Raw genomic sequence first — 70,193 nt, forward strand, 5'->3', positions numbered from 1 at the left:
AACACTAGATATAAGTTAATAATTATAAAACTGATTGAGGAGGCATTGTTTATTATTAGATTGAAATACATTTGGGCAAGAAGTATTTCACAGTCAGCGTGTTTATAGTGGGAGCACATTCGCGGTACATTGCGGTATAATTTCTATCCGGTCATTATCCGGAAACTTACTCATTATAAACACTAGCTGTATTTGTTTGTACCGTACATCGATATCCTTCTTAAAGGCCCATTCAGTGATTTGCTCATCCGGACGATCGTAAAAATCATCAAAATTCAGATTTTGGTACCTTTGTAATTGGCATAGATGTGCTAACATAGCCTGCTAGTGGTTCGGTCAAAAGCCGTGTATTTTAGACAAAATAAAGCATTTGCATGATTCTGGACTTTTGATACTGACAGTACAAAAAGTCCGACTCGAGATCGAAAGAAGCTCACTCTCCACCGTACCAACACGCGTTGCGTATTGTTTCTACTACTTATTACATCAGTAGCTACTATTTTAAACAAAATACACAATTTTAACTGTTTTTCATATTTGAATTGACCGTTAGTTTGCCTCGGTGACCTTTAATTGCTTATTTTGTTTTCTACTACAAAAATTAAGCGTCTGTCGGTCTGTTTTAAATCAATTTAGACTCTACTTCCCCCGTGTTAGAAACACTGGACTAGGAAGTTCCGGGAGGAAGTTTTTCCAGTCGATTGGTGGCGCACTGTACGAAAATCTCGATTTTCTCGAGTCGATCCGAGTTGAAGTAGAAAACCTTTCTAAAACTTCTGTTTTTGACTAATTTGTCGATGTATTCAGGGAAAAGTGGTTTAATGAAATTCTGTAGACTTATTCTTTATTTCTAAGCAACTCTGACAAATTTCCATTTTTTAAATGTTCCTGTGAAATCACTGAAAGGGCCTTTAACCGAAGGATATTGGTGCGAGATATTCCCACTATAAACACACGAGGATAAATTGCGTGCTGTTTAATGACCGGACGTAGCCGCTTCTTCGTGATGCGTAGGATGCGCGCAGGACATTCGGAACGCTTCTCACCCCAACAACTATGAGTAAAATGTTTGCCGCCATGATCATACTGTTGAATAGCCTTGATCAAGGCTTCCTCCTTACTTTTTCTCTATTCATGCTCTTCATAGGATCCATGTATAGTCAGTGGTAGAAGTATATCATATACTGGATCAGGTCAGATTTTTTGTGTTGGCGCTGGTAACATGAGCAAGGGGGGGTTGTGCGTTGTGGGCATGGTGGGCATGGTGGGCATTTTGGTATCAACCTTCGAAGGAAAGTGTTTAGAAAGTTATTATATAAATTATTTTGCCATAACAATTTTTATTCTGATTAAATGGGGATGGAACTAGTGGCGACTTTTTAGTTTGGCTGTGTTTATATAGGTTACATAACTTGGTCAAATACTGTCGTGTAATTGAGATATCTAGATTTATATAAAGAATAATTTAGCACATCTAAATTCTATCAAGCATATAATACCACAACAATCACCATCGATTTACTACAAAATTTATTGTATGATCAACATATAATTTAAAATTGTAAACCTGTTAACTTATATATTTTTGTATTTCGACGCGTAAAGCAAAAATGGAAGCAAATGTAGGAAGCAAAATTGGCCGCTAAGACTGCGATCACATAGAAGTATACGGTATACGGTATTCGCTATACGAAATACGCTCATTCGATCAGGCTGAGTTCATTATGGTTAAATACCACTAATTATGTATTACACGGGTTTCAATGGGGAAAATGCCTAATTTCGTGTGGAATTTTCTCATATGTGACCGTTCACGGCGAATGAGCCATAAATTCCTCCCCCGGTCAATTTTGTTTTATTTCGTGTGTAAAAAATAAACATCCTAAACTTAAAATGGTATATCATTTGACTTCAAACGATATCCAGAAGCGGGGTTATGGTTTGTTAAACTTTGCTCCTTCAACAAAATTATAGCTTTTTACGTTTTTACATGTGTCTCTTTTTCCACATTGCTGGCAATAAATATCAAACAGTCATAATTGGCGGTCATTTCAAATCATCCCCAAGTCAACGAGGTTTAAGAAAGTTCTCTCATTGTTAATTATTGGTTATGCATACCTGTACAAAATACAATGCCTGGTAACCCACCACTTGAACAGGATTTAGCAAAAGCAAACAAAGACCAGAGCTATTAAAAGTTCTATAGCCATTTAAGGTAGAAGTTCATTATCCATTTCAACAATAGGATTATTGATTAGTTTTTGACTATAAAAATGAGACAGATGTCGGGCCAGCTTAAGTTACCGATGAATACGACCTTCGTACACATTTTACACCGTAACTCAGAATACAATTTAGGGAATTTACGGCTCATTTGTGCTGCCGGGTGACATATTCAGAACTCTCACAGTTCAATGCCACTAATATCAGGTGAAACTATATGATTTAGAAGCCAAATTATCAAAATTTCAACATAGGTTGACCTGAGACTTTTCTTGTTTTAACGCACTGAACCATAAACACCTTAAAATGACAGTGCGCCATCGAAGCTGAAAGTTACAATATGATAGGGCGAATATTTACTAAAAACCGAAGCCGTGCGTATGAATTTTGGTACTATTACAACAAAAATGTCATATAATGAGAGAAAATGTACCATTTTGAAGCATCAAACTCTAAAAAGTACTTTTTTGGCTATATAACTTGACCAATTTCAGCGATTTTAATGCAGTCTTTTTGAATGCCATGAAAACAAATAGTTACTCGTAGGATTTCAATGTAATGTATCGCCCAGGCCTATTAGTGGTATTTAACCATTCGTGTGACCCGGTACTATGAAATTACATTGCTCGATTTAAGCTATACGCGTGCACCTGCAAAACGTGCACCGTATACCCGAATAGTATACTTCTATGTGTTCGCAGCCTTATGGCCGCCTATTGTCTAGACCTAGGACACATAATCCCGAATCGTCACGTGATTTAAGTCGCTTATCCCATATAAAGAATCCCTGGTCAAAGCCTATAGTATCATTAACAGATCATACACGCTAAACACAACAGGCAAGCACGTTGAGGCAAGTAATTTGTCAGTAGTAATAAAACTACGACGAGATTATTAACGTACCTCAAAGATTGGGAAAACTGGCAATCATGCTGTTCAAATAAAGATGTTGTTGTTGTTGTTGTTGTTGTCACATGTTTCGGTTATGCAACCAGGTAATTCTTACGAGTATTGCCACATTTCTTTTAATACAAACACATTTGTGCTAACGATGGCTATATCGCACTGTTTACATATCGAAATAAAGTAATAAGTAGAAATGTCACTGTAAACTATTGCCTCTGTAGTTTTCCGAGTATTATAACCTGCACGAATATTTTCTGCAACACTGTAAGTGAAAGGTAGGTCAAGAGTTGGCCGAGGGGGACGAGATTGCCATCGGACCCAAAACGACTACTTCGTGTAAAGCTTTGTAAACATCTACATCTGCATTAGTGTGGGGGTAATTAATGTCTTAATATTGAACTTAAATGAACTATAACCTGTCCAGTATAATAAGATGTAAAGTGGCCCATTTATACTTTGTTATCTCATAGAGGGCGTCTTTGAAAGAAGTCTACCGTGGGAATTGCATTCTTTTAAGCTCTTTCATAATTTCAGATCAAAGTTCATTGTGGGTAATATCTTATGAGACTTTTGAAAGTTAGTCACCACAGTTTTCAATGGGAGCTACCTACTTGCGTTTTTCACATTCTTTGGTCCAGATGTCTCCTCAATACTTGTATATATTAGCAAAGTATTTTAATGTGATTATTTCAAATAGCTAATCTTGTAAAAGACACGAAAAATCACGGAGGATTCCCTTTGAGTTGCAGTACATTCACATGGCTGTCAATGGGGGAGATTTGTTCTGTTTATCTCCCGTCGATCGATGTCTGAGCAAGCACTGTATTAAAGTTGCAACTTTCTTAAATTGTGATAGTCAAGAACCAAATAATTGAATTTTGTAACTTGACTACTGATGAAAGTTAAACCGAATAATGAGCCATGAGTACAGTACGGCAACAATAGGATAACAAATCTTCTCCAAAAAGTCCACTGCATTTCATATCCACTAATAAATAATAATCTTGCTGACAATAAATGCAATATATGATCATAACAATTTGATGAGTAATTGGAAAACTGTCATTCTTTTCCACATTAATTAAAAACATTATGGCCATCAAGAAAAATATTATTTGTGGTAGTCAATGTACTAAACAAATCGTCGGACGCATCACATACTGGTCTATCTCGAAAAACACGCATTTCGAGAAAATCGCAATTGAAAATCTTCGTATTAAGTTAACCTTTCTATAATTTAATTAGACTATGGATTTTAATGAAAGTGGTTTTAAATTAAAGCATATACTTAACAAATTTATTTAAGTGGAATCTTGAATTATATTTATGTATGCAGTATTGCTTAAAACTACACTAAAGTTGTAGTTCTGTATGTGAAATAGTTAATTTCCCGATATCGTATTTAAAGTGCGTTTCATACTGGTCTATCTCGGGGGGCTATCTCAATTTCGCGAACAATGATGTGACTTTAGACGCATCACATACTGGTCTATCTCGAGATAGACCAGTATGTAATGCACTTTCAATACGATATCGGGAAATTAACGATTTCACATACAGAACTACAACTTAAGTGTAGTTTTAAGCAATATTAAGCACTTAAATAAATCGGTTAAGTATATGCTTTAATTTAAAACCACTTTCATGAAAATCCATAGTCTAATTAAATTATAAAAAGGTAAACTTAATACGAAGATTTTCAATTGCGATTTTCTAGAAATGCATGTTTTTTTCGAAATAGATCAGTATGTGAAAATACGTATTTTGAAAAAATCATAGATAGTTTAAATTAAACATTTTATATCTAATTATCTAGGAAAAATTGAGGTCTGTAATTTGTTGTACTGGAAGACCTCCGTAAAAAAGAACTATATATACCAATTTTCTCAAAAAAGTCAAAAATTCAAGATAGACCAGTATGTGATGCACCCGACGATGAATCATTGTCTATCCATGAAGAAAAATGAGTTTTCTTATTGAAAATTAGATTTTAAAAGGTGTCATTCATTAGATTTTATACATAAATTGCACACCTGTGGATGTTGCCATAAACAGAAACAAACGAGCGTTTGGGGGAAATATTACAAAATGTGTTGTATAATTACCATTTTTTGCATATAGGACATTAGATTTAATAATAAAAATAATATTTGAGATTCATCCCGGGAGGCTATGAAACATGTATAATAGCTTACGAGAGCATAGTATGCAGGGGGCTAGCCTGTTATATCATCAGGGAATCAAGCAAAAGTAATCTATTTTGGTATAAACAGCCAGTTTCTACACATTTGATAAGAGCATTTCCTAAAACTGGACCCTAATTTTGATATGATCCTATTTTGTCAAACATTAATATTCCTCTATTCTCTGGTTTCAAGCAGCTCCCCGAGGTGAGTTTTTTAATTTTTTTTTCAACTGAAATACCCAGCAAACACAAAACGTTTTAGACATCATTCGCAAAAGGTTAGAAAAGGTTGTCAAAAACATTTAAATGTCGGGTTATATAAAGGACGTATGAAGGGTATAAAACGTTTTCATAACATGCAAAAACATTTGTTGATAACCTACTGCAAATATTCTAACATAATGTTATTCAAGTGTTGACAAAAATATTTGACAAAAATGTTTGCACAAAATATTTTACAATAACGTTTTGAAAACTTTTTAAAAATATTGTTGCAGTGTGTTTCCAAACAAAACGTTTTAAAACGTTTTCATTACCTTTATATAACCCGACATTTAGTTATATAAACCAAAACCCAAAATATAACACGTTTAAAATGTTTAAAAAACATTTTTGTGTTTGCTGGGTAGGTGACAACTTTAACCCTTAACCCTAATCGTAGGGGTTAGTGGTATTGAGGCACATGGTTGCAAAAGAAATTAAGCCTCCGGAGCAGCTCATAGCCATAAAATATTACAACATAAATGGGGGGGGGGGGGGGGGGCGGGTGGAGGGCGTGTAGGATAAATCCCCATATTTTGATAAAGGGAGATGGTTTATACAGTCATCTCCCATGTGGACACCTGTATGCGAGTATTCAGACCAAACAAACCTCATAGTTGGCAGTTTTAGCCTAAAGAGTCCAAATTTATACATTGTAGTACCATTTTTTAGCTTCAAGGTGGCAATTTTTCGCGCCCTTCGCGCGCACTTGATATATAAAATCAGTCTGTATCCAAAAGAAGCTGGATTCACTGTACTTGCAATCTTGCAAACCCCAGCCCCCAATATCAAGAAGAAATACGCCACTCTTTTACAGTCCTACGTTGATATCAAGGTTATATTCTATCACAAATCACGTATTATGTAAACAATAACCAAGCAAAGGTCATTTTATACATATGTTATACATGTTATAAAGTGCCAAGTTCGTGAAGTTATCTTCTCAGTAATTGCAGTATGTTCAGTTTGACAACTACACGATACTAAAAGTGGCCAATTACAGGTTCACGATCAGAAATCCCCGGACTCGAGATTCCAGCAAGGACTGCTTTTGAAAGCCTTATTTATAGTTTGAGGTATAAAAGCGTAAGTAAACATAGTTGTTTGTTTGTGTAAATTCAGAATGTTAGTCATTTTTTAGATTGCTATTCGCCAATAGAGTACGACTTACGCAATATACGGCTCAGGCCTACCCACCAAAAAAAGCCAAAAGTCGTATTGCGTACTATTAATAGTTGATATATTGCCTTTGTTAACCAGCCAAAAAAATGGAATGAAAAATAAATAGCTTTTTTACACTAACCAATTCAACCACACACATCTACACACGCGCAACGAGACAATTTTCCTTTTACATGCCTATACAATACATGTTATATAATAAGACTGTATACACTGTTGACACATTGCTGAAATACCGCTATTGATTGATTGATTGATTGATTGATTGATTGATTGATTGATTGATTGATTGATTGATTGATTGATTGATTGATTGATTGATTGATTGGTTGATTGATTGGTCGTTTTTATTCCAATCATTTTAGTGGTATCTGGTATAACATAGTTTTAATACTATGAACAATGAAGTATGCCAAAGGTGAAAAATATAATTTTAAATTAAAAACCAAAAATAAGCGGGTCGTTTTAGCAAACAAATGTTGTAAAAATGCATAAAAATTAATTAATTTTTTAATACTACCAGGAAAAACAAACCAGCGGGTCGTTTTAGCAACCAAATGTTGTAAAAATCCATAAAAATAAATTTTGATACTACCAGAATTGCAATATTATAAAACATTCCGTATATTTTTTCGATTTTCCGTGACACTTGCCACTTTAGTGTAAACATAATGTCAAATGTTGACATCATTTTTATTCCATTCATTTTAGTGTCACAATGTCGCAAAAGCTAACAAAAAGTTACATCCATGTGCCAGAGAAAACACCGTTTTCGGGTAAGAGCATTGGGCAGAGATTCAACGAAGTGGCTAATCAGATCCCGAATAAAGAGATGTATGTATTTTATGCAGATAAAGAACGAATAACTTTCAGACAAATGCAAGAAGGAGTAAGTATACCGGCATTTTCAATACCCTACCGCTATGCAGTTTCAAATCACGATATGATTTGTATAGTTTCAAGCGAGAGAATAATTAGCGCCAACTTGGCGCCAACTCGTCAGCGTTATATGAATAGAATTGTTAATGTCTTCGTTAGCTTTGACATTAAAACATCCCTTTGAAGAGGATGTGTATTAATGGAGATTAAACTTTAAATAATATTAAATTGGGTAAACCTTGTTTCAGTAAATTAGGAATGGCTAATTTTATCATAGAATGTCCTTCCATTAATATATCACTTTAGGGCGTGGAGCACTCACATATAAGGGTACGTGCGTAGAACTTATTAAATCTTACCCAAAAGACAGTTATAAATAGTTCACATAACGACCCAATATCCAATGTGACAGAAATCTAGTACTACGTACTGATAAACTTTACATAAACCCTAATTTCTCAGAAACTGATTGAGTAAATCACATTTTACTCTCGTTTTTTTTTCAAATACATTAATAACAGAGTCAGCAGTTTGCCGGCGGTTTGCTGAAGCTGGGTTTGAAGAAAGGAGATACGCTAGGAATTTGGGGTGGAAACCATTACGAGTGGCTACTGGCATACCTAGCTTCGCTGCAAATTGGTGTCATCACGGTGAGTAAGTGTGTGGGTGTTGGTGGGGGGTTGTCGGGTGTGTGGTGATTGGTGTGTGGAGGGGATACGGGATGTGTATGACTGTATATGTGGCCATAAAACTCTGTAATTAAAACAAAAATAACTACCCATTTGGATTTGTTTCTATATTTCAAAAAGTATTTCTTCAATTCAAAAGATTTTTTACATGTATCATTTTATACCCGTATTTGACTGCATATTTGAATGAGCACACATTAAATTAAGGCGTTCACTAATTCAAAAGTTGCAAACCGTTAATAATAAGTACTCGATTATAATACACGTTTCTTGATACCGGGTGCTCGATTATAATCCAAGCAGTTAGCAACCCGGACAACCGATTCTTTTGTTATGCAAGGCTCACTCAGTAATTTAATGAGGCAATACAAACGATCGAATTTGGTGTTGAAATGAGCTAAATTTTGAGTTACACCTTTTCAATGTAAAATTATTTTCTCGGCCAAATGAAAAGCAATCATTTTCATTTTTTCAGTAAATGTCAGGTCAAATTGTAGTGCTTGATACTGTATTTTTTTTTCAAATCCTAGTGTTAAACTTAGGCTTGAAATTCAGTCATTTCGTGTAAGATTTTCGATTTTGATAGGCTTGAACTCTGCCCGCGAGCCTTTTTTTTTTATCAACCTTTTAGCTTTTCAAAGTAATATAGGATTTTTCCCAGCTTTCTAACGCACATCACCGTGAGCGATATATCATAGTTTTGTCAGAATTTCCGTTTTGATTTCACCATTTTTTACTGCCGGCTGAAAATTTTTCAAAATCAACGCGTGAAATCTATTAGGCTAATACTAGCATTGTGGATCGATATCCCTGGGTTTAATAGGAATACCGGCATGCAGTACGACGGCAACTTCGTGACCTCTTTTGTTCGATAGAAAATTTTTACGGGTTGGTGAACACGAGTTACGTAACTAAATGTTGAAAATTTGACCGATCCAGCCATAAACCCGCTTATTGAAGATTAAACCGATATATGCAGTACTAAACCATTATATAGTAATCTATTGTCCAGCGCAAATTTATTACCACCTGATAATATTGATCCAATGAGCGACCGAATTGTCCGCTACGGACGACTAATCCAATCGATAATGACTCTATTGACATGTACGAACGGAGCCCCACTGACCGAGTTTTGGGATATTTTTCACTGGTTTGCAGCTGTTTGCTGTCATTTACTCATCAAGGCGGAGTACCGTTATTATAAGGACTATGCCAATTATTTAAAGATTGACTATGACATGTAGAGAATAAGCCATAATTATTGATTGACAGAAAGTACTAAATGTGTACCTATGACGGTTTTATGACGCCAATCTTCAAAATACGATCAAAAAATGGCTGCCCGGTGAAGTAAAATGTGCATTGGAATAACACGGCGAGTTTGGATAGATGGTAGGATTTCTTTTTAATAAAAATGTATGTTCCCCCGTTATTAAAACTTGTACCGGGTTGAAGATTCAGATATTTGGAAAAGAATAAGTAATTGAAACAGAGAGAAAGTACTAAAATCATAGCTTTTATACTTTTTGATATATGATACTAACTAGTTCATCCCCAATAGCTACGATACAGCGCTACCAGTAGGGTTCAATTGCCTATTGTGAGTGCCCCTGTGTTGTGTGCATACATGTAGTGAACAATAACTGCATGATGATAGCTCCAGAAATGGCAGACACGGTTCGTTTTTTGCTTAAATTGTGTACAATGATCACGGATAAGATACCAAACATTTGTGCAAAGAACAAAAAACGAGTAAAAGTTGAATAATATTGAAAATAAAGAAGCTTGAACATGTCCAAAGTGGCCCTGAAAATGAGAAAAATTGCATGTCACGATCACCAAAATGGTTATATCTACAACAGTGAGTAAACGCCGGTCGTATGCTTTTCTGTAATGATAGATATAAACTAACGTTAGCTTGTATTAAATTTTCAGCGAAAATGATTGGTGGAATAATCGAGTCGTAGGTTGGAAAGTTGCTTTCAAAACGGCTTCGCCACACAATCATCGTGATCATCGGACCAATGTGTTGAAATTTGCTTCTCCTCAAAACAACTTTGCCCAACAATCTTACATGCAATTGGGCAATATTTTAAACAAAACTTTCTTTTACAAAACATAATATTACGCTGTATGTTTTATGATCAAGCAAACTGTTTGGAACACACTTCCAAATAACCTTCGTAACGCCCCCAGACTTTCGTTATTTAAACGCCAGCTTAAAACCAATCTTTATAAATTGATTGTTTTTATGTTTGTTTGTAAAAGCAGTTTCAAACAAACACAAACAAAAGCCACCATACCCAGTCACCTTCATGACAATTGAAACACTACGTCAAGTATTAACATCCAAGTTATTCTGTTTTTAGGCAAGCAATTTTAAATAATTGCTTGAACAGGTTTTTGTTTAAAAACAAAAACCTGTTTAACGCGTCAAATTAAAAACAAACCCGAACACAAGTCTGAAGGGTGTAATGAAAATGGCAACCCGCGATGGGGGGCTGGGGGGTAGGTCATACAAAATTCACCTGGAGATAGGAGGGACAGAATATTAAAATCCCCTATAATAACACGCTAATTTTTCTAGGTTTGGACCGTGGATTTTCCAATGGACCTCAAGCGTGCGTCTCTTTTAAAATACGGACTAATCTAGGTAAACAAACAAACAGACAGACAAAATGGTTTTCATAATCATGGAATCCATATAAATTGAAATTGCAGGCTATCACGGGAGCAATTTTTAAAATTCACCTCATTTACCAGAAAACCCAATTGGGGATTTGGGCTACCAAATCGCTGGTCGGGCAATCTTTGTTTTTCAATGGGAAATTGCCCTGGATGACAACAATGAAAATATCGACTATTTCTGCTGGTTGCTCACGAGATATGTACTGAGTTTAAGTATTCCAATATTTTTTTAAGTTATGACAAATTGTGTAAAATGTCTATCCTTTGTCGAAAATAATTTCTGTGTAGCATCGAGAATCATTTACATAGGATTTTGGAGACAATTTTGTGGAGATACAGAATGCTAGAACAAACAAAATTATATTTTTTCTGGAATGTGTACACCGTACGCTTGGTATTCCTACTGATTTCGATACTGAAATAATTCTTAAGATGATGTTTTTTGAAGATTTATGTTGGCATTTCTAGAGTCTGTCATTATACTAGCAAACATGTAGGCTCATTTCGCAATGTACAAGACAAGCCAAGCGCAGTGTTGTAACTGTGCTTGGATTCGTACTAGGGTATATTGATCAACGTATTATTCATGCTTGCTCAACTGAGGATAATTTGTAAACCAGCAACTCGCATGGTACAATGGATGGAAGGCGTTTCCAGTCCCTCCATACAAGGTCCCTGGTTTGACGTTTTCGGAGCATGAAGGGAAAAAGGGTAAAATAAAAACGGAAATTCTGACAAAACTATAATATATAGACCCACACGATGTGCCTTACAGGAGTGGGAAATAGCAAACTATATTAGTTTGAGACGCTAAAAAATCAAGTCCGGAAAAAGCTCGCGGGCGAACTCAAGGCCTATAAAAATCCATATAAAAATCTATAAATATCACACTAAAAGACACAATTTGATGCTTAATTTTAACACCGGGATTTAAAAAAAAATGTATATCCAAGCACCAAGTTTTAAACTGACATTACTGAAGAAAACAAATATTGCTTTATATTTGACCGAGAAAATTAATCAGAATTGTGCTGATTTTAACATGTATCGATCGTATGTATTTCTAAAGAATCAGTTGTCCAGGTTGCTGACTGCAAGTGCACTTGCTAATAATGGTTGCCCGATTATAAGGGCAATGAAAGTCAATTACTTCTTTCCCGTTGCACAATTTTTCATGACTGTGTAGGTGACCATTTCATTTTTCATTATTCATTATTTCATACCATTTCATTATTGCATCTGTTACAGGTGTAAACCAATAACTACCCATGTATACATGTGATAAATCACAGTTTGTAGTTTACAGATGTAGTTTACAACCACATGAAGTTGATAGTACAACTATTATCAAACGTTTCACAATATTTTTTACGGGATGAGATCAGAGCAGATCAAAAAGTGTGGGACAGAGAAGTGAGTAGGTATTCATTATTAATTCATTATTAACCATATGCCATGCTCCTACTGCAAAGAAAATCCCTGAAAATCAACAGAAAGAGATTTATGATATATTTAAAACATTTTTAATTGGTATGTTAAAGTTTGTTAGAAATCAATGTTTTGTTCAAAATAATGAGATATTTGGCCAGTAATTGGTTTTGAGCGGAGTAGGGTAACGGGAAACAAGGAATCGACTTTCATTAGCCTAAGGCAAGTTTCCCTGATTCCGGGTGCCTGATTATAATGCAAGTGCCTGATAAAAATTGCCCTATTCTGATCAGACAGGCGGGACATGATATCACTGATAATGATCAGAATACAGACATGATACTGTAAAAGAATACTCATTTTTGTGACTTTTAACATCAGCAATCTCTCTATTCATGTGTGATTACTCATGTCATGATGCAGTCATTTCTACAGTAGAACTCATCTCGACCTTTGCAGGATTAAACCCCATTAAAAGCTATTAAACCAAGATAACACTCATTGAAGCAGCTCAACTGATTAAATCAGATCTTCTCTGGTTGTGAACAAGTGTCTGTTTTCAATGTGCGACATCGCAATAAAGCTGGTATTTATAGCTTCAGTTGGGTAACCGATTATAAAGGAAACGAAAGGAAACAATGGTATGTGTACTTTTGTTCACGAAATGAGACAAAGACCTGCTTTTTGTTAACCAGCATTCTTCAAAATGAGCAACATAATGATTGTTGACTTAACACGGTTTGGAAATAATTTCTTCATATTTTTGGTGTTATCTGTCGTTTACATATCCTTCCTAAAACACAAAAGTGCGACCCTCTCCAAACATCTAAATTAGCTAAAAATTTAGGACATGTTACAAAACTTTATTTTCTAGAACCTATTTAGAATAATTTAAATGTAGCTTTTACCGGTTTTTGTGGCATCCTTCAGAAGTGAGCGGTCCGATACCAATATTTTCGGTCAAATCTCCATTCAATTAACACGGGGAGTTGGCTAGCTATGCCTTGCCCTCACTCATATTTTACAAAAGTGCGACCATTTCTGAACATCTAACCTAGCCGTAATTTTAGGTAATGTTAGAGAAATATATTTGCTAGAAGTTTTGGAGAATAAATAAAATATTGGCTGGTTATTTTTCACACAGTGATGTTAACTAGGCAAGTGTCCATTCTCCCAACATACATCATTTGTAGAGGTCACGCGTCAATGGTGAGAGCACTGTGTATTGTGTATAGGAAAACGGACAGTAACTGCAGTATGTACCAGACACCTGTGGGATTAGATAGGATATGAGTCTGTTGATGATGCATGTCAAAAATATTTTCAATCATGCTTTTTGAAATATAGAAAGGGATAGTTATTTTTGTTTTACTCATTATATTATAAAACATCATATACCATTCGCTGTCGAAGTTATGTAATAATCGAATTAACTACCATAGCAATAGAATAGATGAATACAATTTTGAATAGATCGTCCTGCACTACAAGCAGGACGCGCTTATCACCTGTGTATGTTTGTAATCATGGATCTCCTCTATCCAGTGATAGCAAAATAAGTACAAACATTCCCTACATAGCGCAAGTTGGAAATTTCCGGCTATGTACAAAAGTATATGGTCTACGACCATGCGATTTTCACCAGAAAGCAAATAACTATTTCATCCTAACAACAAGTAAAAAATTGTCTCTTGGTATAATTTACACCCTCTATGGTTATGTGATGGTCGGTCCTATCCCCGCGTAAGGTGCTGGTGTAAAACATTTCATTACCAAAATGAGCGCAAAGGATGGATCTACGATTTGCTTCAGTTCAGTCGTTTGTGCGTAAATATGTGTGTTTTGTATGCTGAATGAAAAAGCCAAAATACAACCAGCTGATGCGAACGGCTGCAGACGGAAAGATTCCTACAGGTCAGTATAATTATAATCCAACGCTTTTTTGCGTGCGTTTTCTCGTTACGACAGACTCTGTACATGTGTAGTCGATTTTCCACAACGATGTTGTAATTTTCCGCACCGATTTTCGGTTCTCAGTTGAGATTTTCAGCACAAGTGATTAGTTCAAGTGCTCTTCTTTTCTGCGGCAATTTTGTGCATGGAAAACGCAAAGTGGGATAATTGCTGATGCGTTTGTTGCAAAAACGTCAAACTGTTAGATCTTGGCCGTTAATAGAGATCTATATGACCGTTGTTTGTTTTATACACCATCTTGGGTGTAGAGGAATGCATCTTTGCGCAAAACACTTTTCGATAGGGTGTGAATTTTGCCGTTCGGATGACGTGCAATGTCCATTAAATCCACACATTGGTTGAAATGTTCGTCAATAAAAAAAACCCGGTACAAAAAATTTCTCTTTGCTTTTTCCCCTCAAGGTTAATATGAGGATCGACTTTCCGTTGAGTGTTCAGCAAGAAGTCATTCAAAGGGTAATGTATGTGGCGCAAATAGATAACAAATAAACCGTATATAAATAATCAAAACAATGTGAACACTAAGGATGTGTTTAAGGGGTACTACACTGTGTGGTAAATTTAGACTATTTTTGCATTTTCTCAAAAATAATAACACACTGGTAATAAAAGTTATGTATATTATCGGGGCAAAGAATCCAATTACTACACTGAAATTTCAGTGACTCAAGTCAAGCGGTTCAGTATATATGATAGGAAACGAGGTACATCCTAGCGGTACCTTATTTCTTATCATAAATAACAAACCGCTTGTCTTGGATCATTGAAATTCCAGTGTAGTAATTGGATTCCTTGCCCCTGTAATATACATAACTTTTGTTACCACTGTGTTACTAGTTTTTGAGAAAAATGCAAAAATAGGCACAAATTTATCGAGGGGTCTAGTACCCCCTTAGGCAAAGGCAAAACCATGTCCTACATCCATGCACTGCCAAAAAGACACAAAAATGTACAGAACAATGATTAAAATGATAATCATCATAAAATTCAACTTTTCTCTCTCTTTATAGCTCGGAATGAAAGTCGTCGTTTTGATGAGATCGCCGTCTGATATGTGTGACAGAGCCAGCCAAATTATACCAGAGTTGCTGACAAATGCTGCCGATAATCTCAATTGCCAAATGTAAGATTAAAAAATAAAACTGCATTTTCTGTATTCTTCTCCTCCTTTTCTCCTCCTCCTCTTCCTAGTCTTCTTTTCTTCCGTTTCCTATTTTATCCACCTTAACAATAAATGCAAATTCAAAATTAACTCAAAAACTTTTAGCATTCGCCGATGAAAGGCTTGCGGTCGCCAGCCTTAGGCAGAAACCAAATACACTTCTTTTTAACATGATAATAAACGAGTTTTGTCATACGGACGAACCGAAATAACCTTAAACCATCCCTTTACACTATACAGTCAAGTTAGCTCGATCGATAAGGCGTTCGACTATGGTGCGAGAGGTTGCGGGTTCAAACACTGGCGGTGGTTAGTACGCTCTCGTGTAAAAAATGAGTTGGCTTGAAATTCCCTTGGACAAGGAACTTACTGCTAATTGTCTTAGGGGGCTGAACCTGGCTGCGATTGTCAATGGTGGAATGTCTAGGTTGTGCGCTTCTTAGCTGCAAGACCCTGTTGTTTATTGGTTTGTGGAATGATATGGGGCCGTAGTGGTCGGCGACAACCTGTAAAATGCACTGAGGCTTGTGGATCAACGCCTATGTGTTGTGCGTAGAGCACTATGCCTTTTTAAACTGTGCCTTTTTAAACTGTAGATGGCAACATCATATTATACAGCATACAGCAAGTTACCCTTTGACGTGAAATAAAATTAGATATTTTACTGTTCCTTTATTTTGTCTGTTTACTACATATATAGCACACCAAGCTTGAAGTCTGTCATAAATGCAGGAACCAATCAATGCAAGTGAGTAATAGTCCGACTGCAAATTAATGTTTTATCAGGTTAGATGGTTTTGCCCGTTAAAGCGTTTTTCTTCCTTGCTTATTATACAATAGGTGGTACAAAATGACATGGGTGTAGTTATGTGGGTGTAGAATATTGGGCAATTCTAGTTATAATACATGGGTCAAAATTCAAAGCTGCTCTTTTTTAACGACTCGTACCACAATGTTCCCGTGATTATAAGGATTCTATCATAAGGATTTTGTTGTGTTACCAAGATAACGTGTCGTTCTCGGGGGTTCGAACTATGCTTTATTAGAGTTGTTATCACAAAAAGAAGAATTTGAGACAATTTTCATCATAATTGGAGAAATGTTCTATTTTAACCCTTGTGGAGTTCCTTCTATATTTAACCTTCGCCTTTTTTTTATGACGAAACGAAAGGAGCAATTGGCATGGATATAGATGTGGACAAAACTTTTCTAATTTTAAGCCCTGCATAAACTTCGACTTTAGATAGGTACTATCTTGAATTGCCCAGGGGTAACAATTTCATACCATCCGAATCTCATTTTGTACCACCATAGAACAATAATCAAATCAACACTTTAAATGGCAAAACCAACCTACATTGTTCTGCCACCGAGCTAATTTGTTTTTCAGTGTTTTTTACCACTTATTTATATAAGTTTTAAAATATAATTTTATTTTTATCCAAACATCTTTATTAATTAATCAAAAGAAGATAAACATACAACCCCAAGATCAACTGAGATCCATACCGATCTCAGGCAAGGGGAAACACAATTACAAACAGCAAATGCAATGTGAGGAAAACAGTTAAGGGATCCAAAATGAGCGTTTATTGCGTTTCGACAGTATTTTTTGTGGGACATGAGAGCACCTCAGACCTATCGAATTGCATTCTGAATACAAAGCTTGTCTTTCTGATATCAAATAATTTTCATTTTTTTAAATCACAATATAATACAAATTTTATGACAAATTATAAAAATTTGATATTTTTCAAATTTTGATATATAACAGTCCTCGAAGTAATTATATAAATCTAATGATATATTCTTAAAGTGAATGTAGCAGGGAGGAAAAGCCGACGGTCAATTGAAAATTTTGACCTTTCGTATTGAAGATATGGATTTTTTTCCCAAAAAGACCTAATTTTTTTGGTGTTTTGGGGAAAAAATCCATATCTTCAATACGAAAGGTCAAAATTTTCAATTGATCGTCGGCTTTTCATCCCACCTACATACACTTTAAGTATAAATCATCAGATTTATAAAGTTTACTTCAAGTACTGTTAAATATCAAGAATATCAATTTTTAATGATTTGCCATAAAATGTGTATCAAATTGCGAATTTCAAAAAATCAAAATTATTTGATATCAGAATAACATTCTTCGTATTCAGAATGCAATTCGATATGTCTGATGTGCTCTAATGTCCCAAAATAAATACTGTCCAAACGTTCATACCCCAGCCCTTAACAACTCTGGAATTAAAGATTAAACATGGTGACAATAAAAGAAAAAAATATTCTGGTAATAGAAGAAGAAAACATCTATCATTATAAGGATTAAGATATGTCACATGAATAGTATATGCTGTATTTAAAATCATTCCTGATTTCTTGTGTGATCGTCTGCATTAAAATACCATCACCGACAGAAGCGTATTCTGCAAGATGTTGTTAATCAGTAAAATATTGTTCAATGTTCACCGTCAAAACAGCAGTGTTAAGGGCTGCAATGTGGTCTGACGTTTTGCAGGCGTTTCACCGTTAAGTCCGACGTCGCGTTTTCGGCTTTCTGCTGCCACCTTCAATTCTTTCCGCTGAAATGATTTGCTAAAATTGTTTACGTAATAGGTGCAGAAGACGCTAGCAGAAAATTAGCCGCTACGTCTGTCGCAACGCCGCAACGCAACGGTAAGACGACGTTTATAACGTTTTTCGGGCGTTGTTCCGTTGCGTAAGACATGGTGGTTTTCGGTTCGCCGCAGCGTTTTTTTTCCGTTGCCATTGCGGTTCTTTCTACTGAAATGAAAAATACGGGGCTTTTTTTTAATTATTATTTTTGGACGTTGTCTTCTGGAGTCAATTTTAATATTTTAAAGGTCAAAATAGTCGGACATCTTGCAGTCGTATTTTCCGTTGTGACAGGCGAAGCAGCTAAATGGGGGTATCGTTAATTTTGAGCGGAAATAACGTACGATGGCAGCGGGAAAACAATAATCGATGCAGATAACGGAAAAACTTTTGGTCTTAAAGGTCAATCATCAATGTAGTCCGATGTTTGACGACAATTCCCGACAAGTAGTGCAACATTTCCGCTCAATTGACAAATTATGATTGATTATATATTTAGACGTCTTGCAATAGCAGAGGGACCAAGTAAAGTGAACGATCGATGGATGATATCAGAATGACAATGATGATACAATCGCCATTTCACTTTATTATGTCTGTCATATGTTTTGAACTTTTAGAGGGATGATTTCATTGGCGGATTTCATGAAAATGGGCAAAGGATTTGACAGAAGAACAGTGACGAAAGCTATAGACCGAGTTGATTTTGACGATCCTATAAGTGTTACATTCACCTCGGTAAGAATTATAAAGAAAATACCTTTTCAACTTACTTCCTCAAAGAAACCACATGCGTGTGCCTGAGGTGTTTGCGCCTGTATCAGTATCATCCATTATAGGCTTACACAACTTTGCCCCGAGGCCCCTCCTCCCCAAAATATGATGATATTCTACAGAGAAAGAGAAAGGTGTGTTTGGAGAAAAACCCGTTTTGCTCCCTCTTACCCCAAGAAAGTTAGATAACACCTCTGAGGTTAATCATGACTAATTTAGGGAAATCGGCCAGTCCATATTTCAACAGAAAATTACAACTTCGACGACTCGACGTCGAAGTTGTGATCGCGACGGCTGGTCCTTCAAGGACAAGAAGAATCCTCTCTGTCGGGTGGTCCAACCGAGCACCCAATGTGAGCACCGGCTTCCTCGTCTTTGCCTCGGATGCTCGAATTAGGTAGGACCTAAATGTAGGGCATTGCGACTTCAATGGCCTGCTACTTATTTCTCACGCAAATGTTAAACCATTGTTTTTAATCACCCAGGGTTCAACTGGATTTCCCAAAGGTGTGACCCATACACATAAATCGTTGCTGATGTTTCCAGAGATTGCCTTGCGAATTAAAGAAGATGCAGACGGAAATCCCATACAATGTGTGAGTAGTAAATAATATTCTTTCACTAGGATTAATCTACACATAGTACTTATATTGTAGTACACAAGAGAATCTCTTGGCGTGGTTTGTAACCCTTCCAGGAAAGAAAAGTGATTATATCTAGGCCACTCCCATTTGGAGGTGACGTGTATGTAGGGCTTTATGGCTTACTGTTAAGAATCACTTTTCAGCGTCGCTGTCAACCAATTACCCCAAATTTTTATTTGATCACACACTCTAAGAAATAATGGTTCTAAAAAGGTACTAAAGTTGTGCTCTCAGAGAACCAAAACCATCGAAAATGACCCCACAAATGTGATACAGAACCGTTTTTGGTTCTTTAGAGAACCTTTAAATTAAAGAACCTTTTTTAGAGGTTCAAGAGGGAGGGTTCTCCTGAGAGGACAAAAAGGTTCTATCTAGAACCTTTATTTCTTAGAGTGATGCATGTATGCTCTGTAATTTTCATTTATCACTGATTTTGTTATTTGTTTGTAAATTACAAATCCGTTTAAAGCCATTTAGAAATTCAATGTTCGAGCCTTCTGTGGGGCTATAATTTTCTCACTCAGTGTCCCCACAATGTAGGCGGCCTTAAAGTCCGTTTCTCACCCAAAGACCCCTTATTTTTTTACAGTTTGCTCTCACCGAATGCCGAATGTTTTCTCATCCAATGACCCCCATATTTGTTTGCAATTATTTGTTCTCACCGAATAGCTCTTACAGTGAAAGTGTCAGTCCTACAACTTTATCAATTCCATATTACATATAATGAAAGACAGAGATAAGAAATCTAGTTCGCGTCTGACGTCAGAGCAAAGGCGCACCGTGATTGGTTGCCAACCTGCACAGTACGGCATTTTCTGTCTAGTTGTCAAAATTTCAGCCGCGAACTAGTCTTTTTTTTCTCTGTCTTTCATTATACATATTTACATTTGGGGATATATAGTACACGATGCAACCCACAGACATCTGTAAACTTGACAAATTTTCGCTGACCACCGCGGCTCAAGACGCACTTTATGCAACAATCATGGCGCAGTCTCTTACTTACGGAAGTAACTAAGGGCCATGCGGGTTGCGTTGTAACGCAAGAAGTCAGTATCTTGTGATCACAAATCCCGACTTCTTGGGTTCCTGACTTAGCCAGTTTGAAATAAAGAGAAAGTAAAGATATCAAAATAAAGAAATAGTTAAGACAACTCAGGATCTCAAGAACTCATGAAATCTGTTCAATTTTTACGGCGTTGGTATTTTAATTGTACGCCCATCCACGTTAGTTATCTCGAGATCCTATTTTCTTGACTGAAAGTCAGGAACTCGTGAACTCAATCCACGCTTGAGTTCCTGACTTCCTGACTTCAAGTCAGGAACACAGGATCACGAGATCCTGACTTCATGACTTTAAAGTCAGGAACTCGTGAACTCAAGCCGCGCTTGAGTTCTTGAGTTCCTGACTTCATGACTTTAAAGTCAGGAACTCATGAACACAAGCCGCGCTTGAGATCCTGACTTCACGACTTTAAAGTCAGGAACTCGTGAACACAAGCCGCGCTTGAGTTCACGACTTCCTGACTTTGAACTCAGGAACACAAGAACTCAAGCGCCGCTTGAGTTCACGACTTCTGACTTTGAACTCAGGAAGTCACGAACACAAGAACTCAAGCACGGCTTGTGTTCGCGACTTCCTGACTTTGTCGCGTGACCTATACCACCTGCTAGTCCAGGCTAGTCCAGGCAAAGTCAGGAAGTCGTGAACACAAGCGGCGCTTGAGTTCTTGTGTTCCTGAGTTCAAAGTCAGGAAGTCGTGAACTCAAGCGGCGCTTGAGTTCTTGTGATTCTGAGTTCAAAGTCAGGAAGTCGTGAACTCAAGCGCGGCTTGTGTTCACGAGTTCCTAACTTTAAAGTCGTGAAGTCAGGATCTCAAGCGCGGCTTGTGTTCACGAGTTCCTGACTTTAAAGTCATGAAGTCAGAACTCAAGAACACAAGCGCGGCTTGAGTTCACGAGTTCCTGACTTTAAAGTCATGAAGTCAGGATCTCGTGATCCTGTGTTCCTGACTTACATACATACATACATACATATTTTATTTATTTCCATCATATCAAAATACATGCAAGCAAATTTAACAAAACGGCAAAATAGAATTTAAGAAAGAAGATGGCGGAGATGTAACAAAAGGCAAAAGCCTGAATTGAGCGTTACACCACCTTAAAAGAAATATTAGGCTAATTAATATAATACTAGAATTACATAAATTAAGAATTACACTCAAATACATTTACACACACACACACACACAAACAGATGTCTCATGCAACAAAAGCAAGGTAATGTAGGAAAATAACTCACAAAAATAAATCATTTGATCAATAAGTCAGAATTACGGATGTGATAAGAAAAATAGTTTCAACAAATCCTAAACCAATTATATACATGTACCACATACTGATACATAATTTACAACAAAGATATATTATATGCTTAGATTTTTCTCCATGAGAAAAGACGACAAACGCTTTTTTAAAAAATTTAAATTTCGAAGCGCTTTAATATCATGGGGGAACGAGTTCCAAAGTTTCGGTCCCAAAGTTAATACAGATTTAATTTTGTGTATTTCGAGTCTGTAATCAGTCTTGTTTCTCGTATCATATTTGTGAATACTTTCCAATTCCGTAAATAAATTATCAAATGATTGAGGAAGTAAACCAGTTTTATACTTATACATAAATATACCCAGTTCTTTGTTGTACAATTCGAAAATATTTAAGGTATTGTAGTTTTCAAACAAAGGCTTTGTATGGCATAGATAAGAGCTATTAGAGATGATTCTTAAAGCCCTTTTTTGAAGTTTAAAATTTTTCACAAGGTATACTTTGATGGCATTACCCCATAACAATATTCCATAGGTCATATAAGGCAAAATTAGGGAGCAGTACAATTGATACAATGATTGTTTTGGCAAGAAGTGCTTAACTTTATTTAAGACACCTATATTTCTCGAACACACCTTATAAATTTCATTTATCTGTGATATCCACGTCAAATTCTCATCAATTGTTATACCTAAGAATTTTGCAGTAGGAACACGAGTTAATTTACAACCATCTAAGTGAATATCAGCATTTATTTGAGCGTGTTTTGTTCGATATGCTGTTCCTATAAGCATAAGGTTTGTTTTTGATGCATTGAGTGATAATTTATTGCATTTGAACCAATTGCATACTTCTTTTAACTCACAGTTCATTGTATCATAAAGCACATTTACATCACGATCAGTATGAAATACAGTTGTGTCGTCAGCAAATAAAATAAATGATAATAATTTGGATGTAAAACAAATATCATTCATATAAATTATGAAAAGTAATGGCCCCAGTATTGAACCCTGGGGCACACCACAAATTACATTTTCATTAGATGACACAACATTATTATACGATACATATTGTTTCCTATTAGAGAGATAATTTGAAAACCAATTGTGTGATACGCCACGAAAACCATAGTGATACAGCTTACTGAGTAATATATCGTGGTCTATGGTATCGAAGGCTTTCGATAGATCCATAAAAATACCTAGTGTATACATATCATTATCTATAGCCTCACTTATGTCTTTTACAAAATCCAGAACAGCCATATATGTAGCATGCTTGTTTCTTAAACCATATTGTTTTTTGTACAGGATGTTATTTTTGGTCAAAAAATCATAACATCTATTGTGCATAATACGTTCCAAAATTTTGGAAAAACACGGTAACACAGAAACAGGCCTGTAATTACCAAATATTTCAGGGTTGTCCTTTTGTAAATGGGCACAACTTTAGCTATCTTTAAATCGTTTGGAACAACTCCACTACCAAGAGATTGGTTAAAAAGTATTTTTAGGGGTAGGAAATTTCATTTGCAATTTGTTTTACAATATCAGATTTTATATTATCATGACCCGGACTCTTTTTGCTTCCAAGTTTACCTATTATTTTAGTTATTTCATCTTCGTCCGTTGGTTTTAAAAACAAGTAGCACTGAAATAAGTTTTCTTAAGGTAAGTGTTATAATCGCTTCCAGTATGTTTGATACTAGAAGATAACGAAGGACCTATGTTAGCGAAATACTTGTTAAATTCATTAGCAATTTGTTTTGGATCTGTAATCGTTTTTCCATTTTGTACAAATTTATCAGAAATTGATTTTCGTGAAGACCTAATAATTGAGTTAAGAATTTTCCATGTATTTCTCATATTGTATTTTTCTTTTTTTAATAAGGTACTAAAGTAATTTTGTTTCGCCAATCTAAGTAAACTATTTAGTTTATTTCTGTACATTTTGTACTTTTGGATATTAGCTTCAGTTGGTTTATTTAGTGATTTTTATACAAAATATTCTTTCTACGAATACACTTCAACAATGAAAATGTTATCCAAGGTGATTTTGGTTTGTTTTTTCTAGTATGTTTTTTCCATTTCTTTTTTTTTCGTACAATTGATTAAACTTATCAAGGAAGGAAGTGTATGATACATTGACATCTTCTGATGAACAAACAATATCCCAATCAACGCAGCTCAATTTGTTTTTAAAAACTTGTACATTTTGATCATTTATCTGTCTAACTTCTACATTGGTATGGGTTACATCTTTTTGATATATCGATAGATTTGTTGAGATGAAAATTGGTAAATGATCACTAATGTCAGTTAGAATAATACCAGCAATTTGCTTTGTATGGGAGTTAGTAAATATATTGTCAATAAGCGTTGCTGATTTTGAAGTAATTCGGGTTGGTTTAGTAATGCTAGGATACAAAGAGTGACTTGTCATTACACTAATGAAGTCAGAAGTAGGTGTATGGATGTCCTCATTCAACAAATTAATATTAAAGTCACCCATTATATACAGAAGTTTGTTTTCATGTTTAGTAACAGGAAGTCAGGAAGTCAGGAACTCAAGCCTGGCTTGAGTTCACGAGTTCTTGACTTTAAGTCAAGAAAATAGGATCTCGAGATAACTAAAGTGGATGGGCTTACAATTAAACTACTAACGCCGTGAAAATTGAACAGATTTCATGAGTTTTTGAGATCCTGAGTTGTCTTAACTTTTTCTTTATTTTGATATCTGTACTATCTCTTTATTTCAAACTGGCTAAGTCAGGAACACAAGAAGTCGGGATTTGTGATCACAAGATCCTGACTTCTTGCGTTACAAAGCGAACTCACGTGGCCCTTAGTTACTTCCGTACTTACTCTACCTACATAACCATTGAAACTAGAAACAGCTCTCCGAGTTTCGTACGAGCATAAAAAGCGACAATTGGACAGCCTGTTCCCTCAAGTTTGATGCCCTATCAACTGTGTTAACTTGACTCTCGTATTGAAGTCCCATGCATAATAGTCCAGTCAAAGTGGGTTTTGACTCACCACTAATTGCAACATAATTTTTTCATTCCTATGAATGTCAGAGATGTCCCCTGAACAGCATACAAAAAGTATACTAAAATATACTTGGTGGAAAGGTAGTTTTTGGCAGGAAAAGGTCATACAAGTGTCAAATTTCAAAATCGGTCCAATCATTTTAAAAACTATACCAAATTATTCCTCTAGTATATAGTTTGCCATATAGGTGATGTACGGTTCTTGAATTATAACCGAAAAGGTAAAAGGTCAAATGTTGGGTTCAACAGAGGTCAAAAAACTAAAAATTGTCTGATTTTAAGGGGGTACTACACCCATTGCATTTTTTTTGCATTTTTTTGCATTTTGTGAAGAAATGAGAAAAGAAATTGGACAAAGTGGTATGCAAAATGAAGGGGCAAATCTTCTCGTTCAATTGGTGGCATCAGTATCAATGACGCGTACATGCTTCTAATGGTATAAGCCGAAAAGTGGTACATCACTTCATTTTGGAAAGCTTACTATCAACGGATTTCGTTAAAATTTTGGATATGTGTTGCTAACACATTAGGGAAATAATGTTGATATGTAAAATGGGAATAAGTGGTCCCTGATTTCTTTTATGACTTCATGAACTTGGTGCTCCAAAAAAAAAAAAAAACGAACCGGTTAAAATGCTTCTATTTTCAATGTTGAGCTATATTTTGTATTTTGAACTTGCAACAATATGTCACTGAAACTTAATTAAGCCATAGGTAACAGGTTACCACAACCACACTACAGCAATGTTGAAAAAGATTGTATTTTTTGTCACCTATACCACCATATTAGGTAGTTTTCCGTAAGCTTCATTTTTGTGATTTTGGTAACTATTTTATATTTATTTGCCCAATCCATCTCAACTAGGCAATCTAAATTGTACTCACCATTTACATCCCAAGGTATTTTACTATATCCACCTCACACATTTCCATTATATATCCAGTAACAGACAAAATATCAAAATTGATGCCTCATTATGACATGTATGATATCACAGACTATCACATGTATTCAAAATTGATGCCTGAATTTGACCTGAACCAATTGACCTGAACCTGACCTTTGATGACATTATAGCCTTGTTTAATCTCTTTTCCTAACAACACATTAAAGAAGATACATACATGGTGTAGTATTAAATTGTCTATGTGGAAGAGATTAGGCCTATTTAATTTATTCAGTGTTATAATCAGTGAGTACATTTCTATAGATAGTATAACAAAGGATTTAATGTATTCTATTCATGTATTCTACTTGGACATGTTCAATAGAATACATTATGGTTTGTTATGAAACACACATCTCAGTTACCAGGATACAGTAAACACAAAAATATATAGGGCTAAAATGATTTTCTAAAATGGTTTAAAACCACTTTGTATGTAGAGATATTTTATAAATTCAGGACATGAGATGATGAACATATTTATATACTTTATAAATTTGCAACAAAAAAAAGAAGATGGGTACTGATGAAAATCAGGGTATTATATCGCCTTAACCAAAATGGTCTCAAATTGTTCGGCTTGCAAACATAATTCATTTAAATAATATTTGCACTGTTTAGGTTGTTTAATTACATGCGTAACATCGAAAACTAGGTCGGGGTCAATAGAGTTCAATGGTCAATGACCTCTTTTTCCCTGCTACCTAGGTAACGAAACATTTAAGATATGGCAAACTATTCTTATTTTGGAGTGTTTTTAAAGGACGAACACATTGAGACCATTTTCAAGGAGATCGGAGCATTTTTTTCGAAGTTGACCCACGTGGAGCCCAAAATTTGACCTTTGACCTTTTTGCTTATAACTTGAGAATGGTACATCACATATATGACAAACTATACTTTTTCTGAATCCATAAGACTAGAGGAATGCTTTGGTATAGTTTTTAAAAAGATTAAAGCAATTTTGAAATTTAACCCCTGTATGACCTTTTCCGGCCAAAAACTACCTTTCCACCAAGTATATTTTAGTATATTTATGGTATGATGTTCAGGGGACATCTCTAAAATGTATAAAGTGAAAAAAATTCTGTTGCAATTAGGTGATGCAATGGGTGACACCACTAATTTGTTTAGATTGAGTGGACTATAACGTACATATCTTTATACTCAGTCATCCAGGTATGCCCTGATCATGTCGTTTGGGGGAGGCGGTGCACAGGTGGGAGCATTAGTGCCCATGGTTATGGGAGATACTACTATCGTTGTGGGTCCTACGTTTGATGCTCAAGTATTAGCAAATGTTATCCAGGATGAAAGGTAAGGACATTTTTAAACTAAAAGAGGAGAGTTATACTATTTGTTTTTACAGAGCGAAATAGTAAGTAAATGAATGAAAAGTGAGGTGATAAAAGAAAGAAAGAAAGAAAGAAAGAAAGAAAGAAAGAAAGAAAGAAAGAAAGAAAGAAAGAAAGAAAGAAAGAAAGAAAGAAAGAAAGAAAGAAAGAAAGAAAGAAGGAAAGGAAGAAGGAAAGGAAAAAATGAAAAGAGGCAAAGGACAAGTCCCACAAGACAAAGTATTACATGGTAAAAACGACGAGAAGACAGGGCAAGTTGTAGTTGTTTTGTATTCTTTAACCAAAATGCTGCAACAATATTAGTAATAATATCAGTTCGGGGGCACTCATAATTCACGGACGTCTCTGATATCAAAAACACAATAAATTTGATTAAATTTAGGTGTAAGTTGGGCATTTGTAAACATTACAAATATGCCAAACAATCAGGTTCGAAAAAGGTAACAAATTTTATATTATAAGATCGTACATTTTGGATTAAATACAAAAATGAATAATCCCAGCTTTAACATTAATACACTACTACATATAATTTTGTTTTCCTTTTTAATTTTACAAAAAAGTCTTTCTACGTTGTTTACTTCCTTACCCATAGGTCTATAGGTTAAATGTTGTTTGTATTTTGTAAATGTAATGCCAAATGAAAGTCTTTCTACGTCGTTTTTTTTTCTACTTACCATATTATATGGATATTCCAATAGTGCTTTTTATTTTAGAAACTGAAAGTACTTCTACGTCGCGTCGTTTACATCTTCGTTCATGTATTCATTTTGACTGCTTAATTGGACCTTCTTCGGCCAGCCTAGATTCGCTCTACACTGCAAATTTGTAGTTGTACGAACGTTGTACGAACGTTGTGCATGCGAAAGAAAATATATTAATTATAATGGGGTTTCATATCAAATCTATGTCAATTCTGCATAGTGACCAAAACCAGATCACTATAAACCGTTCCTAGATTTGAAGCACCTTACGCGATTTGGTATTATAATACGAAAGGGCCGGTTCAAAGATATGTAGGATTCGTCACGATGGTTCTTGTTTTTCTTTGTTTTATAGAGTTACCGGATCCGGATTGCTCATTCACCATTTGAACGACATTTTAAGTTTGCCAAACCTCGACGATTATGATTTTTCATCTTTTCAAGCTTGTGAGTATTCAATCGTGTCAATAACATGTTAATATATAAGCACGTGAACAGAAGGGGTGAGATAAAGAAAGATTCAGGCAGAGAAGAGGAGGGGAGAGAGAGAAAAAAAACACACTAGATCTGCTCTTTGCAATGATATTTTCATTAACAGCAGATTCCTTCTAGATTTCGTACAAAAGCGCCGCAAACATGAGTTTATTTCATTTTGAATCACCCTGTAAATCCTTTTATTTGCAAAATTGTCTCCGATTGAATCCCTCTCCCTTTCCCTCCCGCGAAAATGCCGCCTCCTGGGCACCGGAGGTCTGCTTTCGCACCTGTTAATCTTTCACTGTAAACTATTTTGTAAATCATACACTATTATTTAATGTTCTTCGATGGTATCCTTCCCCCTCCCCCTAGAATGCCACCCTGAGTCACCGGAGTTCTTTCGGTACCTTTCATTCACAGGTTTGGCAGGTGGCACCATCATTCCTCATTCATTACGCCAAAGAGCCACAAAGATCACTAAACATTTATTGGTAAGTTAATTCTCACAACTATGTACCATGATGATTATTGATGTCCAAATGCTTGTAGAGCGCCATCAATACCCAAAGATTCCTAAGTAGACACGAAGTAAATATTTATATCAGGGTGCAGGTTAACTTACGTTACGTTTTGGGGGCATTGTGTACACTATCGTTATTATGCCTTCAAATATTATGAAACAGCCCAAAAATCAGTCATTTTTGACCAATATAGTGAGTTTTTTTTGCGATTTGTTTGTTTTGATTAGGGAAACGAGGGGAGGTATTATGTGAACCAGGTGCATTATGTAAACACTTATGCATTATGTATCCCCGTCCCCTCGTGTCGGCGCCAGGGGGCTTCTTTTAAAAGTCCGCTTTTTTATAATTATAAATGTCGAGCGGTTTTTTTTAAATTTACTTTTTTAGAAACATATCTACAATTGGTGCAATGATACCCGTAAAAGGTATTTTTGTATTTGTCCAAGGAACAATATAAACAGATCTAAGGGTATCATGAATTTATCTATGTAGCTAGGATACGCTGGTACAGAGGGGTTTGGAGCCATACAATCACCCACAGATCCGATTGAAATTCTACACAGCCCTGGATACGTCCCAGTGGATGGTTCGGAGGTAAGTTTTAATTTTTCATATATTTATTCTTTTGTAACTTTCCCCCTTAGGTTAAAAAGGAGCGATAATTCGTCATGATACTGACGAATCCCAACTGACTATAAACCAATCCCTTTGTATATAAATACTATAGAGGGCGGTGTTATCGACCTTTGGTAGTCCAAAAACCATTTTGTAACGAATCACAAGAGCCAAGAGGACTAAATGATTCTAACTATATACCATAAATAGGTGAAGATTATTGGTGATGATGGTCAGATACTACCAATCAATGAGATTGGAGAAATCTGCTTTAGAGGTCGGACTTTATTTTTATGTTACTGGGGAGAAGAAGAGAAGACAAAAGCAGCCAAGAAACCAAATGGATGGTACCACACAGGGTAAGATGAATAACATTAATAATTAATTAACATGCCCGTCTACGGTTCGAATGTCGACGTCAGTTATGCTCTGTACTATTTCACATTATACATTGTCAGATTTTGCAATCAATGCTTGAATATTATCTTGATTACAATTCAAATTACGTATTCTTTAAAAGAAAACATAACAGGACTTGAAATTGGCTGTATGAACTGAGGTTCTTAGACAAAAATAAAATTGTGTCAAAATTTATAATTAGGAACTCAACACCAGGATCATAAAATATGTTTTTTGTTGTAGGAATTACTCACAAATATCTTTAAAGATCTTTTTTGTTGTCTCTAGCTTTCATTGTCTAAGGTATCAACTAATGATAAGTCTGATTATGTTAATGTTCATTTTTAGGGACCTGGGAACGTTAGATGAAAGTGGGTACCTTCGGGTTGTCGGAAGAAAAGCGGTAATGCACAAGGACACATTATTTTTCATCAAATACCATTCCATACAACATTGTATAATACTCATTCCACACGTTACCAAACATGATACTAAACTGATCTCTAAACCAAATAATTGCATAATGATTTTGCGGGAGCAGGACAATCTTTTTAGGCTTTGGAACAACCTCCCGCTCCCCATCACAGAGGCCCGTTCTTTTGCCATCTTTACAAGCAAATTGTTCAGTAAAATATAAAGTGCTTCTAAATGATTGCTAATTTTCATTTTGTGTTTTGTATTTTCCTCCCATAGGTCAGTAGTTTGTATTGCGCCATCATTATTTTTTGGAAAAAAACGCATTAGAAATGCTATGACAATACATACAATTATGTATAGGGTTGTATAGGGGGTGTATGTTTGGTAGGTGTGTGTATAGGTCATTGAATCTTTTCTTTATTCAGGAACGCATCATCAAAGAAGGGATCAACATAGCGCCTGGTAACTTGGAGAAAGTCTTGGACGAACATCCTGCAGTTAGTAATGTCATGGTGAGAAGATGTATACTGATGAACATCACATAACTATAAACTGCCCTTTGTATTGCACTGGCCGTCGAGAGCGACGTTATTGCTTTATTTTCAGTGCGAAGCTTATAAAGAATTTTTTGTCATTGTCGCTGCCCGCTCTCAGCGAATCGCGTCAGATATGTTACAGGTTATAATAGGGGCGGTTTATAGTATAATTTGGTGTTCGTCTCTTTGCGTAAATTATGACGATTAAGCCTAACGTTTAGACCTACTATAGTAATGCAATAACTCATTAACCCTGGCTGAAAGTAATTCAAAATTTTCACAATTTTGTCTTGTTGACTATGAACTCACACAATTCCCCCTTCCACCTGAATTCAAGTTTAATCCCTTTGAAAACAATTTCTCCCCCAATCATGCATGTTTTGTCCAAAATTTCAGTTTTTATACAGTTGACCTAGCCATGCTAATGTCGAATTTTATTTAATTAGGTTGTAGGAGTTCCTGATGGACGGACTTCTGAAGAAGTGTGCGCCTGTATCAGGTAAAAAAGACGTTTAAAAATGCCCAACCGTGTTTTAATCATATTTGAACTGAGGAAAATCAATAATTATTTACTTTGTTACCCTGTCGTTTATGACGGATACGACATCTTAATCGACTTTTTGCTTACGTCTATTCAATAATAAATATTCATGTTATACTTTGTTCGTTTCGTATGTTTTGTTTTTCTTTTTGCTTCATCTTTTCTTTTTCATAGGCTTCACCCTTCTGCTAAAGTTACCTCAGATGAGTTGAAGGAATTTTGCAGAGGCAAGGTGGGTCTGTGTTAGAAAATAATACTGGAAATGTCCGCGTGCTTTGAATCTTCTGATTTTAAAACAGTTATTATTTAAATATATGAACAATATAGCGACGATGTTTAAAAAGAGAATGATTTTTTAATGTAATAAGTTCTTGTGTTTAGGTATCCGATTTTCTTGTTCCAAAGTACATACTCTTCATGGAGGATGCCTTTCCAACAACGGAGACGGGCAAAGTAAGTAAAATATTAGACTCTTTATACTCAAAGTATATTGAATTACGCATGTCTTTGTTAAACTTAGTTTAAATGGTTGCCGCGTGCGAAGACACAATTGATTATTCAATTCTGATCATTCGTTGGAGCAAAGAAATTGAACTGATCACAGCCGACAATAATAAAATATAAAAATAGACCTTCAACCTTCGACTAAAAATGATTATTATCTATTTGTACGTTTTTGTATTCAGTTTGCCAGAATGAAGATTGTTGAACAAGCTAAAACGATACTTGGATTATAGGACTATCGGTGAATGAAATTGATTTAAACAAAGAGGAATAGAGCGATCAACTGAGAAATTGTCAAGAGAAATGTATAATTGGTAATTTTAACACTAGATTTATAATAATAATTATAAAACTGAATATGCCTTCTTGGACACAGGATGGGAATTGTTATCATTAGGTGATAAGCAGTGTAATTATATGGTGACTGAAAGAATTCTCGCTATTCGCAATAAGGGCGCCGCCAGCGGTTTGCGATGTAATCGTGATGTATCATGGATAAATCGTGATGTATCATGGGAAAAGGTCGACATCCAAGTCCGCGCAATACGAATATTACCATGCTATTACATAGGAACACGTGACAATATTTTTTAGTTTGTCAATATAACGGTATTACACGCAAATCGATAGAGAAAAAATTAATTGTGCACATTTCAAATCACATTATTAAGTATTATTGAGTATCGATTCGCGTGTAACACCTTTATTTTGACAAACTAAAAAATATTGTCACGTGTTCCTATGTAATAGCATGGTAATATTCGTATTGCGCGGACTTGATGTCGACCTTTCCCATGATACATCACGATTACATCGCAAATCCGCTGGCGGCGCCCTTATTGCGAATAGCGAGAATTGAATGATGTGAACATTTAGAAGTAAGTACCGATTTGAAATTCATTGAATCATATGAGAAATACTTATTGAGTTTTGTAAAATCATAAAATATAAACATTGACACACATTGTTTAATTAATAACTTGCAAAAAAAACAAGTATATAATACAGGGTGTCCCAGAAAAAATTACCGAGTGAATAAAATTGAACTTAAGTCGAGAAATTTACATTAGAATCAAAAAAATTAAAACGTAGCACATAGCCTATTTTATTGTGCATCACATACGAATATTTTATTTGATTCGTTTGACTGGTTGCGAAGAAATTAACTATTACATAATGCGCGCATCAATGCAGTTCATTCCAAGTTGGATCAGCAGGCGCTTTTTCATACTCGCTCACCGCTTCCTAAAGTTTGTGTATCTCATTAAATTTAGTCCACATTATCTATTTTATAATCCGGCGGTGTTATAGTTTTCATGATTTCACTGAAGATCAATAACAGTTTGTCCGAGAAAACTTTGATTTCTACAATTGGAAGCTTTCTAACTTGAATTCTTTAGGTTGTGCAAATATGTTATATTTTAAGTTTCCAAAGAACATTTGTGCCAAGAATGACGATGATCAAGTGCTTGCAGTTTTACGTGTGATTTTTGATACCATGCAACATTAATGTTTTGCATTACAATTTCTTGGAAATATTCCAAAAACATTCATGTGTGTGAGAAATTTTTTACGCCAGCTAGAATTATTTTGACAATAATTCTTTATGCAACATTAATATCAACATTAACGAAAAAATGATATTTACAAGTACCGAGCATCATCTTACATGCAAGCTTTCATAGTCAATATCGTGCAGGTTTTCAAACATTAGATGCTTTGAAAGAAACAGATTGTTTAAAAAGAACGAAAAGGATTTCACCGAACAAAATATGAAGCCCAATGACAGTGTTAACCACTGGTGCGCATTGTGTTGAATGATCTCTCTTTCAAACTTGGAATGAAGTGAATTGAGGCATGCGTTATGTAATCGCTCATTTCTTTGCAATCAGTCAACCGATTACAGTAAAATTAACGTACAAGATGCGGAATAAGATGGGCTACACGCTGATTTTTAGATTTTTGGATTATGGTGTCTATTTCTCGACTTACGTCTAAATTCATTCGCCCGCCTGGGACACCCTGTACGTTGTATTAGGAATCCTGGTTTATTTATAGGTGATACATTCTTAGATAATATGAAACTTGTTAACACAAACTAAAAAAACACAAAATACCCGATTCTATTAACGAGGTTCTACTAGAGATTTATAGTGTAAAGAGAATAATATGATATAGGTTGAGGTTTGGACCTAGGGGTGGGGTTCTTCGAAAAAATATTACGGGGATGTGCCACGCAGACTTTGGGATGCTGATTTTCTCTATACCTACTTTTTGCTGTTTTTGCCAAATTGTTCACAAAAACACCCAAACTTGCCATAATTGGGCGCTTTTAGGGGCACTTTTGTCCAATTGCGCCCAAATGAGCACATTACTCTCCATCCATCGATATACCAAAATTGCTTAAAAGGTACCCCAAAACCGTGGCACATCCCCGCATACCTTCAACCAGGGAGAACCCCCTCCGGGATTTTGACGAGTAGGTTGAAATTACATAACTTTGTCACCTACTGTCGTGTAATTGAGCTGGCTAGATTTGACGAGTGACGTCTGTATCAACTATCAAAGCACAAACAAAACATCGCTTCACTCCGTTCAATTGATGCGCGGGTCGATACCACGTTCACTTGATGAACGGGTATCATGGCTTAAGGCACAAATATCAATATTCAATTATGCAAATAAATTATCGTCACAACAACATTATACAGAATGATTGAGAGGGCGTCTAATATATGTAACATTTTTAACTTCTTACAAGTTATGTGCCATCTTATGCTGAATAAATTTCAATTTAGACTATTTTAATGTTCAACACAATGCAAAACAAGGTCACTGAGGCCATGAACACAGTGGCATAACTACCGGGGGGCAGAGGGGGCAACGTGCCCCGGACGCTACCCTTAGGGGGCGCTAAATTGACCAATTCAGCATCGATTCTGCGCCCCTCCAAGCGATGAAAGTCAAAATTTTCGCGCGCATTTCGGCACAAAATCAATTGAAAGAACATTTTAAGACCGATATTCAACTTCTAGTAACCAAAATTAGTTAGTGGTAGGCCTTATTTGTCCAAAATTTCGCGCGCTCCGCGAGCAAAAGTTTCAAGAATTGCCCGAGTCTCGGGGGGGGGGGGGGTGTAGGGGCGCACATTTTGTTTTTTGCCCCGGGCGCTACCAACCCTAGTTACGTCACTGCATGAACATGAATACAATGATTTATAGTTGTACCGTACAACAACTATTGAACATGATGAGTGAAACGTTTTGAACTATTTCTTCAAGAACCGTTGATACCATCGTCTAGTATAACTCCAAAGGCTGCCTTGAGTAAAATTAATTTGAAAATGTTCCTAAGAGTAGCAGTAACCTTGCCTTGCCAATCTAATATAATTGGATCACCAGAATATTAATAACAATTTTTTGGTTATCTTTAAAAAATATAATTGCAAATCTCTTTACCCTCCACGTGCGAGAAGAAAACAATAAATATAAAACAAAATTTATTTTATTCCAAAAGGAGGTAAATCCAATGGCTGCCATTTTTAAAGTTTGCATGGGAGAATTTTTAAAATTTTAAAAATGAATGATGTTGAAAAGTGTTGCTTTAATCTAAAAACATATCCATTCCAATCGTTAAATGTCATTTAAACTTAAAAATGTTAAAATAAACCAAAACAATGTGACACAAGGCAGCTATTGGATTTAGCGCCTTTTGGAAACAAACTCTTCATATATTTTATAATCTATATGTAATGTCGCTGCAGTGCGGAAATAGCTGCAGACTTGTAGTACCCCTACTCGAATCCCAATTTCTGTACCCGTACCCATTGCTCCGGACCCGTATCCGTACCCGTATTCATGCCCTATTTTGGCTTCGGACCCGTAACTGTACCCGTACTCATGGACTGTGACCTGCACCCGTACCCATGACCTGGGACCCGTACCCGTACTCATGGCTCGGGATCCGCACCCGTACCCGTACTCATGGCAGGTCCCAATACTTCAAACTTACTGGTCACAGCTACCGCGTGACTGTAATGTTAATAGGGGTGCCACGACTTGGCAAGATAATTATGTTTTAATGTTTGTTGTTCTTTGTAGCCCTGCAGGGCAATTTAGTTGGATATCCAAATTTCGCGGTTTGTGGTTCTTTGTTGTAGCAAGAAATCTTAATCTCTAGTTGGATATCCCTATTGAGCGGTGCTTGCTGGTGGTCTTTCGCGCTTTGTGGTTTTATTTAATTTCCTTCATTCTTCAAGCCCTTCTATCGGGGGCTAATGTATAGTTTTTAAACTTGTTGGGTATCCATATTTCGCGGTTTGTGGTTCTTTGTAGCCCTGCTGGCCAATCTCATATCCCTATTCGCCATAGAAGTGACGTAATTAATCGGATTTACTGCCATAGCAAAAGAAGAACACAGTTTAGAATATATCGCCCTGCACTTCAACGTTCACGCGTAACCTATGCATTGAATCATAGATGTCAAAGAAAGGTTGATCACTCGCAGCTGTAAGATTAATATCTTTGAAAAGAGCGGTATTGTATTAAATCTATGTTTGCTGACATACACAAGTGATTAGTGCAATCTGCTTGCAGTGCAGGGCGATCTACTCAAAAATTTTATTCCTCTATTGCTATGGTAGTTTATCCGATTATTACGTCACTTCGACGCCACATTGAACGGCGGTTGTTGGCGTCTAGACGCTTCCGTACTATAAAGTATGTTTGACAAAAGGTTTAATGAGGTTATTGGAACCACAATAAACATATGCTTATGCGTTGCGGGTTGAAGTGGGTATTATGTGGGAAAACGTTATTGTTAATTTCTATTGGTTTGTAAATTAGTGATGTTTTATATGACGAAGACACCTTTAAGTAGTTGCCAATTTGATCGCAAATTGTAAATGTTAATTTTTTAGTAAGAGAGGCTTCACTGGAGGGCCAATGGTCAAGCATGGTCAAAGTAAATGTGATTGAAAATCAAATATGTTTCTTTAATAAAGAAAATAATATCACAATAGCAATGGATGTTTAAATTTGTGTTATCCTTGATTTAAGACAATAAATTGGTTAATAAAACTTTTTTTTAAATCAGATGTTGCGCGGGTTTGAACTGGAGCGAACAAAATCAGACTTTGGATTAGAAGTCCATATACCTAGCCGGTACTGCGATAAATTAGCGGGAAAATGGGGTGTTTTGTAATATGAATGCATGCTATGGTCCGGAAAGAATAAAAGAATTGGGAAAAACTTGATTTTTTTTTGGCGAATGGGGTTCAAAATTTGGATATAGGGTATCCAAGAAAATGCTAGGGTATATTTGAAAGTGAATCTTAAAAACTGAGACGAAAATACGTCTCAGCTTTAAAAGGTGGGTGAACGTGATTCGCGGCTAGGGCTGTACCATTTTCCACTAAGTTTGGCTATAAAATAATGAGGCAAGAATATATGTTTATTATCAAACAATGATTGACTGTAGGATAAGTGTCACTTTTTAATTAATGAGTTGTTAAACTATTTCACTTGGGACAGTAAATAAGATTTAGCATGGTTTTAGATATATTTTGTACCCAGCGAAAAATATCATAGAATAATAGACTCAAGAGTTTTACTGTTTCGTGTAAATAAAGCCTCGCGGGAGCATTTGTTTATTCGTCTTTATCAGTCGTTTTTTAACACTTGCTGGTCATGCTACTGCGTGACTCTAATCAGATCCTTCATGGTTTGATTAAAGGAAGTTAGGATTTTCCGTCCCCGTTTCTTTCCATTCATGGCTCATTTTCCCTTCGTCCTTTAACTTCATTTTCCCTTCTTCTATTCCCTTTTCCGTCATAGTAAGTATGTCAAGCTCCGTTTCCTGATTTCAGATAAAACAATGTTATCAATAAGAGCATCTTTTTCCTCGTCCACTACTCGCTCCTTCTTTTCATCATCCTTCTCTGCCTCCTCCTCCTCCTCTTTTCTCCTCTGTCTCGTCGTCCTCACCCTCATACTCTTCCTTCTCCTGCTTCTCTTCGTCAGCATCGTTAAAATGTCATCATCATCATCATCATCATCATCATCATCATCATCATCATGGTTTTTATCTACGTTCTGATGATTTGAATTAGTTAGAATAAACCCTAGAAACAATCTGTTTTTATTTACATTTTGCAAACTTATTTATTTACACGACTATGTTCATGATGTTTGGTATTACACATCCTGGACAATATAATTAAATGTGTACATCCATACAAAATGATGGACTTGTCGGCTGCTATATGTGTCTCATTTCACACAATAGATAGGAATAAATACCAGACTCATCTCAAGTGGATGTCACTTCAAATCATCCCCAAGTCACATGGTTTAGGAATTACAGAGACCATTCCTTTACCATGTGATTTGGGGATGATTTGAAGTATTTAATTGAAGTGACCTTCACTTCAGATGAGTCTGGTATTTATTCCTAACTATTATGTGAAATGAGACACATGTAGCAGCCGACAAGTGCATCGTTTTGATATGGATGTACACAAATAACTTACGAAACATAACACATCGTGCTTGGAAAATATTGTTTGATCCTCAAATTGGTCTTACCTTTTCTTCTACTATGTCTTCATATCTTGGTATACCGCATCTGAAGACCCTCTTACAAGACTCAGGGAAACAGCAGTACATCGCATCAGCTACAGAGATAAACAGCTTGGGATCGACATCTTCAGGTTTTGTAGGCCCTGAATATAACGAATCATTCCCAAACACAGATTTATGATTTATACAATTGTTCTTAATGAATATAAATAAAACAGCATAGCAAACAAACAATTCAAAACAGTATATAATTCATGAACTGAACGATCTATCGCTCGGTCGAATTTTAGCGCAAATCCAACATTGGCTACATCAAAAATATTTGCGTATATTGACTGAAAAAGAGTTTTGATGGTTAGAGGCGGCTTCAAATCTCGACTGCCGGTTGGCCGGCGGTTGATAGCGGTTGAACCACGATTCATTGTTTAGAACAATAGAAACCGGCTTAAACCGGCGGTTGAATTTTGAAGCGACCCCTTAGTGGTTGTTGTAGTAATCCATAATTTAGCTCTTGGTGTTTAATAAAAGCGCAGGCTGCAGTGTTTAAATCTGTGTTTTCCCTGGCATGCATGAGCTCCCAGGTTCGATGCCCGGTTAGAGAAAATGCACTTTCTCAGGAAATGAAATTGATTTTGTGCGGTAGATGTAGCTGATGACAAAGATCTGGCATGCAGTTCCGATCAAGGTAATACCTTGTAGGCTGCTGTTGTACATCATGCCTCGAGATTATAAAAACAGTGTCCCAACACAAGGTTTTAGGCATACAAGATTAAAAGTAAAACACCTTTTTTTTGACATTTTTTTTCCTTTTAAAAACAAAATGACACCTGCGTTTCAATGTAGTTTGGCTTGTCTAGGAGATGAAATCAAAACCTGACCGGCGGTTGACCGTCAGTTCGGCCCGGTTCCATCAATTGGACGGAGCCGGCCTTTCTTACCTGTGATGAAGCTGACGAGTAAACCGACCAGAATGACACAGCACCAGCCAATGACAGGGTAATACAAGTATGAAACCGTGTAGAGTTTAGTTATTGCCGGCCTAAATAAATGCGAAGAGTAAGAGTCATACTGAAGGATCGGCTTGAAATACTGAATGATGACATAAAAAATAATTAGCACTGTCATGCAATGAGGGATAATACGGTATGAATATAACACTGCAGTTTGGTTATCACATGTACTGGTCTGGGATTAGTATATCATATAGAACGAATACAGGTGTTCTTGTATTGTTTTAGATTAGGTTTGATATACAAGATCAGGAACATCTTGTAAGTAAGTAAAAGGGGTGGGTTGGGAGGGTGAACGGGAGCTGATTATGATATCTAAGACCAAGATAAAATTTTAATTCTTAAATTTGATCAAATCCTCAACTTTCATGATAAAAATTCTTGAAAAATGTCCTTGCAGCTTTGTATCCATGTTTCTGATGTTTTGACGCCAGTAAATATGTAAATATGAAAGCAAGATTAAAGATAAATAGCGCCCTCGTTGTCCACATTAAGTTTAAAATAACAATAGTTCACAACGCCATCAACCAATCGTGGGTTCTGGCGTGCGCAACTCGGAAATATGTTACCTCCTGTCCACTTGTATACAAAGACATGTGGGCATGTGGGTATATTTATATAATAACCGGCCATGCAATAACTGGATATGGATAATCATAGATGCCTTTATTAATGCATTTAGATGACATTATCAATGCAGGGATGTAGGGATGTCACCAGGAAAGATCTAAGCGAATGGAAGCTCCAGGAATTCATTTTCAGATTGTTTGTGACTCAATAATCTTACCATGGTTCTGGTGTTGTTATTATTTGAGTGGCTTGAGCAATAGTTGTCGTGGCAGCCGTTGTTGTCAAGTTAAATGGACATGCATCTGTTGTAAGTGGTAGTCTATACAGAGGCGGTGGCCATAAGTTAGCGCCTATTCCTATCCAGCACGTTAATGCTAATCCAGTAACAATTCCACTTACAGCGCCCTAAAATGTATAAAATGGCTAGTGAAAGATTTGACGGGAATATTATTTAACACCGATAGCATAGCGATTCAAGAATGTGTCAATTCAGTGGCATCCTCCAAAATTTGTAATTATCTTCGATGTGAAATAATATCAAGAACATGTTTAAAACTATATTTTGAACAGCTCGCAACTCGCAATCGGCGGGCCTTATAACATCGCGGATTAATTATTTCTATATATGTCATTTTGAGAACTGTTTTGTGATAACTCACCAGAAGTATCACAAATTATTATTAAAGCCCTATACTTTGTCTATGCTTTATTTAACAAGCACAACATGGACCAGACAGGTCAACAATATCACTCTTAACCTGTGTCTACTTTTCGGCGTAGTGGTCAAAACCTAACAATTCCCGCCAATTACGATCTGATCAAACTATATACATATTTATGACCCTTGAAATTATCGAATTGCCCAGGGGTGACAATGTTACATCCACCGGAATCCAAAGAATAATAATCAGCAAAGAAACAAACTGTAACTGTTGTTCTATATAAACAACGAATTTGGATGATTTCAATTAGATATGAGTTAGAATGTGTGTAAACTTGACCAATAAGTATGCAAAAAAAAAATTGGATTTGAAAAAAAAATCATCTTAAGGTGGTACTACACCCCTTGATAAATTTGCGAGTATTTTTGCATTTTTCTCAAAAAAACAACAACACACTGGTAACAAAAATTAAGTATATTATAGAGGCAATGAATCCAGTTACTACACTGGAATTTCAGTGACTCAAGACAAGTGGTACGTTATTTATGATATAAAGAAAAGAGGTACCGCTAAAATGTACCTCATTTCTAACATATATAATGAACCACTTGTCTTGAATCACTGAAATTTCAGTGAAGTAATTGGATTCCTTGTCCCTATAATATACATAACCTGTGTTACCAGTGTGTAGTCACTTTTTGAAAAAAATGCAAAATTGATCAGGGGGTGCAGTACCACCTTAAATGATCGTATCACGAAACGTTGAAAAGCCGAGTTATAATATATGAAACGTTTTCAATAACATTCATAATATTTTTTAAGTGTTGACAATTCCCAAAAAACGTTACATGTAGATTTTTAAAATGATCTTCTAAGTTAATTAATGTTAACAAATTTAAATGTCCTTTTCATGATATAGTACCTTCTACTGCATGTAGTACCCCCTCAGAATGTCAAGTTCACAACTTGCGTACTTAGCCCGCATTCTACGCAAGCTGTTTACATAATACGACTCGAGGTTCATTACCACCATGCATTTCGTGTACCATTTGTGTAGACCAACCCGACATTTTAATGTTATTATTTTTACTAAAACCAAACGCCCCAAATATAATCCGTTTAAAACGTTTTAAAAACGTTTTCTGTTTGCTGTGATACGTTACTTACTTTGGAATTGGCCCATGGGAAGAACATTCCTAAACTGAACAGTCCAAAAAGTGGTCCACCTAGCATGCCGAAGAGAGTAAATGCAATCTGAAAAAACAAGGCCATTCTTATTATGGGAGTGTAATGTTATGAGGAACAGTGACAGAATACCATTTGGGGCCAAGGAAAAGAACGATCATTTCATGTCTCATCCCCATAGGTTAACAGTAAAATTGTTTAATTAATTGTTGGAATTGGGTTTCTTTGCTTTTTTCTGCTTCTTCCGTTTCCTACTTAAAGCCATATTATAACATTTCCATAAGAAATAGAATTGTATTTTTTGGTACACAATGTTAGTTTATACTATCAGATATGTCCTCTTTTAATTTGGGACCAAACAGACGAGGCAATACAAAGAAAATCGCTGTTTAATACCAGCGCATATGTCGCCAATGCGAGCCACTCATTCGAACGTGAGTCGTGTCGTTTCTTTTGATATATCACGACTGCCCGCACGCCATGTACGTAATGTGTAATGCACATCGTGTACGCGTTCGACTAATATTTCCATCGTAATAATAAAACGACGGTTCTTGCGGTTTATTCAAACTCTCGCATTTTGACTACAGAACCCCAAGTCTTGATTTTTGCAGGGTATATTAGTTTACTAAAGTACAATCTAAAAACAATCTATACTAAATCAATACTAAAAACAATCGCGTAAAAACAGAATTTTGAGAAATATTGAGGGCGTCCTCCTCAGCAAATGTTATAATATGGCTTTAACCGCAAACTAATGCCAGCATGCCTTTTTGGCCCTTTTTGCTGAGACTGTTTAGGCATAATACTTGATATAATAATGGTCTCGGTTTAGGTCCCGGTGCTCAATCTCGCCGATTAAATATGCGTCGTCTCGGAGCATTTCGACGATGGCTCTCCTGCGGCTTGCAGTTTCAAGCCGCAGTACGCCGACGAATTAATATAGTGTAGCCATATCCTTGGTTGCGAAATCACGAGCAGTTATGGGCATCGAGTTCGCAACATATTGCCATCTTCTTGTTCTGCGGTTTGTCATTCATTATTCAAAACCTTTATATAAATGTTTATTGTAGTACCTACTTGAGTTTACTCACCGTGAGCAATCTGCGGATCAGTCGATATAATCCGGCAAAGAATCAACGCACTCAAGGACTAATTTGTAAGGCTATTGCTGTCAAGTGTTATAAGCCGGTTGCGAGAAATGCAGGAGTTGGGCCGATCAAGCCGATGAACGGGTGACTGAACATGGCTTTTCATCGAGCAGACACACATTTTGTTAGTGCATATCGCAACAGTATTTTATTACTCAGCATATGTGCATCGGCGTGGGTCTGCGGCTTAGGTTCCGGGCACGCCGAAGAGTTAATCGGCGAGATTGAGCACACAGGCCTAATAGTTATACTGGCTTGGCTTGTGCATCTTGCTTGTATGGTCTCAATGTTTTACACAGATGAGATTACAAGCTGTTAGTGCGTGTCCTTAAGGACCAACCGTATTATATACATAAAAAACCAACAACAATACAATTATGGGTACGGCGCCAAATCTTGCATTTTGTGACTTCCAAATCTTCAAGAGTCAATTGGTCAATTGCAGCTAGAAATCAGCAAACACAATGAGAACAAATCGAACTGACTTAAAGACCCATTCAGTGATCTTAGCGCAAGTGTAAAAAAACATGTTTATAAATTGCTTAAAAGTGAAGCATTAGACATTCAAATTGTCATTTGGTGTTTTTGAAATAAAAAAATTGGCAAAAACGAAGAATACAGTAGAATTGACCAAGTTGAAACCTCATTCAAATACATGTACCTATTTTATGTAATGTCAGTATATAAATTACAGAATCATTTGAAATGTCTTATTGTGTCTTAAATACACGGCTTTCGGCTGAACCACTCACAGGCTATGCTAGCACATCGATGACAATGGCAGGTACCTAAATCTGAAATTTGATGATTTTTACGATCGTCCGGATGGACAAATCACTGAACGGGCCTTTAAAATGTGTGACACTATTTTATTATCTGAAAACCTTGAATCGTTATTATGCCATTAATTAAAATGTACACCATACACCCCACACCTACCACTAAAATTGATCCACTCATTAGAGATACGACATAAGCTAAAAACACGGCCAGAAGTCCATAAAATAAAGCTGGAAAAGAGGAACAAACGAAACGTAAATAATATTTTCATTCTTTTTCCGTACCCCGCGATCGCACATCCGGGCCACCAGGAATTCATGTCGTTTATACCCGGCTCTCGACCAATCACGCACGCTGATAGATAGCGGGTATGTATGAACGCAGCTTTCAACAGCCATACGATCCAACCGCGATCGTATATCGCGTATTTCAAACTACAACGTGAACGCATGACCTTGGATACAATACTAACCCATCACGAGTGTGTTGGATTCACTTCCGCGTTACACACGCACAGTCGCACACACCCCTGTACATCGAACTGTGTACGCAAAAAACAATAGTCAGACTGTGTCAGGCTGTGCTCATTCAATTGAAAATTCTGCTGTAGTTTAATCACTTCTCGTCTATTTTATATCCACCAAAACATCTACACATCATTATAAATGTCTAGCACGCGCATACGTCCATACACCCCTACCACCGCACCAACACATCCAGATTTTCAGGCGGTATAGGACACGCAACACGTGACGTTCGAGGCTGGCGAAAATACAAGGCTGACAGCCCATTCAAAATAACCGGTTAGCAGTTATAAATTGAAAAACAACATACTTACAGTGGGGTACTTTGTCGTACCCCAACGGTTTTAGAGTAATATAATTTTGCTTTGACACTACATAACACATTTAGAATTGTTTGTGAAGATTTCATGATTATGTGTTAATCCAATGGCGACGTCAAAAATGGCGATATCGCATTCGCCACCGCCTGCAGATTTTTACCAGACTGGCCCATTTATAGCTTAATAACTGCGCTGCGCAGGGCGAATTGCTTGATTAAGGTGAAATTTGACAAAGCAATGTTGATGCGTTCAATGCATCAACATCTCAGCGCAAGTGCATTATTTTGTACAATTGAATATATGAATACAAAACCCACCCAAGTCCATACTTTGGCCAAATTGAGTAAAGCATGGAAAATTGTTGCTATACATAGGCCTGTCATATGTATGAAAGAACAAATCAAATTAATTCTCTGTGTCTATTGAGCATGTGAAAAATAGCATGTATGAAAGAATCACCCAATTCCATGATTTGAGTCTTGTAACACATTGATTGAAATCCAGTATGTTTAAAAGTTCACTTGTAACACATTCATTGCTAGAGAGTGACTTTTGGAAAAGAAAAAGAAAGAAAGTGTGTGGTTTATATTACATGGCAGAATGCTTATCAACATTATACATACCTGTGTGCTTTATTTTGTATTATCTTACTAGTGGTAATCTCATTCTAACATTGTTGTCTTTGTATATGATTCAAAAAACCACCCAAGTCCAAAATTTAAAATGGACCCCACGAAGTCCCTGAAGTGCTAATCGTCATACCTAATACAGGTTAATCCACTCATTTGCACGTAAAACTTACCATATTGACCAGGTAAATCTAACTGACGGAATTAAAATGATACACAGGTTTTTCTCTCAAAATCACTTCCCATGGACTTGGGTGGCTTTTGTATTCATATATTCAATTTCTCGAGCAACCCCAACAAGTAATACGAACTTTGTATTTCATACACGAGAAAACAATCATGCTATTCACAGTTGCTAATTTTATAACAAAAAAATCACTAAGATTCTTCAAAGTAAATGAATTGATGCTACGCGATGCGAACACACTGCGCGTCGCACTGCGCGTAAGTACAGTTTATATAGGAAGATATGTTTTTCAAACGAATTTTCTGATTGGTTATGTGGTTCTATGAGTGTATGATTCTAAATTGTACCTGGTCGAATCCAATGAAAAGTGTACACGACTTGTTTAGGGCCATAACTCAAAAGTATTAAACACTATAGGCTTTCGTTTCTGTATTGTCCTTATTCACCTCGATCATACGCTTTGCACCACTTTTAGATATATTTCTTAAAGTATTTTAAAACGCATCTACAACTTTTGGTAGCCGAATGTTACCTACAAATACAATTTGAGCTAGCATTTTATTTGCACTCTGTGGTCTACAATACACGAAAAAAGCATTTGGAAATATATCATTTGTTTTAGATTGATAAGTATTGCGATAGCATCCTAGTGGTATTTGTAGGTAACATTGGTTTATGATGTCACATTAACTATCACACGTTCTGGATTTATTTTTCACTTTTGGTTCCTATAAGGCCAACTGCTTTCAATCATTGGTCAAAAGGAAAGAATTGTAAAGGCATTTCTATTTTGGACTTTTAAAAAGGGCCCGTGTACACTTTTAATTGAATTCGACCACCTACCTACACCCTTGCTGATCCATGCCATGCGATCCTCTGTCCAATTCTTCCAGAACATCTTGACAAAGTCTTCTGTCGTGACTGCTGACAATGCATTTAAACCTGAAGATACTGAACTGTTTCAATTAATTCAAAATATATATCATGTATATATATATACACACAATATCTGTAACTACTTGATATAATGTTACTTTTTGATATGTATATCGTCCTTTTTAAGTTCAATGTTAAATAGTAATTATATAGGTTTTTTCTGTGTAAGCATACTCCTATCTTGTTTTTCAGTTTCGAGGCTTTTGAAATGGTTGCATGAAGTGCAGAACCTTATTTGTAGTCAATTGATGAATATTATTAAGTGGCGTCGAGTCATTGAAGCTATTGAGACATCCGTTTTTATCAAAATACTACATGTAATCGTGTCTCGACTTTAGGTCTATTTGTAGTACATGTGTAAACATCGAGCTATTTTAATAGCTAAATGGCCCTGAGGGCACTCGCTAAAAATGGGTGACGGGGATGTGTGGCCACATTGACCCCATTTTTCAACTCCCTCGCATCCAATGACCCCTTTTTAGTTTGACTGAACTCCCTCTCACCCACAGACCCTCTTTTCAAAAAATTTTGTCAAGTTTCTCAACGAATGACCCAATTGTTTTGCTTCAAATTTTGATGACATTTTCAATTTTTCAAATTTTGAAAATTTTGTATCAACTGTAATAGATCCCCTTTTGATAAGATTTCCCCTGTCGCACCAAAAGACCCCCATTTTGGAGGCCTTCTCACCGAAATACCCCCTATTTTTTGTGTCTAGGCTCTCGCCGAAAAACCCCTAGTTCGAACTGCTGTCCGCACATCCCCGTTACTTCCAAAGTCTAGTGCCCCGCCCCCGGGTTAATAGCTCGATGGTCTAAACATGGTACCTACCTAAGAGCGCCACTAAATACTGCTGACGTGAAGAGCCCAGGAAGACCGGGAAAATCACCGAATAAATCCAAAGTAAAATACGGCATCAACTGAAAAAGTACAGACATAATGGTCTTTCTTTTTTTTCCCGATATAATTAAATAAATGATTATAGCAGTGATCATCATAACGGTCATTTTCTTTCGAGAAGAAAAACATGTCACGAACACGTGATAACATCCTCTTTTTATGACATTTTCAGCAGATATCAAAGAAAAAGATTATTCACAAAATTTCAGTTGATTCCGATTTTACGTTTGCGAGTTATACATGATTAGTGTATTACACAGCTCCATAGACCAGTGTTGTAATTTCATAAGAATGTAATTCAAATTATTTTGACAATATTTATTTTTGCTGAACGAATTAAAATCTGCAAGAAATGTTTTGTACATAAACATTATGTAGCTAGAGGTTTCCAGTGGTATAAAAAAGCTTTTTTGAGAAAGGGGGTGAGGCTGTGGATCACGAAATCCCCTTTCAAAGCAATAACCCTAACAAGGGGTTGTATCTTACTTGATCACTCTGTGAGACTCTTCCTAACGTCAAGGGATCACAGTCTTTGTAGTAGGCATACATGGTCAATCCGGCTACACATGCTAATGATATAACAAAAGTCATTCCGAACATAGCTAGACCCAGTGCTCTGTACAATGACAAAAACTTATTTTGACGAAAATATCTGGCTCCAATAGACTCGATGTTTTCAATTTTAGGGGCTCATTTTTACAGTATTTCTTGTGGGACATAAGAGCACATCAGACATATCGAATTGTATTTTTGATACGAGGAATGTCCTTCTGATATCAAATAATTTTATGGGAAATTATCAAATATTGATTTATTTTTATTTTTATATAACAGTCCTCGAAGCAAAATTTATAAATCTAATGATATGAACTAAACGTGTATGTAGCTGGGAGGAAAAGCCGACGATCATTTGAAAATTTTGACATTTCCTATCGAAGATACACATAATTTTTTTGAAAAAAAGACATATCTTTTTAGGTGTTTTATGGGGAAAAAGTGAGATCTTCAATACGAAAGATCAAAATTTTTAAATGATCGTCGGCTATACCTCCCAGCTACATACACTTTAAATAAATATCATTAGATTCATAAATTTTACTTCGAGGACTGTAAAATGTCAAAAATACCAGTTTTTAATAATTTGCATAAAATTTGTTTTATATCATGTATATCGTGAATTTAAAAAATCAAAATTATTTGATATCAGAAGGACATTCTTGGTATTCAGAATACAATTCGATATGTCTGATTTATTCTCATGTCCCACCAAAAATAATGTGCAAACGTTCATACCAGAGCCCTTAAGGTGGGACTACACCCCTTAATAAATAAAAATAAAATAATAACACACTGGTAACAAAAGTTATGTATTTTTATAGGGGCAAGGAATCCACTTACTATACTGGAATTTCAGTGACTCAAGACAATCGGTACGTTATTTATGATAAGAAAAGAGGTACCGCTAGAATGTACCTCATTTCTTAACAAATACAATGTATATTATACATGTATAATGAACTACTTATATCTTGAATCACTGAAATTCACTGGATTCCTTGCCCTATAATATATACATAACTTTTGTTACCAGTGTTATTTTTTGAGAAAAATGCAAAATTGGTCAATTTATCAGGGGGTGTGGTACCTCCATAAGAGTAAGATAACAATTGGTTTCGGGATTTTTAAGGCTTGATAAGGGTTGTCAATTCAGACCCATGTGAGTGATTTTTTCTTGGAAGGGTGAAGATCTTTTGCCACAGTACCAATAAATCAGTATCTTTGTAAGTTGTAACTAGCATACTATCACTAGGTCGGATAGCCAAGGACCAAATAGCTATATCTTTTGTATCTCTCTCTGTGTCAGGTGGCGCTGTGTAGCGCTGCTGTGGTCTTCACAAGAGTACGTCATCTCACTCTATCTGATGCCAAGTGCGTTGCACAATGCATTCCTTGGTTAGAAACCAGCTTCACGTCCAAGATGTTGGTGGACGTCCTTTTCCTCGTCGTATACGAATGTGCTAAACACAAATTAATCTCAATATTTCTACTGCTCTGTTGACACCTTATTAACCCTAAATGACTTTCTGATTATCTGGAAAACAATTGCAGTTTTTCGGACTTTCTGTTTCTAATTTATCAAGCTTCATACTTTATATACAAAAACTGATCAAGTTATAATTCTGGTGCAGACTTACATTGTAGCTCTTTTTACCGTTCCACAAGTGAGATACCTTTGTACCTGGGCTTGGTTGATGCCATACGTGAAAGTTGTTACGTAGGTCCCACCTATCATAAGGGTCCAGAAGCTGTGTCGTATCGTTGGGTCGGGATCAAAACTTTAAAAAAAAAGACAATAGAAAAATATTAGGAGCAGCAAGTAAATAGATATTAATTGCCCTAATCAGAGAAAGAGCACTCAAGATCTTCGAAGTGGACGTTAAGCTGTGGGTTCCATGTACAGAGAGCGTTACCTTTAATCGCAGTAAGTTTCGAAAAGAGTATGATGTTTACCACTGGTTGTTCCAACCCATTGGTTGAATTGCTTGTGTTGATTTCTAGGTGGGGATCAATCTGCTAAAGATCAGAAGATGTAGAATCGGTACATCATAAATAAATAATGGTGTTTTTTTCATGAGGTACTAAGGTATGCCTATAATTGAATTGATTATTTCCAACCCGTGTTAAGTCCACACAACCACATGTTTCTCATTTACTTGTGTGATACAATGACATTGACAAATTTGACATTAGCAACAATGAGTTGTACCATTATTTACCACAACAATGCTGGTTAACAATATGCAGACTATTGTTCTCATTTGGGAATCAAAGGGCTAAAAAAATTGTTAAATAAATAAATAAATAAATGTAGATATTTATATAGCGCTTTATGCCGTAAACAGCCTCAAAGCGCTTTACATATATTCCGCCGTTATTAGAATATGTCGGAACCACGTTTGCTGCCTACAAATGGCGCAGGGTTCATCAGTACAACGACTGTGACTACCCCTAACAGCTACCCATTGCACCTGGGTGGGGTGAAGCAATCGAGACAAAGCGCCTTGCCCAAGGGCGCAACACGGTGGCGGGACGGGGACTCGAACCCACGCACGTAAAGCAAGCTCTCAGATTATGAATCCAAGGCCGTAACCACTGAGCCACCGTGCTGTGCCTGTGTGTTACTGTGCATCGATCCACTATTTGCTTTGTAATGGCGCATCCAGCTAAAATTATAATACCTATAGCATCACAACCCATAGCAATATCGCACATGTAAATCAGAAACATAATTATGTTTGTGGACTTAACACGGTTTGAAAATAAGCTTTTCATTTGTGAGTGTACTGTTTAATGGACGTCCTTAAAAATTGTTATACCCTGTGAAGCAGTATCATCACCCTTCAGTTTAAGACATTTATTTACTGAAATTCGGCAGATTTTAATACAGACCACTGATAAGAAGCTCACTTCCAGAATTCAAGCCTTTCTCCTTCGTCACATTTTTGCCACATGACATCCATGCCACCAAGACGTCTACAGCCTTCAATGATAACAGCAAATAATCCTGCCAGCATAACGAATACTTGAAATACGTCAGTCCATAACACGGCTTTCATACCACCCTGTAATAAATCAAAATTGGATACTTTCTGAAAAAAATGTTCTTGGTTGTTTCTCGGAAAACATTTTCTAAAATTACCGGACGATTTTATTTTGAAATAACTTAAAAAGAACGTGCTGGAATCATAAAGAACATGAGTCTAGAGGAAAATCTCAAATGTGTGCTTGTATAAAATTGATGGAGCATTTTTGAGGCGAAGTTGATAACCTAGCTATTTTTGCTAATTTGGACCCGCTGAATCCAGGAAAGGTGGTGAGCATATGTGGTGAGCAAGCGTTATGTTGAGTCTATGACCCTGAAAATGACCCCATAAATGACCCCATAGGGTTATACAGGGGTCAAAAATTACACATGCTCCGATTTCACTAATTGACATATCAGATTATCCGCCTCGTCATAAGGATCACAAATATATATATATGTTGTGCATGTACGACATGTGGCTGTGGAGTTATGTGCCAAAAGGGGTCAAAGGTCATTTTTATACAGGTGTCAGAAATTAAAGTTTCTCTGATTTTCATGAAACTTGTACCAAATTGTTTGACTAGCTTCAGGGAGTAAGAAAAGGTTACAAGTCTATAAGGTTAATACAAGTCAGAAGTCCTCTGCGTTGCAGATTTTAAGCGAAAATCGCGGAATTCGGGAAGAAATGCGGAAAAAGCAATTTTGCTGAAACAAATGATCTGAAAAAGCTTTAAAAAGCAAAATGAATTAAAACAAATGTTTTATACATGAACTAAATAATAGAATCGGCTTCAAAAAGCAACATAATAAAGTGAAATCAAGTTAATAAACTATCATTTCACCAGCATGGGTCATATATTGATCTAAGAATTGCCAATCCCGGCAATCCCCAAGTCTCTGTCTTGCGAAATTGCAATAACCTTATTGGAATTTTCCATCGTAAAAATTACAAAGCGGCAAAAAGCGGAATTTGACATATATATAGCGGAGAACTTTGGGTTTTAGGTTAAATGGCAATTGTCCTGTTAAATAAGTTTATCAGGTCTACCAACGTAAGCATACATCACAGATAGTGGAAACCTACTGCCTGAAGCGACTCAAACTAGACAAACAATTTGGTACAAGTTTCATAAAAATCGCAGCAACTTGAATTTTTGACCCATGTACAACCTGAAAATTGCTTCGACCGTTTTTGGCACATAACTCCACAACCACATGTCGTACACGCACAAATGTAATTTTTTATCATCCTTATGACCAAAATCAGAGCATGTTTAATTTTTGACCCCTGTATAACACATAAGGTCATTTCTGGGGTCATTTTGAAGGTCATAGACTCAAAATAATGCTTGCTCATCGCCGCTTTAGGATTCAGCCGTCCGAATTAGTAAAGATACATAGGTTATCAACTTTTACTAACAAATGCCTTATGAAAGCTGAATTTTTGAAATTTTGTCTAGTCTACCCCAGTCCGTTTCTTACATACCAGCGCAAATTGCGTTTGATTCGGTTTAGTGAAAAGTAAATAGATGATTATGTAAAACGTGTCACACATTTCAAGCTTATCTAGGTATTTTACAGTAAATGTACCTAAATTGGTTTTGTTTATCTAGGTATTTTGCAGTAAATGTGCCTAAATTAGTTTTGTTTTGCAAATAAATTTATTCAACCCAAATAAAGAAATAACCGTTTTTGTATGCCGGATGCATGAAAGGCATGGAGGGCGAGTTGGCGCAGCGGTTATTCCCTCGCCTTCCACCACTGAGGTCCCGGGTTCAAGCCCCGCTGCGGCCCAAGGACTCATGTGCACTTGGTTTATCCCGATTCCATGCTCGCTCTCACAGATTTTCTACGGGATCTCCGGTTTCCTCCTGCTTTCAAATAAAATCGGTGATTAGTTGTTTGGCTATCAAAAACTTCCTTCACCCAATGGAATTTGGGGCACCTACATTTTTGCAGGGTATGTTGGTTTACTAAAGTACATAACAATTGTGTAAAAAACAGAATTTTGAAAAATATTGAGGGCGTCCTCATCAGCAAATGTTATAATATGGCTTTAAACTGTTGAATTTGGAATTCCTTAGTCAACATTGTTAATCATTGCTACGTGTATGTTAACAAATGAAAGTTCTGTAATTTTTTTTAATTCTTCAATGCTAAGTATTCTTTTGGATATCATCAAATTGTAAATCTCTAGTCAGATTTCCAGTGTGTTAACAACTATGTATCAAAGACGTTACGTTCATGTACAAAACATTAACGTTCTTATCTTGTAAACATTGTATACCCATAGCTACTTTTGTGAAGAATGAATGATCTGTAATTGTTTTTTTTTTATCCTTCATCTCTATTAGATTTTCAGTGTATTAGCAAGTAGAAGCAATATCATCACTACAATATGCCCCAAAAACAGAACGCCCCACCCCACATAATCGCAAATTGACACGACAGCTTCATTCCAATTCAATTTATTTCATCCAAAACGGTCCTGTGATACACTTTCCCCAATCAAACACATTTGCATTGATCATCTTCTACTCTTCCCTGAGTAGATCATTATAATATCAAATCTAAACACCATGCCATGGAATTCACCATATCACGTCCAAACTCACATTGGGCGCCCCATTCCTTTTTTAAAGGAATTTTTATTCAGTGGTGGTGTGGATGGGCTCATACTCCGGGAAAAAGTAGTTCTAATCAATCAAAATACCCTATTATACGCCGTACTATTAGCGTCCAGCAATAGGTAATGTGAGCCTATTGAAAATGAACTTCACAATAACAATTAGAAGTATACTTACGATAGTTGTATAAAAGGTACACACAAGTCCAGTTGCTAACACAGAACCCCACAGATCGATTCCCGTGACTTGATTTAAGGCTAGAGCTGGTGCGTAGATTACGAGACCCATGTAAATAAACTGATTGGAGAGAAAGTAGTTTCATCTGGCTGACATTATTTGGTCTAAATAGTGGTAAATTACTGATCATTTGTATGTCATGTTTGATCCGGAGAGGAGTTTCATTATTTTTTTTATCTATAATTAACTAACTAACTAACTAACTAACTAACTAACTAACTAACTAACTAACTAACTAACTAACTAACTAACTAACTAACTAACTAACTAACTAACTAACTAACTAACTAACTAACTAACTAACTAACTAACTAACTAACTAACTAACTAACTAAATAAATAAATAAATAAATAAATAAATAAATAAATAAATAAAAAATAAATAAATAAATAAATAAATAAATAAATAAATAAATAAATAAATAAATAAATAAATAAATAAATAAATTAATTAATTAATTAATTAATTAATTAATTAATTAATAAATAAATAAATAAATAAATAAATAAATAAATAAATAAATAAATAAATAAATAAATAAATAAATAAATTAATTAATAAATAATAAATAAATAAATAAATAAATAAATAAATAAATAAATAAATAAATAAATAAATAAATAAATAAATAAATAAATTAATTAATTAATTAATTAATTAATTAATTAATTAAAATACCAGTCACTTACCATTTGAACCATGAAGGTTAACAATGCACACAAACGTGTCAATTTGTTGAAGCGCATTTCCAGGTACTGTGTAGAAAACATTACATAGTATACCAAAATGGTAAAGACTACAGTACTCAAGTTACACATTATTAAGGTGGTACTACACCCCTTGAAAAAAATAATAACACACTGGTACCAGTTACTATACTGGAATTTCGGTGACTCAATACAAGCGGTACATTATTTATTATAAGAAAAGAGGTACCGCTAGAATGTACCTCATTTCTTAACATATAGTCACAAAATTAGTCACAAAATTTATCAGGGGGTGTAGTACCACCTTAACATCTGATCGATTCAGAATGCTTACAAATTAATATCGCATCGGCATATTAAAGATACATAACACTTCTGGAAAAGTTGATACTATGTTAAATTGTAATCAGTACCTTTTACAAATGGGACCAAGTTTCAAAAGGTGAGCCGAGGTGGGTGCTTTTTAAACTTGCTGCTTTCTTTACGTTGTCAACGGTTTTTTTATACCATTGTTTACCTACACACACTATCTCCTGATTCTATAGTATTATGAGAATGATAAGAGCCCACGTAATTATTCGATCAGTAAATACTGCAGGAAAATCAGATTTGACCCTGAAAGTCAAAGTCCTGTTCAGTTATCGGGGGGTCCATTTCACTAAACTTGTAGCCCTTTGTAAATCAAGTAGCCGTTACGAATACCCAATACTCTAGACGCAACTTTATTAAGGGTCCCTGTAGTATAAAATGCATATTACTTACGACGGGTGCAGTTCGTAGGTAAAGTTTAGTGGAATACATTAGAACTTATAGCTCATCGTAAGTGACGAACGATTTCGAGACATAGTTATGAAGCTTCGTAAAGTTAGTAAAATGGACCCCGGGTGTTACAAGTCTATGTTAATTTTGTTAAGATATGAAGGCAATCAGAACTAACGAATTTAAGAATTATTAGTGTTGATCGGGAGTTTATTATGCCCTACCAATTCTCGACTTCCACGTATTTGCTCCAATGCTTTGTTTTTTGTTTTTCTATTTTGGTGTGTTTTACCCCTCTTATATTTTAATATCTTTTTTCAGTAATATAAGGACCCGTTTGGAAGTAAGTTTTAAGCTTAAGGGGCTATCCTTGGCATGGTGCAATGGATTATGTATGTAAAAAATTGTATGTTTGTAATAAGTATTTTACCTGTAAGTGCAATATAATGTTTGTAATGTGTATCCATTTTAACATGCTGAGTAAAATCAAATCAAATCAAATCAAATCACACCCACCACAAGACTTCGTGAATGTGAAACAGGTCACTTAAAGAATCGGATAGCAACGTTTGCACGGTATTTTGTGAGGGACATGAGAGCATATTAGACATATCGAATTGAATATATGAATACAAAACCCACCCAAGTCCATACTTTAGCCAAATTGAGTTAAGCATGGGAGATTGTTGCTACACATAGGCCTGTCACATGTATGAAAAAACAACTCAAATTCATCCTCTGTGTGTTGAGAATGTGAAAACAGCATGTATGAAAGAATCACCCAAGTCCAGGATTTGAGTCGTATAACTAATTGATTAAAATCAAGTATGAATAAAAGTCCACTTGTAACACATTCATTGCTGGAGAGTGACTTTTTGAAACAAAAATGGGTTTAATCAAGGAAAGTGTGTGGTTTATATTACATGGCAGTATACTTATCAACATTATACATACCTGTGTGCTTTATTTTGTATTATCTTACTAGTGGTAATCTCATTCCAACATTATTGTCTTTGTATATGATTCAAAAAATCACCCAAGTCCAAAATTTAAAATTAACCCCACGAAGTCTCTGAAATGCTAATCGTCATACCTAATACATTTGCACGTAAAACTTGCCATATGGACCAGGTAAATCTAACTGAAGGAATTAAAATGATACACGGGTTTTTTTTCTGAAAATCACTTCCCATGGACTTGGGTGGGTTTTGAATTCATGTATTCTTTTCCCATGGACTTTGGTGGGTTTTGAATTTATGTATTCAATAATGCATTCTGAATACGTGGAATGTCCTTCTGATATCAAATAATCTTGATTTTTTGAAATTCACAATATGATACAAATTACACACTGGATCCCACTTACAGAATGGACTATCTGGAAATTCCTGGAACTTGTGTGATTTTTACTGCGAAACTAGAACAAGACTTTCGGGAAATAAGTATCAGAAATGTTATAATTGTCATAACCTGGTGTAATATGTGAACTTTGGTAAAAGGTGTTTCAGTCTGGCTTGCTCGGTCATACCAATATCGATTATAGGTTGCCTATCAGTAGCCATGATAATATGGGATTTTGACTATTAATACCCATCACAAATGTATATAAAAACAGATACGCCAACCTTTTATTAAGGTGGAAGTACACCCCCTGATAAATTGTGCATTTTCCTCAAAAAATAAGTACCCACTGGCAACAAAATGTATGTATATTATAGGGGCAAGGAATCCAATTACTTCACTGAAATCTCAGTGACTCAAGACAAGTGGTGCATTATATATGTTAAGAAATGAGGTACATTCTAGCGGTACCTCTTTTCTTATCATAAATAACGTACCGCTTGTCTTTAGGCACTAAAATTCCAGTGTAGTAACTGGATTCCTTGCCCCTATAATATACATAACTTTTGTTACCAGTGTGTTATTATTTTTTGAGAAAAATGCAAAAATAGTCACAAATGTATCAAGGGGTGTATAGTAACACCTTAATGCAAACAAAAGTGGTTTGTCAAAGACGCTAAAAACTAAATTAGGTGGAGAATCTTAACTTTATCCCCCAAGTTATACCCATTTCAAAAGTAAAAGGTGAAAGTTTCAAAACTGGACAAATTTGAAATTATCTCTGCTTTCATTCAAATTGATATAAGTTGAGGAAATAAAAGTTCATTTGGTAATTACGAAATAACGATGTGTTTTGTGCGCAGTATACATAACCACCGGCTTGGTCCAAATGTGATGATTATTTTACTTTGCACTTACTTCATTTGCGGAAATGCATTCAAAACGGAAGAAAATTGGCATTGTGAAACGTGCTACGAAGAGCCCAGCAGGTATATACAAGTAATGGGAAATATCCAATACATTCCTCCATAGACGTATATCTCAGCCGGTGTTCCCAAAACAGTAACTGCAGAAATAAAGGTGGCGACTAGAGACATTGATACAGGGATCGGATTCATGTTCCTGTCTGCTAGTAAGAATTCTTTGGTAGTTTTTTGTTTTCCTCCTGCGCATGCATGGTAAATTCCTATAAAGACGGAGACACTCAGCATGCAAGCGAAGACAACGTAGTCTATGGTGCCGAAAGTTCCTACAGAATCATCCGCCATGATGGTTCTTGTATTTCAAGTAATATAAGACAGCCAAAGTAATGGTCAAAACCAGCTAACAGAAATCTGTAACTATAGTTCTCTACCATCAAATGGTGGTGTTAGAATCCTGTGAAAAAAAATGGATTCGCTCAGTATTCTGATTGAATTTCCCTCGCGGCGTAGATTCTACCACCGCTACAATCGTAGTGACTGAAGCCGGAGAGGACAAAACAATGCATTGCACTCAGGTAGTCAGGCTAGGTGTTTTGCCCGGGTGTTTTGCGTGTCCAAAGTTTTTATTATTTTCACCTTACCTTTGTTAGTATATCTTATCAATAACAAATATGATAAGGGATACGATAATACTTAGGGTCATTTTATCTTTTCAGTTTCGGGAGCTCTATGTTTCAGAAACGAAAACGCAAGGGATTATGTGAGTTGATCTGTAATTTGAATTTTATTGAAGTTTGAAGTACCAATTAGCTTAATATTTCAATAAAGGTGGATACCTGCTGTCAAGTACGGCTGGATAAGACAAGATTATATTTATAGAACATACACAGTGTGTGGAACACCGCTGTTTTTAGTCAAAGAGCTTTTAATAAACATAGATTACGTAAAACGCATTGTTCTTTTGGTTCCTATAAGGCCAACATACCTTCAATCAATGGGCAAAAGGAAAACATTGTGGAGGCATTTCTATTTTGGACTTTAAAGGGGGGTAACCCTATTGGTTTTGGATATGGATTGTCTTTAAAATTACATAATAATATCAAATATCTCCCCCTTTATGCTGCTTTGTGAAAAAACGAGAGCATTTTCAGCGTAAATGTGAATAAATAGCCAAATTTGCAATCCAATACCTTGTATACGTGAATTGCATTCTGGGTAGGCATGCAACAACAACAATTCCCGTTCGTATGACGAATGCTGACATGCTGCAATGCCCGTATTGAACGGAAAATATTTGTGTTTTTTTGGTTTTTTTGTTTTTTCGTACCGTTTCAGAAAAAAAGGAAACAAAATATATTTCCCCTTGCAATATGTACATTTCAAATGAATATAAAAAAGTTTGGGTTAAAAATGGAGAGGAAAAAAACCTTCCGATACCGGGTTTTGAACCGGGTACCTCTCGGGTAAAAGAACGGCGCGCTAGTCAATTGAGCTATTTCACCAACTGAAATAATCAAGGAATTGTTTTAATTATATACGGCGGACCGTCTCCTCAGCACTTAGCGTAGTCTCCTACACAGCCAGTTTGCGTCGGTCTGACACTCGTCGATCCTCGTGATAGCCACATACAGTCTAGCCGCGAGACTACACTTAGCGTAGTTCGCTTTTTTTCTCTTCCCATGATCCGAAGAAATTTTTATTGTTTACAAACTGGTAACCTGTAAAACCGCTGTGATTCATGATTTCTCCGGAAATACATCGACTTGGAGCGTCAAATTTCAGGATAGTAATGAGAAAAATAGTATCTATTATGTGATACCAAAACCTCATCAACAATGAAAAAAATCGGGGGATGATGCTGTCGATCGGGTTACGGACCTTTAAACAAGGGTCCGTGTACACTTTTGGTTGCATATAATATGCATGTTTGTGTGTTGTCTTGTGACTTTGCCTTTGATAAAGATCCTGCTTTAATCGCGAGCTCAGGCCGCTAAAACTTTGAAGCTTTAAAGATATTATTATCAAGAGTATAACATTGTTAAGGATGTTGTGCAATCAGCAGAGAGAATAAATTGGAACATCCTTCATGTATTTATCATCGTTTATATATAATATAATAATAGGGGTCCAAGAATTGACCCTTGTAGTACATCACAATTTATATTCTAAAATGTAAGCTTTAAAACTAACATATCACAATATTATCATTTACAATTTTACCAAATGTTTGCGTTGTTTCTAAGAACATTTTCCCATTTTCAACGATAGGTAAGACGATTAAGATTATTTCAAATAATAAACATTTTAACCGAAGAGCTCGTTACACCACATTCTCACCATTGTGTGACTGTTTTCTGCCATAACTAAATAGCTATATGAAATATATAGACTTTGAAAGTGCATACCTGTGACTCGATTCTTGTTGTCATGTTTTTAAACCTATAAGATAAGATAGACCCTGTCAGAATTTTGGAACAAGATGGGTATGGGTGATTAAATCGATGCCAGCTGATGGGCTAGTTTATGCATGTGCACACGCCTGCTTGTCATACTCTATGAAAGTACACACCTTGTTTACTAATGACAAGTTAACGATTAAAAAATGTTAATCAGAATGCAAAAACCGATAAAATCTCTGACCAAGTTGCAAAAAATGCAGGTGCCTACAATTTCTTGCTGTCATTCTTGTTGTCATTTAAAAAAACCTATAGCTAGAACTCGATGAAAGTACGCACCTGATTCACTAATGACAATGATTATTAAAAAATGTTAATCAGAATGCAAAAGGAATGAAAACTCTGCAAAGTTGCATAAAATGCACATATTGCCTACAATCTCATAAAATTATAATCTCTGTAAAATGTTAATCAGACAAAAATATATCTTTGGGTTTATTTAGAAAGATAGATTTGAATTTAAAATTCCATTTAATTGAATTGTAATTTTTGTACCTATAGCTGCATCGCGATGAAAGTACACAACTGGTTTACACAGCTGGTTTACTGCCTTGCCAGCTGTGTCATGATGCTTTGCCAAGTTGTTCTCTGTTTTGCTAGCCTTCCAGCTTTTACCAGGGATGCCAAGTTAATGGTTGGGGAATCTGTCTTTATGCAATCCATCCATCTCTTTGCTGGTCTTCCTTTTGGTCACTGTGGGAGTATAGTTGCTTTCAGGAGGATTGTGGGTATCTTGTGTTTGGCATTCTTTGGATGTGTCCAAAGAACCGCAGTCGTTTCTGAGTTACTAAGTTAGTGAGTTAAATAATGGTACTTTGTTTTATAAATGTTAATAAGAATGTAAAAAGGCATACAAACTCTGCAAAATTTCATAAAACACAAACATTTTACCACTCTGTCCACGCCTGTTACGCATCCGCTTGTCCCAAGGCTTTTCGCCTTGAGTGACCGAAAAATTAATGAGAAAGGGCGTTGACTTTTTTTTCTCGCAAAATGAATTTGATTTGATTTGATTTGATTCGGTGTCTCCCTATTGCACATACAACAATAGAAGGAATATAGATATAAAATGCATTAAGATAAATAACACAAATAAAAACAAAGCAAGGAGATATCACAGGATAGCCTTTTAAGCCCAAAGGCTTATTTCCGAAGGGGTCCTTTATACATAGAAGGGCAAAAGGCATAAATGAAAACAATAACATACAAATAAATAAATATATACAAGTGAATATTAAAAGTAAAAAAGTATTTAAACATGATTAAAGTCATTAGAAACCAAATTTGGTTAAAAAGATGAGTTTTTACAGACTTTTTGAAACTTGGTTTATCAGAAATTGATTTGATTGCACTTGGTAAGTTGGCCCCGGTATTATAATAAAAAAGAGCCAGAAGTGATGGTAGTGGATTTTGGAACACGAACATTTTGAGCACTGTTTCTGGTACTGTATTGGTGCACGTTAGAAACTCTGGTAAAATTTGAACTAAGATAGTCTGGGCCAACTTCATTAAAAATATCAAAAACATGGTTCAACCTGAGTTGTTTTGCCCTATTTTGTATATTAAGGAAATTAAGATCTTTAAAATCATCTGTAATATCATACATGCAATTCTTATTTAAAATGAATCTGATAACTTTGTTTTGAGCAATTTGAAGGTTTTTACTCATCCGCTTATGTGTGCCAGCATGCCAAGAAGAAATAGAATAATCAATAATCAATAATCAAGCAGAACATTTGAGTCTAGAATTTACTTTTTTATGACACCAAGACCCATTTCTTCACCGTTCAAGCACCGGTCAATAGTAAGACCAAAGTATTTAACTGAGGGAGTACAATGCATTGTTTGCCCTTCACACTCAATGGTATAATTTTGCCAATTCTTCAATTTACGTTTTGTTCCAAAAAGAATGAGTTGTGTTTTACCCATGTGGAGAGACAGTTTATTATCAATGAGCCATTTGTTACAGCTTTCCAGATTTTTGCTAAGCTGCTGCCCAATTTTTAACGGATCTTTATCAGAAACCAAAACTGAAGGAGCATACAATCAACACAGTTGGGCATGTCGTTCACGTAACAAAGGAACAAAATGGGACCCAAGATACTCCCCTGTGGAACTCCATATATTGAAGCCATAGAGTTGGAGTCTGAGCCATTAACATTAACAATCTGAGATGACTTAAACCATTTAGTGGAGTTCATACCCAGTAAGCATTTGACATAAAATAAGAGTGATTAACACTGTCGAATGCTTTCTGGTTGTCAAGAAGCACCATTCCAGTAAACAGACCAGCACTGATTTGGTTTCTGATATGATCTTGAAGATAGATAAGACATGTGTCTGTGGAATATTCACCTCTAAAGCCTGACTGAAATTTAAATAAGATGTTATTTTCCGTGAGATACCTGTTAAATTGTACAAACACTGCTTTCTCCAAAATGTTTGAGGCCACAGACAAAATACTAATAGGTCTGTAGTTGCCTACTTCCAACCTGCTCTTCTTTTTATATAATGGTTTGACCTTGGCAATTTTCATTTCACTTGGAAACACTTTAGTCCTGATAGAGAGATTAATGATAGATGTGATTGGAGTTGTAATGACCTCTGCAGCATCTTTCAGAAAACGAGCCGGCAAGCCATCTAAGCCAGTGCTTTTATCGATGTTAAGATTGGTTAGCTCATCATAGACAAAGTCCTCACTGACCTCATATTTGGAGTATGTCTTTACGTAAAGCACACATATTCATATCACCCAAAATAATCACTGCAGAATCAGCAGGCAATTTTGAAAGGGCATTCTCAAGATTATTGATAAACTATCAGGCCTGTAACAGGAACCAACAATAAAAGGTTAGCATCTTGGTAGCAAAATCTCATTCCAAATAGCTTCCATTTTGGGAATGTCTAAATCAGGCCTGGGATTAAATGCCAAATCAGAATTAATGTAGATGCAGGTACCGCCGCCATTTTTGTTACGGTCCTTACGGATAACAGAGAAATTAGGAATGTTGATTTCATTATAGGTGACTGAATCATCTAGCCATGTTTCACAGGCAGTAAGTATTTTGGCTCTAGTATTGGATGCAATCAATTTTAATTCACTCATTTTGAATGTTTGAATGATTACCAGCACAAATTAAACATTTTGAATAGAATTTTTTGACTCGACCAGTCTTGCTTTTATAGGAAGACCCAGCAAACACAATCATTTTTAAACGTTATAAAACGTGTTATAAACGCGTTATGGTTTTGGGTCAAAACGTTTCAAAAACATTTAAATGTCGGGTTATATAAAGGTCCTGAAACATTTATACGTTTTGTGTTTGCTGTGGAACTGCTTTAATTTCCTGGTCATTAGTGTGGTTAGAAATTGAATAGTAAAAATATTTTAAGCACGGATTTTTAATTCTCACTGCACGAACGGGGCCGGAGGTAAAATGAACGCACGCGCCCCCTCTGACCAGTAGCAATGGGTGTGTGTGTGGGGGGGGGGGGGATTTTAACCGCATGTTAACAGCAGTGGCGTAAATTACTCTGTGACATTGGGGATGGAGGTTGGTGTAAATAAAATTCTTCACTACATGTTGAAGCGGAACGAAAGTAGCTGCCATATTAAGTTTCTTGAACAAATTCCGTAATGGGCAACCCATTCATGTTTATCGGCTAGCTTAAGGGAAGGGGTATGAACGTTTGGACAGTATTTATTGTGGGACATTAGAGCATATCAGACATATCGAATTGCATTCTGAATACGAAGAATGTCCTTCTGATATTAAATAATTTAGATTTTTTTGAAATTCGCAATGTAATACACATTTTATGGCAAATCATTAAAAATTGATGTTTTTTATATTTAACAGCACTTGAAGTAAACTTTATAAATCTGATGATTTATACTTAAAGTGTATGTAGGTGGGATGAAAAGCCGACAATCAATTTTGACCTTTCGTATTGAAGATATGGATTTTTTTCCCAAAACGCAAAAAAAAAATAGGTCTTTTGGGGAAAAAATCCATATCTTCAATATAAAAGGTCAAAATTTTCAATTGATCGTCGGCTTTTCTTCCCAGCTACATACACTTTAAGAATATATCATTAGATTTATAAAATTTATTTCGAGGACTGTTATATATCAAAAATTTGACAAATATCAAATTTTAATAATTTGTCATAAAATTTGTATTATATCGTGAATTTCAAAAAATGAAAATTATTTGATATCAGAAAGACATGCTTTGTATTCAGAATGCAATTCGATACATCTGAGGTGCTCTCATTTCCCACAAAAAATACTGTCGAAACGCCATAAACGCTCATTCTAGATCCCTTAATTTATAAGGCTAGTCAAATTAAGAAAAATGAGTGGTTAACTCACCATTTGAGATACTTGAAAAACTCTGGTTGTCTCGGCATGAAGTGACTAATATCAAACATTTACTTTGATTATAATAATCATAATTCAAATCGACAGGTGTTTTGTTTGGAGTTGAAAATATAAGTATTCATAATCAATTTTGGTTTTATCTATATTTCAAAATACTGCATCAAGCTTTTTTTAAACAATGGTACCTTTTCAGTATGTAAATTATTCAAAACAACAGGTGCATGAGTTGAAAATATGAGTCTGTATATTGTTGTTTTATCTTTTCCAAAATACTGCATTTTTTGATGACGCTGCTATCATGGTGAGCATGCATAATGCGTTCAACAGCCGAATAGCTGGAGTTGAAAATATGAATATATATATTTTTGTTTTATCTTTTCCAAAATACTGCACTTTTTGATGATGCTGCTATAATGATGAGAATGCAGAATACGTTCAACAGCCAAATAGCATGTTATCCCTGCAAACACAAAACGTTTTCGACATTATTCACAAAAGATTAGAAAAGGTTTCCTGAAAACGTTTAAATGTCGGTTTATATAATGGGTATAAAATGGTATGAAAGTTTTCATGACATTCTAAAACATTTTTCGAAAACCTTCTACAAAATATTTCAAAAATAATAATATTTAAGTGTGTGCGAATCCTTTGGTAAAAACGTTTTGAAATGTTTTCATTACCTTTATAAAATCCGACATTAATGTTATTAAAACATTTTACCAAAACAGAATCTATCCCGTTTAAAGCTTTTTAAAAACGTTTAGTGTTTGCTGGGAAGCTGTGAAGTTACTTCGAATATCAGAAACATATGGAAAGAAGTTCTGTAATAAATATTATGCGACCGGCGGGTTAATACACCCATTTGCGATATGAAGAGCTTAGTTGCAAAAGCCCTTAAATCCACGTTTTGACTTTTTTGAGAAAAACAGCTTTTTTAATTTTGCAATAATTACTTGTTCGATTTGATTCATTTTGGTTTTGGATAAAGTGTTGATGAAGAATAGGTTTGGTTTCAAGCCTTCAAGCCTTCCTATTTCTTTTATTATTTCTTTTATATCGCGCATTTTGTAAAATATGTAATGCCATTTGCAGCTAAACAAATTTACCCCTTTTCCAGAAACCACCTTTGCAATCAAATTTAAGCACACTTGTTTGCACTTACATTATGTAACTTGAATAATGCTTTCAAAATCAAAAAGAAAAAATGAAATATCTCATTTGCTTTTTTTAATTATGAATTTTTAATTAAATTCGGCAAAATGCCATTTTTGAGTATTTGCGAAGTTACAACTTTTGTTAATTAAAAATAAAATAAAACAATCTCACAATGACTTCAAATTCTCGCTATTCGCAATAAGGGCGCCGCCAGCGGTTTGCGATGTAATCGTGATGTATCATGGGAAAATTGTGATGTATCATGGGAGAAGGTCGACATCCAAGTCCGCGCAATACGAATATTACCATGCTATTACATAGGAACACGTGACAATATTTTTTAGTTTGTCAATATAACGGTATTACACGCAAATCGATAGAGAAAAATTAATTGTGCACATTTCAAATCACATTATTAAGTATTATTGAGTATCGATTCGCGTGTAACACCTTTATTTTGACAAACTAAAAAATATTGTCACGTGTTCCTATGTAATAGCATGGTAATATTCGTATTGCGCGGACTTGATGTCGACCTTTTCCATGGTACATCACGATTACATCGCAAACCGCTGGCGGCGCCCTTATTGCGAATAGCGAGAATTGCTATTAAAAGGCCATTATATGGGATTCTGGCGGCCATTTTGAAAAATGCGCCGTCACCGCTTAACCCAGGGTCGACATTTTTGCAGACAACCTGATTTCAATTTCCATATGGATAAGGTTTCCAAAAAATGTTGTCTCCAAAAATCCTAGAGGGCGGGTGGTTCGGTTCCTAGCCCAGGGCCTATAGGAGGTTAATAACAGGATCCGGGGTCTTAATTGTTTTGTGCGACATTCGGCCATATGTTTTTACTCCAATTTAAGAATTAGCGAAATAAATATTATAATTATACCTGTGGAATAGGTCAACAGAAATCAGAATTGGCCATTTAAAATGCTAGTAAATTAATTTCCGGAAAAACCCGGGATACCAATATATACCGGGAAATAAAAAAAAACATTACAAATAATAGTAAATGCATGGTTACATACTGGTTGGGCAGTACTTCATATTTTAGAAATATGTTTAATGTTTTTTCCAAGCCAATAGGTTTTCATAATCATTCCCTATTAAATAATTTCAACACATTTTAGAAAATGCTATGCACTCAGCCAAAGTACATATAATTATATTGCTCTAATCTGTGAGTGTGTACGTCTTTGATTACCATTATTTCCAATAAATACAGATGCTCACGCAGTAAATATGTTTGAGGGAAACAACAACAACAACAACAACAACAACAACAATAACAATAAAAAAACAAACATAAAACCTAACAAACAAGCAAACAAAAAACAATAAAAAGACGCATTTTAGAACATTTCGCTTTTTGTGGTATTTTTTATTCTATAAACTGTACATTTTTGTTCAAATTGAGGGCGCTATTTATATATATTTTTTAATTTAATTTAGCCCGATAATATAGGTTATTCCAAACATTTCGTTTTTCGTTGTTATTTGTTACTCTTTTTTTCGGATGTTTTAATGCCATTATGCTAGTGTATACCCCTTGTAAATATGAAACACGACTTAAGATAAATAGCGCCACCAGTGTTCACCTTTTCTTAAAAAATGATGTTGTTTTACATGCTATCAAACATCCGTGCCCTCAAATCGAAGCAAGTTTAAATTTTTACCCCTGTACAACCATGAATAGAATAAGTCCATTGGGCAGCCTTTCAGATTGTAGACTTTTTTATTTTTACTTTTAGCCCATTTTTGACTATTTTTGTCAAAGTTTTCCCCTTTGTCCACGCATGAAAAAGTGCTGGCTGAGCCACTGATGCCAAAAATCAGGTTTGGGAAAAAAAACAATTTCATTTAATAAGATCATACATTATGGCTTAAAATATCAAGCTTCAACAACGATACCACAGTATGTAAGATACTCAGTCTACAAGTTTGTAAAAGTTATACAAAACAACAGGTGTTGTATGGAGTTCAAAATTTTCGAATTCTATTTTGTATGATATAGTCGTAAATACTGCATCAGGCTTTTCACTAATGCGAGTGTTAGATACGCAGTTTACCAGTATGCAAAATAAAATCAGCTTTAATATGTACTGAGCTTCATATCTCAAGTATTCCACATCATGCATAAATTACAAACTGGTAAACTGCATATTTAACACATCCATATCTTATTTTAGCAGAGTTCCGGAGTACGGAGCTAAAATACAGTAAGCCAAATAATTAAGGTACCAGTTATGTTCACTCCCTGTATATCCTAAACAAAGACAGCTATGTCATAATAGGGACCAGCAGCCAAAAGCGGCATCTTTTAGCTCAAAGTTAAGACCTTATTTGTCGAAATTGTTAAAGATATAAAGACACGACGATCCAAAAACCAAATGAAGATGCCAATTTAAAAGTTGCAGTTTGCGCCATTGCATGCCCTATTGATTTGTACGCGAGCACGAAAACTAGCGCCGTGCTTCCATTGATAAGCCAATTGAATTAAAACCGTCCGTAACCGTAATATAAAAGATCCACACGTTTGACATCACGGAATATATATTCTACTTTAACTTACATTTAAATTATTATTTAAGCCATGCCCTCTATTGGGTGCTAATTTACAGTTTAAACTTGTTGGATATACCCATATTGCCCGTTTCGTTGTTCTTTGTAACCCGGGTGTGGAGCAAGCTTAATGGATATGCAAATATCGTGGTTAGTGGTTCTTTGTAGTCCTGCGGGGCAAGTTAATTGGCTATCCAAATTTCACGGTTAGTTACTCTAGGGGCATTCTAGTTGGATATACCTAGTGCGCGGCGGTTGTTGGCGTATGTGGCGGTTTTTGTTTTTAAATCCCGCAGGGCTACAAAGAACAACTAATAACCGTGAAAATTAGACAGCTAGTTTGCCCTGTGGGGCTTCAAAGAGCAACTATCCTCAAACTATCAAAAAACAACTTTGAATCGCAGGGATACAAAGACCCACTAACAATAAAATCTGGATACATCGAACAGGATTAAACTATAAATTAGCCCCTCTTATATAGCTTCGCTTCAAAAGTAAGGGAAATTGTGGATAAGAAGTTAAAAACATTAATAGTAAAAGTAGAACACATATTCTGTGATGTCAAATGTATCAAATGTATAGATCTATATATTGCGCAAGGAATTGATTCCGTTAGAGACAGCCCGTCATCCTTGATTTCTGGCCCTGCAGAGCCCTTCCTTGTTAGAATTCACTTGAAGTGTTTAATTTTCGTATTGAGGTATTCGGCCTCTGGCCTGCCGGCCCTGCTGCATTGATGTTTTTTTCTGCTAATACTGCTAACAAGGCCCAATATCAATAGAAAAGTCAAGGCCGCAGAACCGGCAGGCCCGAGGCCGGAAAATCCCATAACTAAATACTACAAGTCAGTTCCAATAAAGAAATGCCCCGCAGGTTAAGAAAGCAAGGGTAATGGGATGTCTCTAATGGAATCAAAACCTTCCGTAACCTTATACAGGGTGTCCCGGAAAAAATTACCGAGCGAATGAATTTGGACGTAAGTCGAGAAATCAAAATCCACAAATCTAAACATCAGCGTATAGCCCATCTTATTCTGCAGCCTGTACGTCGATTTTACTGGAATCGGCTGACTGATTGCGAAGTAATGAGCGATTACATAACGCGTGCGTCAATTCACTTCATTCCAAGTTTGAAAGAAAGATCATTCAACACAATGCGCACTATAGTGGTTAACTGTCAATGGGCTTGATGTTTTGTTCTGTGAAATCCTTTTCGTTCTTTTTAAACAATCTGTTTCTTGCAAAACATTTAATTAGGTTTTGTTCAAATTTGAAAACCTGCACCATATTGAAAATGAAAGCTTGAATGTAAGATGATGCCGAGTACTTGTAAATCTTTTTTTATTGATGTTGATATAAATGTTGCATACATAATTATTGCATTAAAGAATTCCAGCTGGCTTAAAATACTTCTCACACACGTTTTTGAAATATTTCATAAAAATTGTAATGCAATCTTTTAAAAATTCAACATTAATGTTACAAGGTATCAAAAATCACACGTAAACTATAAGCACTTGATCATTGCCATTATTGGCTCAAATGTTCTTTGGAAAATTAAAATATAACATATTTGCATAACCTAAAGAATTAAAGTTGGAAAGCTTCCAATTGCAGAAATCAAAGTTTTCTCGGACAAACTATTATTCATCTTCAGTGAAAACATGAATACCATAACACCATCTGATTATAAAATAGATAATGTGGACTAAATTTAATGAGATCCACAAACTTTAGGAAGCGGTGAGCGAGCATGGAAAAACTGCCTGTGATCAAACTTGGAATGAACTGCATTGATGTGCGCATTATGTAATCGTTAATTTCTTCGCAACCAGTCAAACGAATCAAATAAAATGTCCGTATGTGATGCACAATAAAATAGGCTATGCGCTACATTTTAAATTTTTTGATTCTGATGTCTACTTCTCGACTTACATTCAATTTGATTCACTCGGTATTTTTTTCTGGGACACCCTGTATATCCATACATTTGGTACGTTTGACACA

General features: G+C 35.7%; 1 protein-coding gene and 1 pseudogene across 1 annotated transcript; one reads left to right on the plus strand and one right to left on the minus strand.

The window, feature by feature from the left end:
* Positions 1-6,539: 6,539 nt before the first annotated feature.
* Positions 6,540-32,305, plus strand: LOC140150068 (medium-chain acyl-CoA ligase ACSF2, mitochondrial-like). Its single transcript, XM_072172072.1, has 19 exons — positions 6,540-6,661; positions 7,469-7,646; positions 8,158-8,286; positions 14,821-14,874; positions 15,429-15,541; positions 16,281-16,328; positions 18,814-18,931; positions 19,453-19,563; positions 27,113-27,258; positions 28,356-28,447; positions 28,898-28,968; positions 29,491-29,592; positions 29,824-29,972; positions 30,361-30,415; positions 30,855-30,941; positions 31,412-31,464; positions 31,681-31,738; positions 31,888-31,959; positions 32,193-32,305. Exons 2-19 carry the CDS (start codon positions 7,476-7,478, stop codon positions 32,241-32,243), a joined length of 1,680 nt encoding a protein of 559 aa, XP_072028173.1. The 5' UTR covers positions 6,540-6,661; positions 7,469-7,475; the 3' UTR covers positions 32,244-32,305.
* Positions 32,306-37,838: 5,533 nt separating this feature from the next.
* On the minus strand, positions 37,839-57,968 carry LOC140150069 (sodium-coupled monocarboxylate transporter 1-like; annotated as a pseudogene).
* Between the last annotated feature and the right edge of the window lie 12,225 nt (positions 57,969-70,193).

The sequence above is a fragment of the Amphiura filiformis genome, chromosome 4, assembly GCF_039555335.1.
Source record: "Amphiura filiformis chromosome 4, Afil_fr2py, whole genome shotgun sequence".
NCBI lineage: Eukaryota > Metazoa > Echinodermata > Ophiuroidea > Amphilepidida > Amphiuridae > Amphiura > Amphiura filiformis.

Coding starts and splice junctions, on each gene's coding strand:
- LOC140150068 (XM_072172072.1), top strand. CDS start 7,476: ATGTCGCAAAAGCTAACAAAAAGTTACATCCATGTGCCAGAGAAAACA. Junction 8,287..14,820: donor TGCAAATTGGTGTCATCACG/GTGAGTAAGTGT, acceptor TTTCCCCTCAAG/GTTAATATGAGGATCGACTT. Junction 15,542..16,280: donor GATAATCTCAATTGCCAAAT/GTAAGATTAAAA, acceptor CTACATATATAG/CACACCAAGCTTGAAGTCTG.